The sequence below is a fragment of the Vigna radiata genome, chromosome 1 (genome assembly GCF_000741045.1).
Source record: "Vigna radiata var. radiata cultivar VC1973A chromosome 1, Vradiata_ver6, whole genome shotgun sequence".
In the NCBI taxonomy this organism is placed as follows: Eukaryota; Viridiplantae; Streptophyta; class Magnoliopsida; order Fabales; family Fabaceae; genus Vigna; species Vigna radiata.
In genome coordinates this window covers 16,365,846-16,429,751 of record NC_028351.1, presented here as the reverse complement: position 1 = coordinate 16,429,751, position 63,906 = coordinate 16,365,846, and the positions used below count along the sequence as shown (strand labels likewise).

The window sequence follows — 63,906 nt, the reverse complement described above, 5'->3', positions numbered from 1 at the left end:
TATATATATATATATATATATATATATATATATATATTATTAGAAAATAAACTTTCGAAGGATAAAATTTACTTGTAAAATTATTTCACCTCCCAACTCTTTCATTCTCATTTCTCGTTGGAGCAACGGTAAAGAATGTTTTCCTAAGCTCACACCATTATAAGATGATCATTACAAAAGAGAAAATATATACAAAGACAAATAACACACAAGCAAAGACAAGCTAGATTCAAAACAATTAATGATATATATATATATATATATATATATATATATATATATATATATATATATATATATATATATATATATATATACACACACACCCATTTAAACATTATACATAAGGCAAACATACCACAACACAATCACCAAACACTTTATGCAATACACTATTATGAATGGACTACCCGAACTTAGAATGAATGTTGAACAATGACGGGTTATGCACTTGTGGTGACTTCTACTGCTTTGCAAAGTCATTGCCAATGGATTTCACCCAACCACACTCATAAGGTCAGTTTGTTCCACGCGTTGGATTGTACTAGAAGCACCTAAGACTAAGATCTCCTGTTACTTTCACCACATGTGTCAAACATATCTATGTAAGAATGTATGACCATTAAAGTAGCAGGAAAACCCCTAAGATTGAGCTACATTCATTCATTCTAACACACTTAAAACCACACCAAGAATTTTCACCTTGGAACTAACCTTCATAACTTTGAAACCATTGATATCACTTCACATTCACATAGTAAACCAATACATCAGACTAGTGATCATACATTAAACAAATAGAAACAACTATACAAGTCATCAAAAATCACACAATAACACAATTTATTCATGACATTTTGATACTCATATTTAGGTAAGGAAAACAATTGTACAACCCTCACCAATAGCTCCGAAAGGGTCCAAAACGACTTGAAGAATGTTCAAAACGGATATCCGGAACCTCGAATTTGATATTTCCAAAACCTAAAAAAAAAAAACCAAAATTAGACCAGTAGCGCTTAGCGCCCCAGCCTCTATTTTCCTGGCACTTAGCGCTAGAAATTGGCGCTCAATGCCCACGAAATAGAAAGGTAGCGCCCAAGCATTGGAGAATTGGCACTCAACGCCATGACAGTAGCCAAACCTGAGACTTGGGACACTTCACCCTCGACTTCTAAAGACTCCTAGGACCCTCTAGACATTAAGAAAACTTAGTAAAACTTACTGTAACTCAACTTGACTCTTTAAAACCCAAATTCACTTCTACAAACTACCCAATTTCAATTCTACACTTTCAAACCAGTTTACAACCTACATAAACAAGTCTAAATACACTTGCTAGCACTCTCTATAACCTCAGATTTGTCACAGTTATCCTACTTTCCATTTCCAACCCTTAAAACGTCTAAAGTTGACTAAAACTCAACTTATGAAGACATTAACACTTCGATAATAGATTTTACTGGTTTTAGCACCTAAACAAGTCCTAATAGGTATAGCAATAGACCTCAAACCTTTCAAAAAAGTTTATATTTACATTCCAAAATTTCACTACTCAAAACCCCTTTTTACACAACAAAACACTTGAAAACTTCAACTAGAAACTCTCCTTTTGCTACAAAATAGTTTTCAACCATCTAGCCTTCTTAACAAGTCCCAATTCACCTCATGACAACATCTAGACAACAATTTCCTCACATCAACCTCAAATTCTCAAGCTCATACCTTAAAACCCCCATTTTAGGCTTAAAACTCAATAATTTAACCAAACCTCACTCTAACCAATTGAATTCAGTTTTCAAACATCAAAACAACATTATTATATTCAATCATGACAACATAGAACATCAATTTCATACCATTCTAATTATAAACACATCATACTATCAAATATCAATATTTAAACATATGAAATTTTACACTACTATCACAAACCCATTCAATTCATCATATTATTTTCATGTTTACTAACTTAGCACAACAAACATAATCTAAACAAGTTCTAACTTCCCTTATCTTGCAATAAACTGTCCAACTCAAAGAAACAACTGTCGATTGCTTGAAACGCAAAGAACCTCTAGATGATCCTACGAGACACCAAATTGGAAACAGACATAATCCTTAGAACTCTAGATAAACCAAGAATGACTGGGAGAAGCATGATTACACATGCAACCATACAAGATTGTTCTAAAAACAAATAATGAAAGAGAGAGAAAAAAGGAATCGAAACTTACTTGCTCTATTTTTGAAATAGATCGGCTAGATTTATAGACTTTAACACTATGATCCTCTATATACCTTCTGATCGTCAAACAGATGTCTTAGGAATAAGAACACTTAAAGAGGAGGTAGAAAACTCTAGAAAAGTGGTTTACAGAAAGATGATAAGTTTTAAAATAATAAAAATCGTTTATAACAAAACTATTTATTACTAAACCATTTAATATTAAAATAATAAATTTCACTATTCTAAAATACCATTTTTTAGGATTTTAAAAAAACACAACAACAATTTAATACTTATATATAAAAAATTAAATAACAAAATAAAATATTAAAAAAAAATATAACCTGAAGTTAAAAATAACACATAAAATAAACCAATAGTACTGCATATAATATTATAAAGTAAAAACTATGATATAAAAATTTTACAAAATGTATTTCTACAGTCTTAAAAATTTATTGAAAATTATGAATAATAATAAAATAATAAACTATTGTTTGAAATGCAAGATAGAAACATATATTTATTTTCCATTTGGTCCAAATAGAAAATGGAAATGTTTTTTCGTTGCATAGTGCATATATAATATATTAGTAAAAGAAAAACCGTGTTTTCGTTCTCCATAACATAACAGTCAGAAAATATATATTTCCCTTTTATTCATCAACAATAAAAAAAATAGGACAAAAGTTAAAATTATGTTAGGAAACGAAATTTGGTTGGTTTTAAAAAGTTGATGGTGTGAATAGGAACAAAGTGGTGCAAATAATAAAATACAAAATATTTTATACGTAGAGTTTTGGGCCACACGGGATTAGAGGATTGCGCTCGACAAGATCCTCGTTTCTCTTCGTCTTGGCCATAGCATAAGCCTCTTCGTAGCCATAGCATAAGCGAAAGTAAAATATTCAGTGCAGATTTCGCGATTCTGCAAACCATGGATGCCCAGTTGCCGAACATAAAAAAGTGGATAGTGATGTATCCTGTTTACATCAATTCCAAAAAAACAATGGCAGAAGGACGACGAATCGCGGTCGCCAAAGCTTGCGAAAACCCTACTTGTGCCGAAATCGGTGATTGCTGTAGCTATCTCAAGCTTCCTTTTGCGATTGAGGTTTGTTAATTTTGAATATTTTACCCATCTCTATTTTAAGCTCTGCAAAGTTTATTAATATATGGAAAATTGCAGATAGACAAGGCGTACCCTCGCGATTTCATGCAAAGAGGGCGCGTGAGGGTGTTGCTGAAGACGGAAGATGGGACACTCATTAACCCCTCCATCTCGTCCCGTAAGATTTAATTTTTCAACCCATATGAATTTCTGTCAGTATGTTGCTTTGAATCAGATCTGGCTATGGTGTATCCGCAAGGTTTTTCTATTGGAGTGTTGAGTTTGACTTGTTTTATCTAGTGTAGTAATTTGAATTTATGAAATTGATTTTATAATGAGGTACCTGTGGCTTGTATAATACGTTAATTAATTTTATATAGGTCTGCAATGAGAAAATAGATTGTTTATTGTAAATGACCATGAATAATGTGTTGTTTGTGATGACTAATTCAGAATTGAACAAGAAGGATGTTAGGAAAAAAATGACTATAACATTGATGATCTTGCTTTTTGTTCATGAATGGACTGTGGAGGAGAATGGAACAAATTCATATTTGGATGCTTCAAATGTAGACATCTTAGCTAAAGTTGGAGAAGATGTTAGTGGTGCTGCACCTATGGGTGATTTGGAGGCTCCTCCAATTACTTAACGGTGTAGGCGGCAGAGATGTCATTAATGAATATGAAGATCATGAGGACGAGGATGGATATTTTGATTTTAATATGAATGATTTCCTTGGATAGTTTGTTTGCCTAAAATAACTATGAATTTGTTAGTTATTATGAGTAATTTTATCACATGTGATTCAACTTATAGTTCTGCTATGTATGGGATCTTAATATTTATAATTTATTTTCATATGCTCAACTCTTACTGGTGGAGTTACAATCTTTTATCCACCATCGAATACTCCTACTACTTTGAGTTTGACAATATTGAGTGGGTGAGCTGGAACATGTGGAAAGCAATCACAAAATAAATATGTGGGGAGGTAATGAGTGATAGAAATGCAGGAAAAGAGTTTGCTACGTAGTTGGGCAAAGAATTCTTCTCTAAGTTGAGGAGTCCTACGCTTTGGTTTACGTCTATTTCATATTCTCAGTTTCCTTTCCTAATCTCTGTTAACTGCTATTACTGCTTCATTTCTGGTTTTACTGTTTTTGGATGATGTTAATGAATAACGATGATATTTTTTTGTAATGCATGTTTGGAAACGGTTACTTTTTTGAGCCTTAATTTCTCTGACATTACAAATGCCATTTCGTTGTTTATTTTTTTGGTTGTAAACACCACGTGTCAAATTGATGAGAAAATGATCCTCTTGTAATTGGATAGAAACTGACTGTAAAAAGTCTAATGTTTTCATTTTGGGCGTGCTTGATTTACAGGAAAGCAACTAATGTTACGGGTTGCAGAGATGGTGCCTAGGCATCATGGGAGAACCAAGAAGCAAGAGACTGCATCAACATCAACTACTGGACCTTCCCAAAAATCTGGAAAGGGTGGGAAAAAGAGGAGATAATATATGTTTCAAACGTTGTTGTACATGTTTGAGTATTTTGTCAGATGTACTTTCTATGATATGACCAACTACCCCAACCAAGTAAAAAAAATTAGGCATTCTTACACTCGGGCCTCTATTTTGCTTATTGGACAATTTTTTCATAGTCCTTCATTTGGGAGGGGTGGCACACATTTATGAAGTTGTTAAGGGGTTACTTTTGCAATTAAAATTTTGATGTGATTTATCTGAACACTTATAAACGTGTGCCTTTTAATTATTTTTCTTCTCAATTTATCTTATTATGCAAATAATAAATATAAATAAAAGAGTAAGGTTGAGAGAAATTTGCACTGATGATTTTTATACTAGTTCGGATTTTATCAATCTTACGTCCAGTCGTTTATAAGATAAAAAGTTCACTAAGCACAAAACAATTACAAATTATGTTCACAAAGAAACAATCTGTAAGAGTTTAGAAACCATCTCTCATGATACCACAAGAGATGAATCTGTACTTTCTTTGAATCTTCACAAAGGATGAGATACTTTCTTCGAATACTTTACGAAGGATGAAAAACCTTCTTCGAATACTTCACGAAGGATGATTCTTTTTCACACACCTCCTCAGACGCACCAAGGATGAACCAGCTATTCCTTGTCATCGTAGTAGCAATATACCAACACCACATACAAGAGTTTCCCTCTGTCACTGTAGTAGCAATGTACCAACACCATTTACAAGAGTTTCCTTAGCTGAGAAAGAGCACACAATTCTCAAAGAGTTTTGAGTATTTTAGCGCAAGGGAAGAGTTACACTTGATGGATAAACAGAGCTTATTTATAGACTCAAGCAAAAACTCTTCCATTCTTTGAAAGGGGCCATTTAATGTTTTTAATCGATTAATACAAGTGTTAATCGATTAATACAAGTGTTAATCCTTTTTCAATTTCTTAAGAGCTTTATCTAATTTTTCAGATTCTACAAGTAAAGCAGCATAAGTTTAATGCAATTCATTTTCACTATATTGACTATAATTATCAGAATCGCTAGATATACTTACTTGGTTTCCAGCGTCGTCATCTGGCACTAAACAGATGTTTGCCTCTTCATCAGATTCGCTCAAATCAGAAATTGTTTCATTGTCATCGTCCCATGCGATGTAGGCTTTCTATTTCATGAAGAATTTCTTTTCCTTTATTTCTTCATTCTTATTTTGATTTGAGCAGTCATCTTTAAGTGCCCTCTTTCTCTGCAACCATAACATTTATAGTGTGAGGAAGATCCTTGATTTTCTTGATTTTCTAATTTTAATCTTCCTTTCTCTTTTGATTTCATGAACTTGTTGAGCCTTTTTATCATGAGTCTCAAATTTTCTTCATCTTCTGAGTTTTCATCTTCCATTTTGTTCTTNCTCCTTTCTACCTCAGATTTTAAGGCTAGACTCTTTTTCTTGGTTTTGGCTTTTGCTTCTTCTTTATCAAGTCTTCCAAGATCAAGCTCATGCTCCCTCAACTTCCAAATAGTGCCGCCATAGTCATTGTGTTGAGGTTTTGTGACTCAAAAATTGCAGTCACTTTTGGTTGCCACGACCTGTCTAAAGATTTCAAAATTTTTATATTAAGTTCATCATTTTCGAAAGAGTTACCCAGTCCATTGAGATGATTAACGATGTTTGTGAAGCGTTTCTGAACGTATGATATTGTTTCTCCTTGCTTCATCCTGAACATTTCATATTCTTGGATGAAGGTATTCTTTCTTGCTCTCTTCACATCATTTGTACCTTCGTGGGTTACTCTTAGCACTTCCCACATTTCTTGAGCAGTCTTACAAATAGATATCCTGTAAAACTCATTACCGGTTAAGGCAGATGAAATAATATTATGAGCTTTTACATCGCTTTGAAACCTTTTCTTTTCTTCAGCTGTCCAATGAACACAGGGCTTTGGTTCCTGCAAATTGTTAGTAGGAACAGATGAACCAGATGCAATAACATCCCAAATCTCAATATCAATAGACTCAATAAAAATTTGCATTCTAACCTTCTAGAATGCATAGTTTTGACCTATGAATAGAGGTGGTCTATTGATCGAGGCACCCTCTGCAAAGGTTTGATATGATCCTGCCATTTGAATAACTATCAAATCAAGCTCTGATGCCAATTGTCAGAGCGGCTGCAACGAAATGGTTAGCATGGAATAACAAACCAAGAGGGGTTTTAATATAAACGCGTGCCTTTTAATTATTTTTCTACTCAATTTATCTTACTACGCAAATAATAAATATAAATAAAAGAGTAAGGTTGAGAGAAATTTGCACAAATGATTTTTATACTGGTTCGGATCTTACCAATCCTACGTCCAGTCGCTTATCTTAAATCAAGATAAATAGTTCACTAATCACAAAACAATTACAAACTACATTCAGAAAGAAACAATTTGTAAGACACCTCCTTTGAATCTTCACAAAGGATGAGACACCTCCTCCGAATACTTCACGAAGGATGAAACACCTCCTCCAAATACTTCACGAAGGATGATCCTCTTCCACACACCTCCTCAAACGCACCAAGGATGAACCAGCTATTCCTCCGTCACCGTAGTAGCAATGTACCATCACCACAGACAAGAGTTTCGTTAGCTGAGCAAGAGCACACAATTCTTAAAGAGTTATGAGTATTTTAGCGCAAGGGAAGGGTTACTATTGATGGATAAAGAGAGCCTATTTATAGACCCAAGCAAAAACTCTTCCATTCTTCGAAACTGGCCATTTAACACTTTTAATGGATTAATACAAGTGTTAATCGATTAAAATGAGTACAATGACTAGTTTTCAAAAGTAGAAAACTCCAACGGTCACTTTTAATCGATTAAAATGAATTTTAATCTATTAAAACAACAAAAGTTGAGTTTTAAGCTTTTACTCGTTTTAATTGATTAATACTAGTTTTAATGGATTTAAACAGTGTGATTTTGACTCTTAATACTAATTACAATGTATGAAAGTATATGGAATCAAAACCAATGAAAATCTAAGTCCTAAACAATAAGCTACAATTATTACAAAAGCTTTTTATAACAAAAATAAGTCTTCAAAGGATCTTCGTGAATCTTTATTTCTCTTGACTCGATTTGGACATCATCAAAACTTCATCTTCACCATTTTGCTAACAAAGGGGTTACTTCTGCAATTAAAATTTTGATGTGATTTATTTGAACACTTATTCTATTTGATATTAAACAGGACAAGATTGGGATGGTTAATTGTTAAGCCATTCTTTGAGGGAAGGCAACTTCCAAATAAGTGTGAAGAAAAAACAGAAATATTCTTCTCTTGTTTTATTGAATGGAATATTTGCATTCAAATAGCAAGGATTTTACCTAGCAGTTCAAAACACACGTCACCATTATTCTGATAATTAAATTTAGTATATATACTAACAATCTAAAGGAAAATATTATATTACCTTATATTCAAAATTACATTATCATGCACCCTTTCTTGAGTAATTGACTATGTAGTTTTTTGCAATGTTTTCAAACACTTGTGACTCCCTTGAACTCATGAAAGTATAAAAATAAATAATCTAAAGTTTCACATCTTAAAATATAAACTCAAGAATAGAAAATAAGTCGCAAGAAGTGAAGTGAAGCTTTGTATGAAGAAGGTAAGAATAAAATGAAAAGAGTAAAGAAATTTGGTTAAGACAGAAAAAAAAAGGAATAAACAACAAAAATTAAATCTTATAGTTTTCTCTATTTCTTTCCTACAAAAATGGTCTTGATAATTATCTATGATAAAAGATAATTTGGAGAAAATATATTTTTAGATATTTTATTTGATATTTTTAAATAATTACCTTATTTAACTATATCCGTAAATATAAAAGATAATATTTGCCAAATCTTTTTTAATATAGCAAAGATCTTAAATATTTTTAGATTTTTCACAAAAATCAAATATATCTTGAAGATATTGGATTATTTAAAAAATAGTTGGAGGAGATTATATTATAAAAAAGAAGAGGGTGTTGCTCCCTCCACCACCCCCAAGTGCTCCTGCACCTCCTCTCTATTTTCATTTATTCCAAAAATATTCTACACCCCCCACTATTTCCTTTTATTTCAAAAATACCATACACCTCCCCCAATATCCTCAATAATCTTTCTGTTTTTTCTCTGTATTAATGGAACATTTACATGGCTCAAATTTGAACTTGTGATATATTTCCTTAAATAAGTTTGATTCAATCTTATTTTCACTGTTCAATATATATATTTTTTCACATTACTTAATAAATGGTAAAATTTTGTTTTAAATTTCTAGAAAAATGTTTATATATGTGTTTTTTTTTTTTACATTTAATATCTATAATTTTTAACATTATATTATGTTTTAACTTACCGACATGTTCGACTCAAATAACTTGAATAAAGTATTTAATTTATTAGATAAATAATATAAAAATATTATTAAATACTTAAAATATAAAAGAAAAGTTATTTTTTAAAGATTTGAAATTTATTTAGTTTTTTCGTCATTATAAAGTTAGTATATAATAATAATAATAATATATTATTATTTACTATTAATTTTATTATGTTTATTATTTTGTATTTGCATCTAACTTTTAAGTTTATAAAATGGTAGTGGTAGAAGCACTAGTATTGAAGTTTTCTCTGAATTTTATATTTTGCAATATATCACAAATTTAAATCTAAGCCATTAATGTTCATTAATGCAGAAAGAGAAAGAGAAAGATTTTTAAGGATAATGGGGAGGTGTAGGGTATTTTTGGAATAAAAGAAAATAGTGGAGAGGTGTATAATATTTTTGGAATAAAAGAAAATAGTGGGGAGCTACAGGAACACTTGGGGTGGTGGAGGGAGCAACACCCAAAAGAAGATTACAACAACTGAAAAGTCCAAAAGAAAGAAGATTACAACAACAGAAAAATCCAAAAGAAATCCCAGTCTAATTTCTATATAAAGAAACTTAGGGAAACACATTAGGGGAGATGAGAAACCCTGAGGGGCCTAATTTCGTTCTCTCTTGCTTCTCTCATGTTCTTCATCCTCTCTTCTTCTATTTTAATGTTATTTTCATGTTCCATGAAGTGTTAATCATTTGAGGTTGATTATGCTGTAATTTCTTAACTAAATTTTGAGGATAGAAAAATAAATTTGTTTGTTCTTTTAATTTTTCTTATGATTTATATTTTTCTATGTCCTTTGTCTCTTAATTAAGTAAAAGTAATGATTTTTACATTTAACAAGTTAGCATGACACTAAATCTACATAACATATTAATCATATAAGTTCAATGATTTTTAATTTTAATTGAAAATTTACTTTGATTGAAGTAAGAAATTTTCATATGATTGAATAAGTTTTTATCAGTAATTGAAAATGTACTTTGATTAAAGGTGAAAACTTTAACAAGAATTAATCAATAATTATCATATGTGTGTGTTAATGTATTGAATGAAATTTTTTACCACTTAATCGTTACTGGATTGTAGAGTTGATTATTAATGTAAAGAGAATTGGTTGTTTTTTAAAAATATTAAGTGATTAAGCTATGCGTAGAAACCAGTAACTCTGCCGTGTAAACACACTGAACTGGTATAGTTGATGTGGATTTAATTTTATTTCACTAATAAAACTCTCGGTCTTAGTCTGATATGAGTGATGCAATGTACGTTTAAATGAATGAACTTAATGCTTAGTATATGTTTATAAATTTGATAAACTTTTGGTTGGAAATGGTTACTTGAAAGACTTGATTAAACTGGGTGTAACTTTTTAAATAAGAGTGGAAATGGATGTCCAAACCTACGAGTGAGGAAATATCATGTTTGTTATGTAATACTCTGTTTTGGGTTGCATTCTAAAATTGATTAAGGTTTTACTAGATGAAAATTGGTTGTTTTGTAGTTAGAGATGATTAAGTATGTGTTTAAGAGGCATTAAAACCCATTTGAATGAGTAAAGAGGTTTAGTTTTACTAATATGCATATTGTTAGGAATTGCTATATTAAATATGATTTTTATATTTCTCATGTGAGTAATGGTAGTTGGATTAACGGTAAAATTAACATGCTTAAAGGTTTAATATTAATTATGGATACTGGAACTATGGTGCATACAACATGATGTCAATGTATGTTTGAAAAATGAGTATTTGTGAAAATTATCTATGTGCAAATTAAGACATGTGGATGCAGTGAATTTTGTTCCTGGTCTGTTCAAGTATGTTTGGCTTTGAGTTGGGTTATTAAAGGCTATTTGAATGTTAAATGCTAATATATGAATAAACTTGACTTGGGTAATGGACTTAAACTTGAATTAAACACTAATTTACAATGCAAAAAGCTATCAAAACTCTATTTGAGGTGTTGTAAAGTGATTGAGTGTATTATGTTAACTTTTCGCAATTATACTGCACTTATATTTGATTCTAGGTGTTGGTTGGATGGAAATTTACTTGAAATTATATCAGCATGTGTCCTGATGATCATGAATATGTTGGATGTGTTCTTGATATTATATGGCAATTTTAGACGATATCCTATCTGTTTTGGTTAAGTTGTTGGCCTGAGTAACATCATGGTACTCGGTTAGAGTAATTCGAAATGAATAGGAAATAGATAGTTATGTGAAAGCAAATTGTGAGCGGTGAGATACTCGAATTCTTATTCTTAATGTGTTGAAGAATAAGAAGTGGTCCATGATAATTGGTTGTGATACCTTTCAGGATAGGGTCTCTTTTCTACTTGTGTGATGGGAATGAGTACTCTTTCTCTATATGACTCTCTTTTCTATTTGACATATCTTTTTTGTGTGACACTTTCTTGTCTAAGTGACACGTTGAATAAGGGTATTGGTTTTGTGTGACCTTAGTTTGTGTGATATTAGACCACTAAGAGGGAACTGTTATGAGAGGGTTATTGGTTGTAGTACAATAGTTGTCTTATTTTGTGATTTTATATTGCTTATGTTTGATTTCTTAACTCACCCATATGTTTTTGTGATTGTGGCGATGGTCATATAATGTTTGTGTTTTCCGGGAGCAGATGTGAATGCAAATACTTTTGGAGTTGAGTAGATGACAAGAGAGGGATATGTTGTCCGTTGACGCTATCAAATTAATACTAATTTACAAGGCAACTTCAATATTGTCAAGTCAGTAGTTAACAAACTAGATAGGGTTAAAGTAACCCTGAATCGTTTCCCAATGAATACATAATTGATTTTCAAATACTTGACTATGTTCAAGACTCTGGAAGGTTAGTAAAATGAATTGCAATGCTTAAAAATAAAAGTGAAAGTCTATTCTAATGAAATTAATATTAAAGATTGTTGTGAGATTAATTGAACAACAAATAAGAGACTTTAAAACAATTATAATAAAATAGGCTAATTCCACTATTTTTCGAAGATACATTCATCATCAGTTATTCATAAATTATTGTTCAATTGATTATTGTTTGAGTTTAAAATTAATTAAAGTACATTCTTAAATAATTTGAAGGCAACCTTACCATTAACCAAAGTAGATTATCAATTAAAAGCAAGACCTTTCTAGACTATTTACAATAAATTCAACAAAAGTGCATTCTCAATTAAATCACTAGTGGAAAAATCGTAATATAGGCATTAACTCTTGCCTATATTATGTTATATCCATTGTACCCAACTCTATCTTCCACTTCTAATCTTCTTGTTTCATGCCCTTCTTCCACACAAAGCACCAACTTCATCCTCCTTCATTGTTTTTCATCAAAACATATACCCCAACTCACCAAAACCTCACTTTCACTCCACTCATTCTTTCTCTTCCAACAATGGAAGAGAACTCTCAATTCCCTCCTACCCACACTCTTGGCCAAAGAGCATAAATAAGTGACCCACAATATATATAAATCATGCAAGGTAACCATAAACAAGATACACACAATAATATCATTATTTTAAGTATATTCATGACAATTTTTCATACACATGCAACATTCCAAGTGCCCAAACATATATACCCATTACAACAATACATTTCATAAAGTATGAAAATGTATAACTCAAGGTATACCCAATACAACATCAAAAACGACAATACCAATATATACACCCAAAGTTTACCTCTTCACAACCCAATTCTGAAAAGATATGTAGATAATCATTCTCCATACAACAACACATGAAACTAAACACAAAAAGAGGGTGCATGCATCAATATGTTAACATTAATCTCAACACAAAAAGAGAAAACATGCAATAAAATTTTAATGCTAGCCTTCTATCCATCATACACCATGTTAAATCCCAAGTTAAACCTCTTACCTCCAATTCCTAGCAATCTTTCAAGGTTCTTTACTCTTCCTTCCTTCACTAAATTCCAAGCCTTCACTTCTCTGGGATACCTTCAAGTCACGTCCAAAACTAAGGCTAGGTTGACTCCTTCTTTTCTATCACCAACTTGGTTACTTCTTCAATGTGCCCCTCCCAAAACAACTCACGTTCTCTTTGTGTCGTTTCCACTTTCAAAAAGCTTAGAATCCAACACTATTAACTTAGACTTACACATTTTAAGAAGAACTAATCCTACACTTTACTAACCCTTAACCACCTACTCAAAGTTATTCCAAGGACATCCTATAGAATCTATTTCAAATTCTTCAATTCCTAACATCACATTAACTCCAATAAACACCACTTTAATGTGTGTAAATGGTAGGTTTAAAGTGTATTTAAGTGTCTCTATAATATCCATTTATTAGCCTACATATTTTAATATAATGGTTAACCTACCAATTAACTCTAAAATCACTTACAAGTCTAGAAAACATGTTTCCAACCCATACAAAATGGAAAAATGCACCCACAAACCAATGCAAAGGTAAAGTAAGAAGAGAGCAACATGCACCTCCTGGACGTTCACGTACAAGCACAAGGGAGACCAAGTTTTTCATTACTTTTTTTTTCTCTTCTACCATGCAAAACAACTTAAAATAAATTAAAAACAAGCCAACAAAAGTGGCACATAATGCAGCGAAAGTGCTCAACGTAAAAGGGTGCTCAAATTCACTTTCTCTTTCCAATATACATGCACATAGCTAATATAATAATACCATAACACTTACAATTTCTCTTTCTCTTTCTCTTTAAAAAATTTTAATATAATGAAGTTTGATAAATATGATTAGCTCAGTAATATTTAATTAGATTTTATAAATACTAATGTAAAATTAAACTATGCATCCCGGAGAACATTATTAGTTCGGTAGTATGCTTAAACATATATATAGATATACATTTAAATAAATAAATAGTATATAGAAAGTTTTCTATCATTTCAAATTTAATGGCACACTTATTCAATCTTTACTTTTAATAATTAATTTATAAAAAAAAATTATTCTTAAATTTGAGGTTTAATTATTTATTTGGTCTTGTCTAAAAATATCAAATTGATTTTTTAATATTTAGTCTCATTTTAATTTATTTTTTGAAAATTGATACAATTTAATCATATAATTTGTAAAAAGTTAATATAATTTGATTCTTTTCGTTAAGTTTTTTAAGTAGATTAATGATTTTTTCAATTAAATTATAATAATTTTTCAAAAATCAAAATTAAATTACATCAATTTTCACAAATCAGATCCAATTAAAAAAAATAAAAATAAAATTAAACTGAAAGACCAACTTCACATTTGTAAACAAAAACATAAACTAAATTATTAATTGACTAATTAAACCTAAATTGAACTCCATAAGGGTTAAGGTTAATGTGCAGTAGTCTATTCAATATAGCTTAATTTTATATAAATATATATGTTTTAAAAGTTTTTTTAAAAAAATATTTATGAACTATTGTTCAATAAAGTTAAGGATTACATTAATATCTAAGTAATAATTATATTTGAATGATTAGCTTTTATTGAAAAATGATTAAAACCACCAAATGAAATAAATATTACAAGGTTTATGTTTTAATAAAAAAAAAAGTCATCACACCATTTTCCATTTCATACATCACTCATTATTTCTTCTCTTTTTCATTTCTCTCTTAATTCTATAATTTTTTTTTACAGTGTATTATATAAATTACAATTCAACACAATTTTCATCAGGTGCATTTCTAGAAAAAAAATGGTTCAATATGAATTCTCCAAACCAAATTTATTTTTTAAATATCTTATAATTTAATTAAATTGGAACATTGTAAAGATATATATATTATTGATGCCATGAATATAATGTTTGTCCAAATGTGAAAATACAGAAATGAGTACAAGAAATTAATGGAACTTAAAGTACATTAGTCCTATTCTATATAATAAGTAAAACATTATATAGTAATATGAAACAGCATGCAAATGAATTTCTCCTCCATCCGTCAAAAGGGGACAACAATAGTAATATAACATCTGTGTTATGCAGAAAAGGAAAACAGGGTCAACGGTCAACGTCGCACATTCGCCAACATTATTCTGTCCATTAGTTTTCCTCTCTCTCTCCTTCACACACAAACTAGCGCGACCTTTTCAAAGCCAACCAATAACAGGTCAATAACTATCAAAATCCAAAATGAAGTAATTAAGCAAAAGAAAAATCCAAAAAACAAAAAACACAAAGCGGATAATTCTCCAATGTTGTCTTTGCATCTTTTATCGTTCTGAAACAATTTTCGTTCTTTGTTTTCGCGGACTGAAAGCAATTACCACTCATCGTCACAATCACAATGGAAAACAACGTCAATGTCAATTCTAGCAGTGTTCCTCATAACGAGGACAACATCAACACTGGCGAAACCATTCAGTTGCCGGTACCGGAATCTGAAGACAAGCCCGACACTAAATCCGATGCCGAATCTGATGCGAAACCCGCCACCGAACCCGATCCCAAACCCAACGCCGAACACGATGCCGAACCCGGCGCCGAACCCGATGCCAAACCCGACGGCGAATCCGATACCAAACCGGACGGCGAAACTGAAAAGGCCACAGATTCGGAACAAGTTACTGAAAAGGAAGAATCCAAAGAAGTGGAGGAAAAAGAAAAGAAAGAAGAAGAAAAGCAAGAAACTGTGGAGGCTGAACCGGAATCTCCGGTTCCGAGTCTCGACAAGGTTTTAGATGAGATTGACCAATTTCTCGTGACATTACAACAAAATGTCGAAGCCGGAGAATCAACCCCATTGGAAATCCCTAATTTCATCCCCGTTTTCTTGCATCTGGTGGAACAGAAGATAGTGAAGTACGACACGGGTGCAATGAAATGGGGAGAAACAATTGAAGACGATTCCTCGCTTTTGGGATGCGCGAATCGCATTTCGAGGCTGATGAACCATTTCATTGAGTACTCGCGATCTCACGCAGAGAAAGAACAAGGGGGCGAGGAGAAGGAGAAAGTCCGAATAGACTTCATGATCAACGGCGTCAGCGTGATTCAGCAGCGTGTGATGTCGTTTTTGGAGGACGAGTTCCGTACACTGATGGAAGAATCTAGAAACCCAAATAAAGGAGACTCAAAGGGAAAACAACAGGTGGCAGACTCCTTAGAGTCTGAGCCACTCGAAGAAAGTATTCCCGAATTCCCAGGTTTCACGGAGGAAGCCATTGCGAATCTGAACAAAATCGCCAAGGAAATGGTAGCCAGCGGTTACGAAAACGAGTGTTGCCAAGTCTACGCACTTTCACGGAGGCATGCGTTTGAGGACGGCATGAACAAAATTCTTGGGTACGAGAAGCTCAGCATAGACGAGATTCAGAGAATGCAGTGGGAAACACTGGAGCGCGAAATCCCCACATGGATCAACACCTGGAAGGAGTGCACCTCTGTATGGTTCCCCGGAGAGCGAAAGCTAGTAGAAATGGTGTTCGGCAACGAAGCAGACACCGTGGTGAGCCTCATGGGCAACATTTCCCGCTCAATTGTCATTCAGCTGCTTAATTTCGGGGAGAGCATTGCGATGACAAAACGCGCCGGCGAAAAACTCTTCAAACTCTTGGACATGTACGAGACTCTACGAGACGCCATTCCTATAATGGAGACCTTGTTCCCGGATGACATAATGGGGGAAATCAAGACCGAAACGACATCCGCAAAATGTCGTCTCGGCGAGGCAGCGGTGTTAATATTCTGCGACCTGGAGAATTCGATTAAATCGGAGACTGGAAGAACTCCGGTGGCGGGAGGCGCGGTTCATCCTCTGACACGTTATATCATGAACTACCTAAGGTTAGCGTGTGAGTATAAAGATACTTTGGAGGAAGTGTTCAAAGAGCATTCGAAAATCGAGCGTGCGGATTCAACTAGCAGGCCTCGCTACGAAACCGAGGAGAGCAAATCGAAGAACGAGAACAAACACAAAGAGGATGAGTCGCCGTTTGCAGCACAATTAATGCGGGTGATGGAACTTCTGGACTCGAATCTGGAGGGGAAGGCGAAGCTGTACAAGGAGGTTGCGTTGAGCTGCATTTTCATGATGAACAATGGAAGGTACATAGTGCAGAAGATAAAAGGATCTGCGGAGATCTACGAAGTGATGGGAGAAACGTGGTGTCGTAAGAGATCGACGGAGCTGAGGACTTACCACAAGAACTACCAGGTGGAGACGTGGAGCAAGATTCTGAGCTACCTGAGCCCTAAAGGATTAAGCGATCACGGGAAGGTGCAGAAGCCGGTGCTGAAGGAGCGGTTCAAGGCGTTCAACGCAGCATTTGAGGAGATTCACAAGACGCAGAGCATGTGGGTGGTGAGCGATGAACAGCTTCAATCGGAACTTAGGGTTTCCATCTCTGCACTTGTTATTCCTGCCTACAGATCCTTCTTGGGGAGGTTTTCACAGTATTTGGATCCGGGCAGACAAACCGAGAAGTATATAAAGTACCAAGCTGAGGATATAGAGACTTACATTGACGATTTGTTCGACGGGAACGCACACGGGCGTCGCTAGATAGGAACAAACGCACACAACACAGTGGATCAACGAAGAAAGAGAAAACTTCAGGGAAGATGGACACGTGGCAGCACCTGCGTCTGTGTTCAGGCTTTTTCCTTGATTTGGTGCTTCTGTTTCCGCAAGGGTCGTTTGAATGTAATCTCATGATAGTATTATTATTATGACCTTTGTTTTGTATACATGCAGGATTAATTTGGTTAGTCTTTAGGGTGAGTCACTGAGTTCCTATCTCGTGTTCAATTCATCACCTTTTTCTTTTCCTTTTCTTACCTAATTTGAATTCTCGACTGAGTTTCTATAATTAACTTTTCTTCCTCTTTAGATGTTTCATATTTCTAGTTAAAACTCCTATATAATATATTCTTGTACCTCGCATTTCAATTATATATGGAAATAAACACTTGTAATGTAATAATATATAATATAATAATCTAATCAAATCAATTGTAACTTATAATTTGAGTATTATATATATAATATTCCGTAATAATTGTTAAATGATAAAAAATCAACAAGAGATTTATGTCTTTTATTTATTTAGAATATCTCTTATATAATTTCACATAGGTTTAAAAATATCTAAAATACAAAGTAATTTTGAAGGGAGTACTCATTCAATTTTCATATTCATTTTTGTATTCACATTTTTCTTATATTCTTACCAATTACAGTGTTCATAAATATTCTGCAAATGGATTTTTGTCTTATCAACAACTTAGCCATCAACACTTAAAAGTGGAGCATGACTCCCTTAAAAGACTTACTTTCTTTACTTTAAGAAATCTATGTTTTTTTTCCAATAAAAACATTTGACATCAATTGTGGACTAAGTAAACTATTCATAGATCATAAGTTTTATAGTGCTTATCAGAATCAAGATTGCATCGTCATCTACGATTGCTTAGATGTATCCATCGAACAATGAGCTCTCACAACACACATTGAGGGTCTTCCTTAAAGAAATGAAGAAAATATTCAAAATGAAATAATGAAATGTAGAACAAATTTGATAAGGATTTGGAGTTTTTAATGGTGCACCATAGATTCGAGTTGATTCAATATCAGAATGAGTTAAGTCAACATTGAAATGAGTTGTAGGCTTTCCACGAACAATTGGAAATATTCAATTATGACCGAACTACTCATTGATATCAACAAGTCAACCAAGGTTGAATCCTACATAATGAACAAATTTTTGAATCCCTAAACTAGGGGAATGAGGTACAAACAATTCATGATATTTGGTCTTTGAATGTAGTAAGACGCTCATACCCCCATGTTTTCAGGCAAACAATCATTCTCAGGCCAACCATTTGGCGTGCCCCTTTTCCTAGTCCAAGGACATTCATTACAGTAAGAGTCATGAACCTTTTGATCAACAAAAGCCTTTTAAGGAATGCCCCCATTGAATAAGGTGATGAAGGAAAATTGCATTAGTTATCTTTCTTCTATGTTTTTATTTGTTTTGATTATTTAATTGAGTTATCTTTCTTCTCTTAATCATGTCAAAAGTAATAGTTTTTACATCATAAGGTGTTTGAATCTACATGCATATTGATCATATGAGTTCAAGGGTTTCTAGGTTTGATTAAGAATATACTTTGATTGAACTTAGGATCTTTCATATGAATGAATGAATTTTTGCTACCAATTGAGAATGTACTTTGATTAGTGATAAGAACTTTAACAATAATTAATTAAGATTTTACTTTGATTAATTAACTTTTGATTTAGTTAGGAGATTAAAGAATAAACATGAGTAAACGTAATGGGATTTAATTGAGAATGTACTTTCGTTGAATTTATTGTGAATAATCTAGAAAGGTCTTGCTTTTGATTGAGAATCTACTTTGGTTAATGGTAAGGTCGCCCTCAAATTATTTAAGAATGTACTTTAATTAATTTGAAACTCAACCAATAATCAATTCAACAATAATCTGTGAATAACCGATGATGAATGTATCTTCAAAAAATAGTGTAATTAGCCTATTTTATTATAATTGTTTTAAAGTCTCTTATTTGATCTTTAATTAAACTCACAACCATCTTTAATATTAATTTCATTAGAATAGACTTTCACTTTTATTTTTAAGCATTGCATTGCATTTTACTAATCTTCCAGAGTCTTCATAAGAGTCAAGTATTTGAAAATCAATTTCATATTCATTGAGAAACGATTCAGGGTTACTTTAATCCTATCTAGCTTGTTAACTACTGACTTGGCAATACTGAAGTTGCTGATAACAGTTGAATATACCATTATCTATGATGCAATTTGGATATTAAATCAACTCTTTTTGACTTAGAAGCTTGCTTTAACTCTTGTTTTTAGTTTAGTTTTGTGAATAAGAGAATTGAAGTTATACTTTATGATTTTATCACTAAATTCCTTAATTTTGTAGGTTATGGGTATGTTTTGGAAGAAGAGCAAAAGTATCAAGGAGTCGGAGCTGAAGAGGGACAACAAAAGCACCAGAAAAGAAGGTTGAAGAAGGCGCATTGCGCCTGGTTGCCCTCTTCAGGGGCCCTCAAGGTGATGTTCATGCATCAACGCCTACTTGCCCCCTAAGGGTCGTTGAGCGCCAGCTAGACATGTCACAGAGTGCCTGCTTGCCCTCTAAGGGGCGTTGAGCGCCAGTTCTCATGCAATTTCGCCTACTTCCCCTTAGTTTAGGCTTTGAGTGCCAACAACTTGGGCTTATGGGCCAACTTTTGATCTATTGAAGGACTTGCACGCCCTAGGTGATAACGGTTTAAAACACTGTTATTTGTGATCTGATTTTGATACTAAAAACACCCTTTTTCACTTAGAAACTTTCTTGGACTCATGCTTTTTGAATAAATTGTGTGAATAAGAGAGTTGAGGTTGATTTCAATGATTTTATGACTAATTTCCCTTGTTTTGACAGAGATTGAGGTAATACTGGAAGAAGAGACAAAAGACCAAGAAAATGAAGCTTCGAAGGGGTCAAAAAGGCACCAAAAGGAAGGAAAAAGCGCAGCCCAGGCGTCCAGAAGCGTAGCTTAGGCGAGCAAAAACGACGCCCGGGCGGCGGGGCTTCGTAGCTTGGGTGACCATTTTCAACGCCCAAGCCTTACATGACCTTCAATTCACGCCCGGGCGGCCCTCCTTCGATGTTTGAGCTGCGGTTTCGGTGGATAGGGCCCTGTTTTAGCTTTGTTTTGATTCTTTTAGATCGGGCCTTGCTTTGGCGCGCCTCTAACACCATTTAGAGGCACGTGAGAACCGATGTTGTCTCATCAAAACCGTGTACAGGCGTCTTTCTTATCAAACCTTTGAATCTGTCCCATGCCTGACCTAGAGTTTCCTCCATGCCCTATCTGAATGAAGAAATCTCCAATTTTCCGTTGTTGATTTTGGCCTATGGAAAATATTTACTCAGGAATTTAGTTACCACAGCCTCCCAGGTTGTAAAGCTTCCTTCTGGGAAGGAATTCAGCCACAACTTAGCATTGTTTCCCAGTGAAAAAGGAAACAAGCTAAGTTTTATCCTATCATCGGACACTCCACTGATCTTTACTGTATTTTTCAAATCTCGTTGAATGTCGTTAGATGATCGTATGGACTCTCATGCGATAATCCATTAAATTAGTTGTTCTGAACCAGGTGTATCAACGCAGGATTCGTCACCATGTTCAATGTGTTGTCCCTCGGCATGGCAATACTATTAAAATGTCGAGGGCCAACCACATTAGATGCGTCTGCTAAGGTGGGTCTAGGAGCTCCTTCTGCCATCTCTTCTATATTCTGAGAATATGCCTCCGGTGAGGGTTGCAAAAAGTCTTCAAGAGGGGGGAATAATTCTCTAGATTGTCTTCTGACTTTCTTCCCCCTCCTTTCACTCAATCTTTCGAGAAGACGTTGATTTTTCTTGCTTCCAGTGTGAATTGCTTCCTGCATACACAAGAAATAAAAACCCTAAAAAGCACTTTTATAGAAATATAAAATATATACAAAAAAAAAAAACAAAAACAAAAATCAAGTCAAAATCAATCAATATCACACTACTAGAAAAGTTAAACCAATGAGTTTCCGACAACGGCGCCAAAAACTTGTTAACACTCTGGCAAGTGTACCAGATCGTATCAAGTAATACAGAGACGGTAAGTCTAAATATCGTTTCCCAAGGGACTCTTAGGCCTAGACGTTCATGTGAATTGATTTCTTAAGACTTAAGAAAAATTGAATTTAAGGTTTGTGATGCAAAAACTAAAATAAACATGCAAATGAAAAAGCTTGATCAATTGACATATAAAATATGGATGAATGATGTTGTTGGGGTTTATGGTTTCATCCTAATCCACTCCCTTATATCTACAATTCTTTATTAAATTCAACTTTGTTATCAATGTCATGCAACTTTCTAATTTACTCTAAACCCGATGTCTCGACGAAGAGAGCCTAATCTCAATTACTAGTTTACTATGTCTAGTTTCCCTAGTAATCAGTCATGCATTAGTGTACAGAAGCTTAAAGCAATTGACCGTCCTATTCCTAAGTCTAGGTAATATTTCATAATCAACAAAATTCCCCTCATGTCTAGATTCCCCCGTATGTGTCCATATCGACAAAATCAAAGATCATGACATTGAATGAGTTAAAAAATGCAAGCTTGAAGTATAGAGAAGAAAACCCAAACTATTGATAACACAAGTATATGAATAAAATAAGAACTTTGATATAAGAGAGTTTCAAAAGGATTACATCGTTCCCCAACAACAAAGGGTTTAGTTCACCATTGTCATGATGAAACTATATGAATTGAATGAAAAGTATGAAAGAGATAACCCTAGAATTGAAATATTGGAGCTTCCGCATCCAAAATCCGCCTCCAAGGAGACCAAGAAGATGAAGCTCAAAAGAGGTCAAAAAGGCACCAGAAGGAAGGAAAACGCACAGCTCGGGCATCCAGAAGCGCAGCTTAGGCGAGCAAAAACGACGTCCGTCGCCCGGGCGGTGGCCCTCGACGCCCGGGCGACGAAGCTTCGTAGCTTGGGCGACCATTTTCAATGCCCAAGCATTACATGACCTTCAATTCACGCCCGGGCGGCCCCCCTTCAACGCTTGAGCGGCAGTTTCGGTGGATCGGGCCTTGTTTCAGCTCTATTTTGATTCTTTTGGATCAGGCCTCGCTCTGGCACGCCTCTAACACCATTTAAAGGACCCTGGGGCTCTAGGTTTTGCATCCCTGACAGAGAAGAGCATAACAATACATTATTTTTCCAATTCTTAAGCTTTCATTCTCCTTCTTTCTTCCATTGTTCATAGAGTTCCCCCATGGCTATGGGGAACTAATTTCTATTTGTTGTTGGGGAATGATGTAACCTTGTAAACTCTCATGTATTTGAATTGATTCTTAATTCCATACGTTTTTTCATTAATTGTTAGAGTAATTCATCTATTTTTATTCTTACTTATACAATAGCATTATCTATGAATTGCATGAGTGCCGGGAGGTTCCTTTCAATTCAGGTTCTTGTTGAATTACTCCTAAGGGTTATATTGCTCAGGGATGAGGGTATGAGTCTTAGTCGTCTTAACCTCTTGATCTTCACATCTTTTTATCAGGAATGCTAGGAATTGTATGAACTGGTAATTAGAGACAGACTTATATATCGAGGGATCGGGTTTAAGTGATTTAGCGAGGGACGTTGGCATTAATGCATAAAGAAGAATTCTTATATACATGAGAGGTAACTTGGTGAAATCTAACCCCAACAACATACCCATCTCATATAAATTAACCTCCGTTCATCTTTATGCTCCTTTACCATTGATCAATTGCATTTTATTTTATTTTGTCCAAACCCAATGATCTCTTTTTATTTTTAAGTCTTAATTAATCATGTTTTCACACAATTGTTTAGTGCCGAGAGTCCTCTGGGATACGATACTTGGTCTTACCATTTTATATTACTTGTGCGACTCGGTACACTTGCAGATTCAGCCCAACACTAGGGTTGGTATCTTTTGATGGCTGAAGCTTAGAAACACACTTTTCGCCCTTTTAGAGGCAGATTGGGGGATGCGGGAGCTATCCTCTTCTCTTTCTTGGATTTTTATCTCATTCTTCCATTGTACACCAAGGTTCTCCATGACAATGGAGAACTAAATTCATTTATTGTTGGGGAAGATGTAACCTCTAAACTTTCATGTATTTAAGTATGATTTGAATTATTTTATGCTTATTTCATTAAATGTTAATTATTTTCTCCTTTAATCAATGCTTGTTATGTTTTGATCACTCATAGCATGATGTTTGGCTTTCTTTGTTATTGGAAAATACCTAGAAACCATGATATGGAGAATTTCACCAAAAGAAATATTGCCTAGGGATAGGGATAGGATGTTTGGTTGTCTTAAGTTTCTAATCTGAATGCGGAATTGATTGTTAGGGTTTTCAAGGGATTGTTGTCTAACAATCAAATCTAGGCTTTTTACGCCGAGGGATCGAGTTCTAAGTAATTTAGAAAATGACATTAAAATTCTAATGAAGAAGACGAATTCTTATATGCATGAAAGTACAATAGGGGAAATCAAACCCTAACAACATCCTTATCTCAAACCATCTACATCATTCATTCATTCTTGTTTTAGCCTCAATTGATCAACTTACTTTCATATTTATTTTTAGCATTCTCATTTACTTTTATTGCATTTGCATTTAATGAAATTATTCTTAAGTCTTAGTTAGTTAAGGTGTTACACAATTGTTTAGTGTTGTGAGTCTCTTGGGAAACGATACTTGGTCTTAAAATTTATTATTACTTGATACGATTTGGTACACTTGCCGAGGTCTTAACAGTTGTCTTGTAAAGTAGTATTAATTTGATGGTGTCAACGGACAACATATCCCTCTCTTGTCATCTACTCAACTCCAAAAGTATCTGCATTCACATCTGCTTCCGTATAACACAAACATTATATTATCATCACCATAATCACAAAATAATATGTGTGAGTTAAGAATTTAAACATAAGCAATATAAAATCACAAAATAAGACAATTATTGTACTGCAACCAATAACCCTCTCATAACAGTTCCCTCTTAGTGGTCTAATATCACACAAACTAAGGTCACACAGAACCAATACCCTTATTCAACGTGTCACTTAGACAAGAAAGTGTCACATGGACAAGATATGTCACATAGAAAAGAGAGAGTCATATAAAGAAAGAGTACTCATTCCCATCACACAAGTAGAAAAAAGACCCTACTCTTAAAGGTATTGCAACCAACTAACATGGACCACTTCTTATTCTTTAACACATTAATTAAGAATAACAATTTGAGTATCCCACCACTCACAATTTGCTCTCAAACGACTATCTATTTCCTATTCATTTCAAATTACTCTAACCGAGTACCATGATGTTACTCAGGCCAACCACTCAACCAAAACATATAGGATAACATCTAAAATTGCCATATAACAACAAGAACACATCCAACATATTCATGATCATCAGGACACATGCTGATATAATTTCAAGTAAATTTCCATCCAACCAACACCCAAAATCAAAGATAAAGTGCAGTATAATTGCCAAAAGTTAACACAATACACTCAATCACTTTACAACACCACAAATAAAGTTTTGATAGCCTTTTTGCATTGTAAATTAGTGTTTAATTCAAGTTTAAGTCCATTACCCAAGTCAAGTTTATTCATATATTAGCATTTAACATTCAAATATCCTTTAATAACCCAACTCAAAGCTAAACATATACATGAACAGACCAGGAATAGAATTCACTGCATCCACATGTCTCAACCAGCCATTTGCACATAGATAATTTTCACAAATACTCATTTTCAAACATACATTGACATCATGTTGTATGCACCATAGTTCCAGTATCCATAATTAATAATAAACCTTTAAGCATGTTAATTTTACCATTAATCCAACTACCATTACTCACATCAGAAAATATAAAAATCATATTTAATGTAGCAATTCCTAACAATATGCATATCAGTAAAGCTAAACCTCTTTACTCATTCAAATGGGTTTTAATTCCCCTTAAACACATACTTAATCATCTATAACTACAAAACAACCAATTTTCATCTAGTAAAACCTTAATCAATTTTAGAATGCAACCCAAAACAGAGTATTACATAACATGATATTTCCTCACTTGTAGGTTTGGACATCCAATTCCACTCTTATTTAAAAAGTTACACCCAATTGAATCAAGTCTTTCAAGTAACCATTTCCAACCAAAAGTTTATCAGATTTATAGACACATACTAAGCATTAAGTTCATTCATTTAATTGTACATTGCATCACCCATATCAGACTAAGACCGAGTGTTCTATTAGTGAAATAAAATTAAAGTCACATTAATTATACTAGTTCAGTGTGTTTACACATTAGAGTTATTGGTTTCTACGCAAGCTTAATCACTTAATATTTTTAAAAAGACAACCAATTCTATACACATTGATAATCAACTCTACAATCCAGTAACGATTAAGTGGTAACAAATTTCATACAATACATTAACACACACATACACACACATACAATAATTATTGATTGATTCTTGTTAAAGTTTTCACCTTTAATCAAAGTATATTTTCAATTATTGACAAAAACCTATTCAATCATATGAAAATTTTGTTGGGGTACAAACAAAGTCTCACATCGGATAAAAGAAGAGTTTGACATGGGTTTATATACACATAGATACCTCCATTGATAAGAGGCTTTTTGGAATGGTACTAAAAGCAAATCCGTGAGGGCTTGACCCAAAGCAGACAATATCTTATCAGTATGGAAATATGTGTGTGTCGAACCTCTCTAACAGCTAACTTGTTAAAAATTAAAAGAACAAACAAATTTATTTTTCTATCCTCAAAATTTAGTTAAGAAATTACAGCATGATCAACCTCAAATGATTAACACACCATGGAACATGGAAATAACATTAAAATAGAAGAAGAGAGGATGAAGAACATGAGAGAAACGAGAGAGAACGAAATTAGGTCCCTCCAAGGGTTTCTCATCTCCCCTAATGTGTTTCCCTAAGTTGGGCTTTCTTTTGGACTTTTCTATTATTGTAATCTTCTTTCTTTTGGACTTTTCTGTTGTTGTAATCTTCTTTCTGATAATATAATCTCCTCCAACTATTTTTTAAATAATTCAATATCTTCAAGATATATTTGATTGTTGTGTAAAATCTAAAAATATTTAAGATCTTTGCTAGATTAAAAAAGATTTAACAAATATTTACTAATATAGTTTAATAAGGTAATTATATAAAAATATCAAATAAAATATCTAAAGATATATTTTATCCAAATTATCTTTTATCATAAATATTTATCAATTATCAAGACCATTTTTGTAGAAAAAAAAATAGAGAAAACTGCGGTATCTAGTTTTTATTGTCTATTCCTTTTTTCTGGCTTAACCAAATTTTTTCACTTTTTTCATTTTCTTCTTTTCTTCTTCATACAAAGCCTGACTTGACTTCTCGTGACTTTGATTATTTTCTATTCTTAAGTTTACATTTTAAGATGTTGTAAAACTTTAACTTAAGAAAACATTGCAAAAAACATAATCAATTACTCAAGAAAGGGTGCATGATAAAATACAAGGTAATATAATATTTTCCTTTGGATTGTGAGTATATATGCTAAATTTAATTATCTGAATAATGGTGACATGTTTTTTGAACCGCTAGGTAAAATCCTTGCCATTTGAATGCAAATATTCCATTCAATAAAACAAGAGAAGAATATTTCTGTTTTTTCTTCCAACTTATTTGGAGGTCGCCTTCCCTCAAAGAATGACTTTACAATTAACCATCCCAATCTTGTCCCGGTTAATATCAAATAGAATAAGTGTTCAAATAAATCACATCAAAATTTTGATTGTAGAAGTAACCCCTTAACAACTTCATAAATGTGTCCCACCTAGGGATGACAACGAGTCGGGTCGGCCACGGATAGTGCCTACCCGTTATCCAACCCGCAAGTACAAAATCATACCCGTACCTGCCCCGCTACCCGTCGGGTACCCGTATAAAAAAAACCAGCGAATTTTTTCAAATCCGCAGATACCCGTTTTCCAACTTCCTTTGGTCCAAATTCAGGCCCAATACTCTATTATCCTTTCTTGTTTAGAATCAGGACCCACAAGCCCTGGGCGTTCACTTCAGATAGAGCAGTCATCATGTTAGGGAATTAATTGTATATAGAAGGAAAAGAAACGTTACAGGACCTAACTGCCAGGGCTGTTAGGTATTGAGGGGGTTTGTTCTGTTAGTTTCTGTTAGCAGAGTGTATAAAAGGGGGAGTAGAGAGTTTACTAGGTAGTTTTGGAGTATTATTGTTTTCCGAGAACTCTTGTAGTTCTTTGGAGAGAGGTTAAGCTCTCAGATTGCTTTGTAAACACCATTCTTTTTGTTTCTTGGCAATAAAAGGCTACTGCGTAATTCAGAAGAATTGTCCATTGAGTGTTTTTCGAGTGTTGTTCATAGGTTCTTGACTACAAGAACCTATCATTTGGTCCGACCTACCGAGTCCAAAGAAGAGAGGAATCAGCGATGGAAAGTCAAACGGAGGGAAGGTTGAACAACTTAGAGATGACGGTGGAGGGAATCAAGGATGAGACAGCGGCAATAAGACGTGATCTACAACAATTGATGAGAGGGATGAACGGAGGGAACAATAATGGAGGTAACCATAATCCAGGAGGTGGCTCTAAGGGAAGCAGCAATTTGGTGAACGATAGTCAAGAAAGGCACGATACTGGGGGAATACCACACAATTGGAGGAAGAGGGTGGAATTGCCATCGTTTGAAGGAGAAGACCCATATGTTTGGATTAATCGAGCCGAAAGATTCTTCTATATCCAGAAGGTGGCGGAGGAGGATAAGGTTGAACTCGCGTACATGAGTATGGAGGGAAGCGCGAGTTATTAGTTCAAGTATTGGCGGGAGAAGACCAAGAACCGTTCTTGGTTGGGTTTGAAGGCTGGGTTGGTCAATCGTTTTGGAGGGGGGTACAGGGGAACAATTTACGAACAAATGGCTACCCTGAGACAAGATGGAACGTTGGAAGAGTTCGTGAGGAATTTCGAGAAGCTGCTGGGACAGTGATGGGTGTCGCCGCCCAATCAAATTTGATTGCATATAAGAAATGCAGTATAGACTAGGAAGTGACTCCTAGGTCGTCTCTCAAGGACCAACTGCGGTTCAGAATCAAGTCAAACACGAAGGAGGGGGGTTTGTGAAAGGTTTGCGTGGTGAATGCGGAAAAATTAAAATGAAATTAAAACCAAAAATTAAATACAACCAAACATAATTGAAATTATTAAAATGAATGGAAACACTACAATAAAACATTTAATGACGATGTGCAGAAACTAATTACAATGCCATAAATAAATAAGTAACCACAAGGATGAATTCAAGCAATGAATCATAAAAGAAACTTCAAAACAGAATTGGAATTGCATGAGCACAAGAAACTGTAAACAACTAAACGGGAGTTATGAAATGGAAAATCAAATTCATTGAAGCAAAGCGCATGAACATAAATAATAGTAGCATCAACGAAATTAAAATTCAAGAAGTCTCCTTCTATACTAGATGTCACATTGCTGAAAAATAAACAATTGAAATATGCTGCACCGTTTCCCTAAAACCCAAAAACCTTTTCTCCAAATATCAAAATGTAACAGCGCTTCATTCTTTCTTTAAACCAAAATAAAATCCTCTTCTAAATGAAATAGCGCGCAGCTCCAAAAAAAATAAATCACACTGTTTCTCTTGCTTAATTCAAAATGAAAAATGCTTAACGTAAGAAAAGAAAAATGTGCTTCCTAAAGGAATGATATGAATCCTGTGTGCTTCTAGTGAAAACAACGTGCAAAGTAATGGTGGTTGGCTACACCTTCCAGCTCTTCACCCGTAGCCTTCCATACGTGACCAGCAGTGTGCTTCCCCAAAAGAAAATTTTCTCCCTCTGGACCAAGTGGCGGCTGTTCTAGGTGGTAATCCCGAGACTCCGTGTGCCCTACATGCTGATGTTGTCTTTTTTTCGTCAAGTCTGGACGCGTGTTGGCAGCAACTGCTGAAGGTTGGACTTACTTGGGCCAATCTGCACCTCCAACATGTAAGCAGGCCGTGAGTGCAAATCCTAGACGTCACCCCATGCTGGCTGCTAACTTCTTTGTCATGTGTTGGACGTGTGAAGGTGTGGCCCGAAGCTGCTGGATCACTTTCGTGCGTTGCTGCTCAAGGCCTGCACATGAAGAGCTGGACGGTGGAGGCACTGTTGTGGGCTGATGGATGCATGAAGAATCATTTGGGCCGTGAAGATAGATGGAAATTGCAGGACGTGCTGGAGTGTTGCGGGAGCTGCTGGAGTCTTCTTATGTGGCTGCAGCTGCTTGTTAAAGTTGCTGGACCGGTGCTTCCTATCTAACTCCGCTGTGTGCGTGGAATGAGGGCTGCTGCATGCGTTTCCGTGAAGAGGCTGGACCATGGCAGCACCTCTTCAACGCTGCTGTTAAAAGCTTTGCTTGTTGCACCCCTCCTCCACTTCTCTTGTGCACCAGGGCCGTGACACTCTTCAAATATGGACATGCAAGAGAGTATTCACCGTTCCTCATTTTTTTCTTTTATATTTCACCTTTTCAATGCATGTGGGCCGTGGAGTGTTCCAGCTTCCAAGTAGGTTGCGTTTTAATTGAAGCAGGCTGGACTCCTTCAAATGCCGTGGGTGTGTGCTGCAACGCTGCTTGGGCCGTGAATTGCACTCTTTTCTTCAAACACGCTGTTGGACTTTGGCTTCAGAGTTGCTAGACGTTGCACCGATTGCTGCTGAATCATGTGGGCTGCAACTGTGTGCTTGGGCTGGGACGTGTTTGCACATGGCCCGTGAAGATTTAGATGCAGCCATGGGTGCTGCTTCTCATGCGGACAACATCTGCAGCCATGAAGCTTCTGGACGTGAGCACCTCTAGACGTAGCAGCCCAAGATAATTCAACTTGCTGCAGGACCGTGGAGTTGGTTGTTGTGTGCTTCTTTAAGCAGCTGGAAGCCTAATGAACGCTGGATTGTTGCTTCAATGAACGGCCCAAGTTGCGCTGCATGCGTTGATGTGCTGATGGATGAGCATGCTGAACCGTGGTGAAGGCTGGGCTTCTTCCTTGCTGGACCGAGACACCACTCAAGGCTCCAAGCAAGACCGCAACATGCTGCAGGTATTTGAATGTGTGGGCCGTGGAGGCTGCACTTTAAGAATTTAATTCCAAGTTTTCTATATTTAACCCATTTTCTCTGTGCACCCCCAAAATTGATATTTGCAACTCCTCTCTCTTCTTAGCTTAAAATAAAATTGATGTGGCATTTCTCTTTGAGTCCCAAAATATTATCCAAGAATTTCCCTACAATTAATAATGCAAATAATTAGCTCAGAAAATTCAAATTAATTAAAATTAGAATTTCCAGTCAAATTAAGCATAATGGAGCAGGGAGCACGCGGTGATGTGTCTGATGATTTGACGGAAGGGCAGCAGGAGGAGATCAGAGCAGTCCTGCATGCCCACTACAAGGTGTTCCAGGAGAGAGAGGGTTTGCCTCCTGCACGTGATGCCCAACACCGAATACTTCTAAAAGATGGTACCAATCCTATAAATGTAAGACCTTACAGGTACCCTTATTTGATGAAAGAAGAAATTGAGAAACAAGTTGCTGATATGCTACGAGCAGGGGTCATAAGGTCGAGCCAAAGTCTGTTTTCCAGCCCCGTGATTTTAGTAAAAAAGAGAGATGGAAGTTGGAGATTCTATGTGGATTACAGGGCCTTGAACAAGGCAACCGTTCCGGACAAATTTCCCATCCCGGTGATTGAGGAATTATTGGATGAGCTTAAGGGGGCAAGGTTTTTTTCTAGACTGGACCTGAAGGCAGGATATCATCAAATACGCATGGGTGAAGAAGACATTCAAAAGACTGCCTTCCGGACACATCAGGGCCTGTTTGAGTTTTTGGTGATGCCCTTCGGGTTAACGAATGCTCCCGCAACATTCCAGAGTGTTGTGAACCGGTTAATGGCGCCTTATTTAAGGAAGTGGGTGCTTGTTTTATTTGACGATATATTGGTGTACAGCCCATCCTGGACCGAGCACCTCCATCATCTAAAACTGGTATTGCAGCTATTAGAACAGAATAGCTGGGTGGCTAATGAAAAAAAATGTGAGTTTGGGAAGAAGAGAGTTCAATACCTGGGGCATCAGATATCTGAAAAGGGAGTGGAGATGGACCAAGATAAGATTAAGGTCGTGCTGGAGTGGACTGAACCCAGGAATTTGAAGGCGTTGAGGGGATTTTTGGGCTTGACAGGGTACTATAGGAGATTCGTGCAGAAGTATGGAGAGTTGGCAAAACCCCTCACGGAACTGTTAAAAAAGGGGCAATTTGAATGGTCAAAAAGAGCTAGCGCAGCCATGGCTGCTTTGAAGTCTGCAATGACAACTGCACCGTCTTGGCCTTGTCCGACTTCACGCAAGAGTTTCACGTTGAGTGTGATGCTTCCGGGAGTGGAGTAGGGGCGGTATTGATGCAAAATAAAAGGCCTATTGCTTTCTTTAGCAAGGCGCTGTCGGAGGGGTCTCGGAGTAAATCCATTTATGAGAAAGAGTTGATGGCATTAGTCATGACCATCCAACACTGGCGACCCTATCTATTGGGGAGGAGATTTGTGGTTCACACTGATCAACGCAGTCTCAAATACTTGTTAGAATAGAGGATAACAACACACAGCCAACAGAATTGGATAGCCAAGTTGATGGGGTATGACTTTGAAATTGTTTATAAGGTGGGTAGTTCTAACAAAGTTGCAGATGCCTTATCTAGGAAAGGAGACGTTGAGACGGAGGAGGGAGAGATACGAGCCATCTCTAGGCCTTACTGGCATGATTTCCAGGAAGTCTTAAAAGAGGTGGAGGAGGATGACACACTTCGGAAGATAATGGAGGACCTCAAGGGGGGCCCGAACAACCATGAAGCTTACACGTTGGAGAATGACCGCCTTCACTACAAAGGTAGGCTGGTTTTGTCAGCAAAGTCGAGCTGGATTCCCAAGCTCCTAGCCGAGTTTCATGTGACCAGCACTGTGGGCATCTCGGGAGTGTTTCGCACATACCGTAAAGTGGCACAATTTGTATACTGGCAGGGGATGAAGAAAACGATAACCGAGTTTGTGGCGAGCTGTGTAATTTGCCAGCAGCATAAGTACTTAGCTGCATCACCTCAGGGTCTGCTACAACCGCTTCCGATTCCGCAGGCCATCTGGGAGGAGATAAGTCTTGATTTTATTGTGAAGCTACCCAAATCACAAGGATTTGATGCAATCCTGGTAGTCGTTGACAGGTTGAGCAAGTACAACCACTTCATAGCACTTAAACACCCCTATTCTGCCCGAACAGTGGCTGAAGTTTTCGTTCAAGAAATAGTTAGACTGCACGGAATTCCTACGTCTATAGTAAGTGATCGAGATCCTCTCTTTTTAAGCGTGTTCTGGAAGGAGCTTTTCAAGAAGCAGGGGACCCAACTTAACATGAGCACGACATACCATCCTTAAACGGATGGTCAAACCGAGGTGGTAAACAGGATTTTGGAGGGATATTTGAGGTGTTTCTGCTCGGAACAACCTAAGAGTTGGAAAATGATGCTTCCATGGGCCGAATACTGGTATAATACCAGTTATCAAGGTGCAGCCAGGTGTTCTCCCTTCAAAATAGTTTACGGGAAATTCCACCAACCTTGAGTCGCTTTATTCCAGGGGAAACAGCAGTGGAGTCTGTGGCACAAGATTTGTTAACAAGGGATGAGGCTTTAAAACAGCTGAAGGTCCATTTAAAGCAAGCTCAGGAGGCCATGGTTACTCAGGCGAATAAAAAAAGGGAAAGAGGTAGATATTCAAGTGGGAGATTGGGTCTATTTAAAGATTAGACCCCATAGACAAACATCCATGCCCACACGGTTGCATCCTAAGCTCTCTGTTAGGTATTATGGACCTTTTGAGGTTTTACAACAGGTGGGGAAAGTAGCATTTCGTTTACAATTACCTGAGGCGGCAAGAATACACTCAATATTCCACGTTTCCCAGCTCGAGAAGGCAGTAGGTGAGAAGAAGGTTGAAAAGGAACTTCCAACTGAGTTACAAGCGGACAGGCCATTGTTTTGGCCAGTCAAGATATTAGGGAGAAGAACAAGGCAACTGGAATTGGAAGAAATACCTCAGGTGTTGATAGAGTGGCAAGAAGGAGGACAAGAGGGTGCTACATGGGAAGATGTGGCTACTATACAGGAGCAGTATCCGGAATTTAACCTTGAGGACAAGGTTGTTGGAGGAGAGGGGAGTAATGTTAGGGAATTAATTGTATATAGAAGGAAAAGAAACGTTACAGGACCTAACTGCCAGGGCNGTTAGGTATTGAGGGGGTTTGTTCTGTTAGTTTCTGTTAGCAGAGTGTATAAAAGGGGGAGTAGGGAGTTTACTAGGTAGTTTTGGAGTATTATTGTTTTGCGAGAACTCTTGTAGTTCTTTGGAGAGAGGTTAAGCTCTCAGATTGCTTTGTAAACACCATTCTTTTTGTTTCTTGGCAATAAAAGGCTACTGCACAATTTAGAAGAATTGTCCATTGAATGTTTTTCGAGTGTTGTTCATAGGTTCTTGACTACAAGAACCTATCACATCACTTCCTCCATTCGCAATACCTGCCCTCTATCGCATCCTCCTTACTCTAAACCCTTCTTCACTCTCATCAAACAAACTTTCATTTAGTTGCATTAATCAACACGACCAGCACCAAAACACCAGACCTCAATGTCGTTTTGATCCTATTCAATACGGTTTCCAATGGGTCACGTGAACCTCCCTGCCTCAAAACGCGCGAATGGCCCTAGCCAGTGCTAGACCTGGACATCGTCATTACGACGTTCATCGACCTTGTCTTCCTCTTCTTCGTCCCCGTCTTCACTTCCCTAAGGGACTCACTCATTACCTCAGGCTGCCAGACGCTGAACCTCTCTGCTTCTGATCCTGATGCCTCCACGTTTCAACGATCATTGAGGCTAGACAACTGCACATGATCAAGCAAGGATTTACAGCGTGTGATAGCACTGCAACTAACTAGAAGAAATGGGACACCTCTTTTTTCCTTATTCTGAGGAAGAAAACCCTAACTAAATGGGGGCAACTCTTTTTTCCTTATTCTGAGGAAGAAAACCCTACAAAAATTTAGGCTTTGACCCATTTTCACATTAGATGGAAACCTAATTCAACCGTTAGAATAGTTAAAGTTATAATTTTATGTTTTAAACAGAAAACCTATTAATAAAAATTATAATTTTATTTTTTAAACGGATAACGGGTATCTACCAATATAAATAATGTGATACCCGAACCCGACCCGTTAACAAGCGGATATTAGAATATCCGCTACCTGCGGGTACCTCTTACCCGCAAATACTAAATACCCGAAGTAGGTACAAGGTTTTTTTTGCCATCCCTAGTCCCACCCCTCCCAAATGAAGGGCTGTGAAAAAAATTGTCCAATAAGCAAAATAGAGGCCCGATTGTAAGAATGCCTACATTTTTTAACTTGGTTGGGGTAGTTGATCATATCATAGAAAGTACATCTGACAAAACACTCAAAAATGTACAACAACGTTTGAAACATAAACTATCTCCTCTTTTTCCCACCCTTTCCAGATTTTTGGGAAGGTCCAGTAGTTGATGTTGATGCAGTCTCTTGCTTCTTGGTTCTTCCATGATGCCTAGGCACCATCTCTGCAACCCGTAACATTAGTTGCTTTCCTGTAAAACAAGCACGCCCAAAATGAAAACATTAGACTTTTTATAGTCAGTTTCTATCCAATTACAAGAGGATAATTTTCTCATCAATTTGACACGTGGTGTTTACAACCAAAAAAATAAACAACGAAATGGCATTTGTAATGTCAGAGAAATTAAGGCTCAAAAAAGTAACCGTTTCCAAACATGCATTACAAAAAATATCATCGTTATTCATTAACATCATCCAAAAACAGTAAAACCAGAAATGAAGCAGTAATAGCAGTTAACAGAGATTAGCAAAGAAACTGAGAATATGAAATAGACGTAAACCAAAGCGTAGGACTCCTCAACTTAGAGAAGAATTCTTTGCCCAATTACGTAGCAAACTCTTTTCCTGCATTTCTATCACTCATTACCTCCCCACATATTTATTCTGTGATTGCTTTCCACATGTTCCAGCTCACCCACTCAATATTGTCAAACTCAAGGATAGTAGTAGGAGTATCCGATGGTGGACAAAAGATTGTAACTCCACCAGTAAGAGTTGAGCATATGAAAACAAATTATAAATATTAAGATCCCATACATAGCAGAACTATAAGTAGAATGACATGTGATAAAATTACTCATAATAACTAACAAATTCATAGTTATTTTAGGCAAACAAACTATCCAAGGAAATCATTCATATTAAAATCAAAATAGTCATCCTCGTCCTCATCATCTTCATATTCGTTAATGTCATCTCTGCCGCCTACACCATTAAGTAATTGGAGGAACCTCCAAATCACCCATAGGTGCAGCACCACTAACATCTTCTCCAACTTTAGCTAAGATGTCCACATTTGAAGCATCCAAATCTAAATTTGTTCCATTCTCCTCCACAGTCCATTCATGAACAAAAGCAAGATCATCAATGTTATAGACAATTTTTCCTAACATCCTTCTTGTTCAATTCTGAATTAGTCATCACAAACAACACATTATTCATGGTCATTTACAATAAACAATCTATTTTCTCATTACAGACCTATATAAAATTAATTAACATATTATACAAGCCATAGGTACCTGATTATAAAATCAATTTCATAAATTCAAATTACTACACTAGATAAAAAAAGTCAAACTCAATACTCCAATAGAAAAACCTTGGTATTTCTCGATGATCATCAACATATGAATCCCACCATTGAGCTGAAGTTATGGTTTGAAGTGCCCATTGAGTTATTAAACTACCAAAAAATATAGATTTTCTCTTGAAACATGAGGTTATTGGACAATTAACACACATACATACATTTGGAACATGAGGTTATTGGATAATTAATAGACGATTTTCCCGTATCAAATATGATTTTGTGAAGCTAACAGTAATAACCTTTACATCCTAAATGTGATTTTTCTATTCTCAACATATTTAATTGAAACATATTTTACTCTTGGCAGGAAATAGATGCAAATTACCAACATGACTTGGAAGTTTGTCATAAACAATTCTTCAATGCCAACGACTGACCAAAGTATGAGTTTTAGAAATATTAATTCCAAGTATAACTACAGTACATGGATACCACCATAGCCAGATCTGATTCAAAGCAACATACTGACAGAAATTCATATGGGTTGAAAAATTAAATCTTACGGGACGAGATGGAGGGGTTAATGAGTGTCCCATCTTCCGTCTTCAGCAACACCCTCACGCGCCCTCTTTGCATGAAATCGCGAGGGTACGCCTTGTCTATCTGCAATTTTCTATATATTAATAAACTTTGCAGAGATTAAAATAGAGATGAGTAAAATATTCAAAATTAACAAACCTCAATTGCAAAAGGAAGCTTGAGATAGCTACAGCAATCACCGATTTCGGCACAAGTAGGGTTTTCGCAAGCTTTGGCGACCGCGATTCGTCGTCCTTCTGCCATTGTTTTTTTGGAATTGATGTAAACAGGATAAATCACAATCCATTTTTTCATGTTCGGCAACTGGGCATCCATGGTTTGCAGAATCGCCAAATCTAACACTGAACACTGAATATTTTACTTTTGCTTATGATGTATCCTGTTTGAGAAGAAGAAAGACAGAAGGTGACGAAGAGAAACCAGGATATTGTCGGGCCCAATCCTCTAATACCGCGTGGCCCAAAAACCTACGTGTAAAATATTTTGTATTATATTATTTGCACCACATTGTTCCTATTCACACCATCAACTTTTTAAAACCAACCAAGTTTCGTTTCCTAACATTATTTTAACTTTTGTCCTTTTTTTTTTTTATCGTTGATGAATAAAAGGGAAATATATATTTTGTGACTGTTAAGTTATAGAGAACGAAAACACAGTTTTTCTTTTACTAATATATTATATATGCACTATGCAATGAAAAAACATTTCCATTTTCTATTTTGACCAAATGGAAAATAAATATAAGTTTCTATCTTGCATTTCAAAAAATAGTTATTATTTTATTATTACTCATAATTTTGAATAAATTTGTAAGACTGTAGAAATATATTTTGTAAAATTTTTGTATCATAGTTTTTACTTTATAATATTATATGCAGTACTATTGTTTTATGTGTTATTTTTAACTTCATGTTATATTTTTATTTTTTTAATATTTTATTTTGTTATTTAATTTGTTATATATAAGTATTAAATTGTTGTTCTTGTGTTTTTTTAAAATTCTAGAAAATGGTATTTTAGAAGTGATGATAGTTTAAAAATAGTGAGATTTGTTATTGAAATATTAAATGGTTTGGTTATAAATAGTTTTGTTATAAACGTGTTTCATTATTTTAAAATGTACCGTTTTTATAGAAACCATTTTTCTAGAGTTTTTTACTTTCTCTCCAAGTGTTTTTGTTCCTAAGTCATTTGTTTGACGATCAAGAGGTATCTAGATGATCACGATGTCAAAGTGTACAAATCTAGCCAATCAATTTTAAGAATAGAACAAGTAAGTTTCGATTCATTTTTCCTCTCTCGTTCCTAATCTGTTTTTAGAAGAATCTTGTATTGCTACATGTATAATCGTGCTTCTCTTGGTCATTTAGTTCATCTAGAGTTCTAAGGATTCTGTTTGTTTCTAATTTGGTGTCTCGTAGGTTTATCTAGAGATTCCTTGCGTTTCAAACAATCGACAGAACGTTTATTTGAGTTGGACAATTATTGCAAGGTAAGGGAAGTTAAAACTTGTTTAGATTATGTTTGTTGTGCTAAATTAGTATTCATGAAAATAATATGATGACTTGAATGGGTTTGTGATAGTAGTGTAAATTTTCATATGCTTAAATATTGATATTTGATTGTATGATGTGTGTATCACTGGAATGGTATGAAATTGATGTTCTATGCTATCATGATTGTGTATGATAATGTTGTTTTGATGTTTGAAAACTGAATTCAATTGGTTAGAGTGAGGTTTGGTTAAATTATCGAGTTTTAAGCCTAAAATTAGGGGTTTAAAGGTGTGAGCTTGAGAATTTGGGGTTCATGTGAGGAAATTGTTGTTTAGGTACTGTCATGAGGTGAATTGGGACATGTTAGGAAGATTAGATGGTTGAAAACTATTTTGTAGTATAAGGAGAGTTTCTAGTTGAAGTTTTCAAGTGTTTTTGTGTAAAAAGGGGTTTATAGTAGTAAGATTTTGGAGTAGTAAGTATAAACTATTTTGGAAGGTTTGAGGTTTATTGTTATACCTATTAGGACTTGTTTAGCTGCTAAAACCAGTAAAATTTGTTATGGAAGTGTTAATGTCTTCATAAGTTGAGTTTTACTCAATTTTGGAGGTTTCAAGGGTTATAAATGGAAAGTAGGATAATTGCGACAAATATGAGGTTTTAGAGAGTGCTAGCAAGTGTATTTAGACTTGTTTATGCAGGTTGTAAACTGGTTTGAAAGTTTGAAATGTAGAATTGAAATTGGGTGGCTTGTAGAAATGAATTTAGGTTTTAAAGGGTCAAGTTGTGAGTTACAGTAAGTTTTACTAAGGTCTAGAAGGTCCTAGGGGTCTTTAGAAGTTGGGAGTGAAGTGTCCCAAGTCTGATTTTTCAAGTTTGAGCTACTGTCATGGCATTGAGCGCTAGTCCTCCAACGCTTGGGCGCTACCTTTCTATTTCGTGGGTGTTGAGCACCAGTTTCTAGCGTTGAGTGCTAGGCAAATAAAGGCTAGGGCTTGAGTGCCGGCATTTGCGCACTGAGCGCTACTGCTCTAATTTTGTTTTTTTTTTTTCAGGTTTTGGAAATATCAAATTTGGGGTTCTAAATAACCGTTTTGAACATTCTTTAGGTTGTTTTGGGGTTTTTGGACCCTTTCGGAGTTGTTGGTGAGGGTTTGACACATGTAGTGAGAGTAACAAGAAATCTTAGTCTTAAATGGTTCTAATATGATCCAAGGCGTGAAACAAGCTGACCTTGTGAGTGTGGTAGGGTGAAATCTCTTGGCAATGACTTTGCAAAGCAATAGAAGCCACCACAAGTGTATAATTTGCCATAGCTTGACATTATTCTAAGTCCAGACGATTCATTCATAATAGTGTATTGCATAAAGTGTTTGGTGATTTTGTTGTAATATGTTTATCTTATGTATAATGTTTAAATATATATATATATATATATATATATATATATATATATATTTTACGTTACTTTTTTAACTAATATTATATTTTATTTTTGGCGTTATTGAAACTTTAATAATATGTTTTGCAATGTTATTAGTTTTTACTTCCTTTTAAATAAATGAATTTNGGGTATGATTTTATAGTTTTATATTTCATAAAATATATTTTAAAGTTACATTATATAGTAAACCACATGTAAGTATATTATTTTTATAATAATAAAATTATTATTATTAATTATAAAAGTATGTTTAAATAATTTTAATTTTATTAGAATTTTTTTAATATAAATAGTTATGTAAATTTAAAATAATAGTTAAATTAAAAAAAAACAGTTATTTAAAGATTAAATAGGTAAAATAATTATTTTAATTTAAAAAATAACTAAAGGGTAAAATTGAAAAATTCTTCTTTATATAATAATATATATAAAATTATATTTAAATTGAGTAATTAAAATTATAATTCTAAATTGATAGAGATATTAGTCATTCTTTTACATTATAGAGACCAGAGAAGAAAGAATGGGCCACTTTCAACGTGGTGTACTTTAGAAGCTAATTGTATACTAAAGTGGGAGAGTGGTTATGCATCTATTCCCATGGACTATAATATTAAATGAGGAATATAGTTTTGTATACCTAAAACTCTTTTTTATTATTAAATATATTATTTCTAAGTACAATTTATCCAACAAAATAGTTTTTACTTAAATTCAGAGTACAAACTTTTGGATATGAGATTTGAGTGATAATTTGCAAAATATTCTTCAAGACGTTTAATTTGTTTTTTTTAAGATTTATAAATACAGTAATAAGTATGTTAATCTGATTTTATTTTTTTGAAAAAATAATATATGTATTTATAAGACTTTTAGATGTTATAAAATTTATTATAAAATAACATTTAATAAAAATTTATTATTATATTAAATCAACATAATAATAACAATAATTTATTATTTAATCAGATTAATTATTTATTCATCATATATTATATTAATACACGGTAACTGAAGCATAAATACATTTGTTAATATTATTTATATAAAAATTAATAATAATGAATGTAATGAATTAGATATCTACACAATCCAATTTATACTTATATATATATATTATTTAAAATTAATAATTTATACTTATATACTTATTTTATGAGTTAGTCACAATAAATTAATTGATACAAACATGAATATTCTTATTTTTTTTATCATACAACATTCGAATCAATTCTCATAATTTTTTTCATTACATATTATTATATGTAAATAATTTTAAAAAATAGAATATGCATTACTTCTAATGGCTAAAAAGGAAAATCAGATATTGTACATACTATATTTTAAAACTAATAATATACAATGAAATAAAGTTATGAAAATTAATTCTAATGTTGTGTAATAAAAACAAATAAAACTATTCATATTTTTAATTTTTTTCCCAATATTATTAGCCATACCTATAATAATGTAATAAAACAATCAATTTGGTTTAATTACATAAATTAATAAGAATATCCATTTTACATTAATGGAACAAGACATTGTTTTAAAAAAAAAATGAATGATAGGTCATCCATATTATCTTTTATCTTTAGAAAATTAAAATATCTTATTTTATACGATGAAACTCAACAAAATTAAAAAGAAAATAAGAGGGGAAGACAAATACATCAGAGATTTGAAAATCTTTGACCAAAACCCACTTTTAAAGATCAAAGCCCACTTTTAAAGAATAAAAACATCTTCTTCAACCAAAAAGCCAAAGAAATGTTCTAACAACCTATACATGAGGAACATTTTCTTCCACCAGTCACTGAAAATATCATAAAATAAATATTTTGAGAATAATTTAATATCAGTATCATTATTAATTAGTTTAAAATTATTCTATAATTAATAATAATCCTAATTTAATCTTTCAAACAAAATTAACTTGTAAAGTGAGAATTGCGAAAGTGGATATAAGTCTAACTCAGGGTTATAAGATGAGGTTTGCATCTTACTTATATATATTATAAATTGATCTTATTTCTAGTCGATGGGAGACTTTCAACAAATAAATAACATAATATATTAAAATTTGATTAAAATGTTTTGGTGAAAAAAAAATCTTTTCATATTATCATCTTCCTAAAATCACACAAAACTTTGTCTAAGTTTACCTGAAGGATTAAGCATATACCTGATAACAGTAAAGAACAAGGCCCGATTCATGCTCCAAAACGCACCACTTTTCCCTTTCACACAAGCCACGTCAGGCTCTACACTCTGTAAAGCACAGACATTTATACTGTCACACCAATAGTCAAATGTAAAGGGAATCCCCTTCTTGCTTCCTCAACCCATCAAAACATCACAACACAAAAGAAATAGAAACCCTCACTTTTACTTTACTTCCCTTGCATTCATTGCATTCCACATTGCTCAGCTCGCCCCTGCTGCTTCTTCCCTTTTCTCCGCCATGTTTTCCATCTCCCATACTTAGATTCACTTCTACCTCTCTCACCGTTTTCTTCTTCTCTTTTTTAATAAAGTGTGATTTTTTTTTTCTTGCTTTGGTTTGTTTGTTGTGGGTAAGATATGTACGTGGTGCCTCCGCCCCAACGTTCGGATCCGGGTGCGGGATCCGGAGATTTGCTGGTCTACCAAGCCTGGAAGGGGAGCAATGTGAGTTCTCTGTTGGGTGTTTTATTATTTATTTAAAGTTTATTGTTTTGGAATTGTTATGAAGTTTGTCACCGCAGCGTTCTGTTGTGTTTCCTATTTTGTAGTTAATCACCGTTCTTTCTTAAAATTGTGATTTTTTTTTTTTACTGTGATTGTTTGGTGTTTTCTTTTGGTGGAAACCGGTTTTCTGTTGAGGGGGAAGTATTGGCTTGGAAGATGAATTTGAACCGTGGAGGGTGCTGAAAACCCTGTGCTTTGGTGCTTGAATCATAGACCTTGTTTGGATGAACTTTTTTATAGATGCGGTAAACTTTTTCATAAGGGAAAATAAACTTGTGAGCCTGTTTACATCAGTTTCTTCATAAACGCGTTTCAGAAAAGAACATAAAAGATGAAATGGATTTTGACTTAAGTTAATTTGTAGAAACTCGTTCATGTTGGATTCTCTAAAAGATGTAGTCTGACTTATGCATTTGATTATGAAGAATTTTATTTCAGTTTTCTCTTTCATTGTCTTTTTCCATGAATGTTTGTGTGGATAAATTTGTCCAAATAGACCCTATATACCATAACTTTTGCTTTGGAGAAGTTTGTAAAGAGTTTTTATATGATTTAAGTGTACAAGTTGACTTAGCTTTCTAGAAAGCTCAATTCATTTTTTACCTTTTTACTTTCCTCTTATAAGTATTTATAATTAAATTTATCCAAACAGAACCTAAAATGTTTTGAGAAAGCATAATAAGCGAGGTTATGACAAGGATAAGTAGAAAGTAGTTGCTGGTTATTTTTTAAGATGATATATTGAACCTATGTTGAACCCTTGTCACCGAGTTTTGGCAGTACTTGCTGTCATATACATTATTTGTATGACTAATTCTTTATTGTGATAGATGTGCTAGTAGTTTATATCTTGCATTTGCTTTTCGTAGATTGTCTTTTCCACAGAACCCAAAATGAATAGTACTATGTTAGTGGCCAATGCTGTAATCTTATTTTAAATGTGCTGTTGCTCTCTTTGTTTTGGTTCTGTGAAAATGCATATTCATCGTTTTCATCCATTTCCTGCAGAAATTTGTACTTCAGGGCAGGTTCATATTTGGACCAGATGCAAGATCGTTGGCCCTGACAATTTTTCTTATTGCTGCTCCTGTTGCAGTTTTCTGTGTCTATGTTGCCAGAAAACTAATAAATGATTTTTCTGATCACTTGGGGATGACCATAATGGCCATTGCTATTATATTCACAATTTATGTGAGATTCTCTTTCTTTGCTTCTTATATGCATACAAACGTACACCAAGCATACAATTTTTTTCTTTGACCCTATATTGTTCAGCTGTATTGATTTGGCACTTTATTTATAATCTTGAGAAACATTTCTCTATGTTGCCACTCACACATGCTTGTTTGAAGTAAGCTAAAAGTCGGGATTAGTTAATGATAGGTTCGGTATAATTTACAAAAGAAGGAAAAGACAAGGTAGTTAGTACAGTTGTAATTAAATAGCTGTAAAAAACTATTATAAATAGTCTTATTAGTGAGGAGAGTGGACAGTTTTTTGGGTTTAGTGAGAAGGATTGTGGAGAGTGGGGTTTTCTCAAATACCCTCAGTTGTATTGTTGTACAAAACTCATCTTGTTCCTTGTTTCTATTCCCTACTATGTTGGTACGGGATTAGAGTACAGATAGCAATAAAAGAATATCTTTCTGTTCTGTTCTGATATCAGTTCTATCAGTTAACTTCTAATTTCTGAATGGAATACAACTTGGTTGATGTCCCTTTACTCATTTGTTTATTTGAATAATAAATAAAAGAAAACTAGCCAGGACCATAATGAATCTAATGATCAACTAGTACTACTAGCAGACTGTTTCTCCTGGCCAAGAAATGGAATCCATGACCAAGCCAAGTATTCTGCATTATGTCATTTTTTGTTTATATTAGAGAAAATATTTTATTTGAAGGGGAAACAGATATGATGAAGAGAAGTTTGAGCAAATATTCTCCTCCTTTATCTGATAGCATAATGATGGTAAGCACATTACGGCATAGCTGTAAGAGAGCCTTTCTGAAAACTGGCCATGGCGAATACAATTGTTTCCATATCAATTATGGTGATTTCCCATTAAGTATCCAAGTTTTGGTCTAAGTTCTAACTACAGATGCGAAATATCAGCATATATAGGATTCTGCTATAGAACAGTATCGTCCATGTTTTTGTGAAAACCTTTTAATCTAATTGAAGATAAATTGCTCTTGAGAGTTCTCTCTAAGTAAGGTGTATGTAACAGCGAAGGAGATGGGAAGTACATTGTCATTACATTTGGTGTAGAGGGAAAGAATGGGAACAATAGTTCCTATTGAATGTTGAGCTGGGACTGAATATTGGGTATTCATCAGGTTCCATGACTCACCAAATACCATATAGTTCTCCATATGCTCTTCTCTCTGCACTGTAAATAGGCTGTTGTTTCTGAATTAGAAGTTAGAACAACACAACACAGTCATTATGAGTTATAAAAAACAACATCCATGCATGTATCACAAGCTATTAATCGAAATAGTTTATATTTGTAAACAATGGTCATCCAAGAAAGTGTCTAACTTCCATTTTTCAAACCCTCATTCATTAGTTATCTTAGCAATGGAGCTTACGTAAGAGAAGAATTTAAGGATGACTAACAAACCACCAAATATCGTCAGCACAAGGTTTCTTAGTTGTTATACTTTAGCTCACCGAGACTGCATGGAGTTTAGTTTCATTACATTGAACCCAAGCAATGAGGAGTTTGGCTAGTGATATGCATATTTTAATAGGAAAAGTATAGGCTTATGAACATGAATTAAAATAGAGTTGAATTTCTTCCCATAGTGATCTCATGAAATGACTTCATGCTCATCTTAGAGTCAATGATTCCAATCACAAGATTATATCAACATAATAACTTTATATGAACACAAGTATGAAATGGACGGATGAAGAAAGAATAAAAGATAAACTGTCAGAAGCCTTAGGAAGGAATAGAGAAAGGTGTGCCACTTGTTGAAGTAGAGATTACTCCATGCTTCCCTAAGAAAACCTCCTAATGTTGAATCACTGGTTGACTCCTAAGAAATAAGATAAAACTCTATAATCTACTTCTGTTAGGCTTCTTTAGTCAAGAAGTCTAACTATCACTCAAAAACAACACACACTCACTCACCAGATTACTGGAAATAGAACAACTGTATTATTATTGTAACCAAAGAATACAAGAATAGGAGAGCACTCCCTCCTCCAAAGGTTTCCCCTTCACAAAGAACCAAAGCTCAACCTACAAGATTATCAAAAGTTTCCTGAAACTAGAGCTCCCTGCCTTCTTATAAAGGCCCCCTAACCAACTAACCAAACTCCAACTAATTCCTAAACTGTTTCCTTTTATTCTGCACACATTGCCCATTATATACTATTACCTTATATCCTAACAAACTAATTCCTAAACTGTTTCCTTTTATTTTGCACACATTATCCATTATATCCTATTATCTTATATCTTAACATTACATCCTGCCGCAAAACAACCTTGTCCTCAAGGTTGGTACAATAATGCTTGTTCCCATGGCTCATCTTCATCATAAGAAGGGACCCCACTAGCTACTGCCCTACAGTTTAGGTCTGGAGGCTTTGGTGGTGGCAAATCCTCCTCCAATGACTTCCACTCTTCCTGGATTCTTTTATCCCAATTTTGTGAAATCCTTAAATTCACATCTCTGACTTCATCAGTTCTTGTAGCAACAACCCTTTCGGCAGTTGCTGCACCCTTATTTCCAACAAAACTATATTTAACATTATAACTAGAGAATGGTTGAAAGCGAAAAACTTTCTTCAACCACATATCATTACTAAATCTAGTTCCAGGAAAATTAAATGAAGATCCAACCAGATTTGAATGATTCACAGGGTTACCTCCATCTATTTTCAAATTCTCGCGTAAAATTGCCACACTCCCAATTTGTGTTACTGCTGCCCAACTCTCACATAGCATGCTTCTCCTGTTCCCTTCAACTATCCTTAGTAGAGTTGTTGCCAGATTTTTCCAAGCAAGGTTCTTGAGTTTTTGTTGCCAGGTCTTGAACTCTTGGACTACATTTTCTTCCATATTATTGCCTGTTGGGTGAACCTTTGTTGATCCTTTGATGTTCTGAATTTCAAAAACATCTGCTGCTCTTGTTGTTTGACCCTGGGTGCCATTCCCTTCAATTATGGACAACTCCACTCCTTCAACCCACGGGAAAAGTTGTTCTTCATCTAGTTTACTGCCCTGTGGACATCTTTCTTCCTTCTTCTCTTCATCATTAGCCAAGTACTCGCCTTCAGAAAATTTCTTGCCTTTCTTGATGTCTTGTAGAAGTTCCTCTCTTGCTTTGTAAACAACCTCAACTGGGTTGCTCCTTGACACCATAGTTTTAACCCTAGGCCTCAACAATTCTTCCCCCTTCTTCACTGGTTTGACATACACACCACGGCCTACCACACTATCTCCATTAAAAACAGCAGCTGTTGCAACATTCTCAGCTGTAGCCACACCAATGTCTCCATCACAGTTTTCATCATTGCCTTCCTCTTTACATATATTTTCTTCTCCATTCTTCTAGCTCCCTTTTATGTTCACTGGCCCACCTCTCCAAAGTATTGATTCTTCCTTCCACAATATTCATTCTTTCCTCCATCACGCTTCTCTCCCAATGATCTGGCAGCTTCTTGATCCTTCACCCCCACTTCGATCCGACAGGTCAGACCAATTTGTTAGGCTTCTTTAGTCAAGAAGTCTAACTATCACTCAAAAACAGCACACTCACTCACCAGATTACTGGAAACAGAACAACTATATTATTGTTGTAACCAAAGAATACAAGAATAGGAGAGCACTCCCTCCTCCAAGGGTTTCCCCTTCACAAAGAGCCAAAGCTCAATCTACAAGATTATCAAAAGTCTCCTGAAACTAGAGCTCCCTGCCTTCTTATAAAGGCCCCCTAACCAACTATCCAAACTCCAACTAATTCCTAAACTGTTTCCTTTTATTCTACACATATTACCCATTATATCCTATTACCTTATATCCTAACAACTTCACACACACAAAGTTGCCAAAACTTGCTCTGAAATTTCAATATATCAAAAGTGATTTTACCATGGATGAGGATGGCTATTTATAACTTGTGACATCCAAAATTCAAATATAAAATTCTGAGGAAATGTTTGCTACTCCTAGACATTGGAATTACCAATTTTTTAAGAAATGAAGAAATTTGAAGTGAAAGCCAAGGATAGACTCTCTCAGCCACTATATCAGAATGTTCAAATCCTATCACTTGGGCCGTTATTCCTTTTTTCACATCCTCACTGCCATATTAATTTCACCCAAGCGTGAGCATCCCTCGTGCTGAGTGTGGTAAGGTGAGAGAATCAGCTGTAGCACGTTGGAGATTCCATGCTGAGTGAGGACATTATGACATATCATGGTAAGATGAGCCCTTTTGCTCCATCTTTGTGTGCTTCACAAAAGTTAACTTGTTCCTCCGACATTTCTTCTCAAATTTTAGAAAGTCTTCTTTACCTACGGACAAACATCTAATGCAATAAGATTATTAAGTCCTAAGATTAAGACCACTAAATCTAAATCAAGTGACTTTTGAGATTAGCATAAAAGTGGTCAAAACAAAGTCTAAGTTATGAAATGCAAGATAAATGCTAAGATATGCATGAAAATGTTAGCATACAAGAGACCTATCAAACACTCTAAATTTGAAGTTTTGTCTGCCCTCAAGCAAAAACTTAGCTAAACAGACAAGCTAAAGCAACCTATTTAGTACATCAACTTAAACCAATACTAAGCGTAGAAAACTGAACATGATTTGAAATCAAGCACCCATAGTTGCTTCCATTCATACCTCCAAAACTCAAGTCTTTGAAACACAATTCTGATAATATGAATCATACACTGTGGTACCCACACGTGATCACAGCCAAGATGCAATTGCAGATAATTCCTCAAGAGGATAACAAAAATGACAATGACAATTATTGGGAAACCAAAGAACACTTGTTTTCTCATAGGTTTGGTGTATCTTTCTAACACGCAAGTGTATCTGGGTAAGTGTATCTCTCAATTCTTTATGCTGAAATCATGCAATTTATTGGGAGGGGGTCATTATGCATTTGCTGTATTATGAGCTCTGAAGTATATTCTTTCATACTGTATGCTTATGTTATAATCATTTTTAGGTGTTAGTTCTTCTCTTGTTAACATCTGGACGAGACCCTGGCATAATTCCACGCAATGCACATCCTCCAGAGCCAGAAGGTTTTGATGGTAGTCTAGATGTTGGTGCTGGTCAAACTCCTCAATTGCGGTTGCCTCGCATTAAGGAGGTTGAGGTCAATGGAATGACTGTTAAGGTCAAGTACTGTGATACTTGCATGCTCTACAGACCTCCTCGATGTTCTCACTGCTCGATTTGTAATAACTGCGTGGAACGGTTTGATCACCATTGTCCATGGGTTGGGCAGTGCATTGGGCTTGTAAGTAGACCTTTTGTTTGACTAAATTGATCTTTTAATGTTTAATCTGTTCCATAGAATTTTCTATGTCAGGCAGAAACTGTGGCTTGGTATCTGAGATGAATAGAATCTAATAGTTGTGGATTTAAAGAGATGGATGATCTCTATTGTCAGATTGGAATTTGTTGAGATAGTTTGTATTTCGTACATGAGATGTGCTGGAAAATATAGCATGTTTTAGTAAATTATTGTCAGCACTTTATATTTTCAAAATTTAGTTCAGCCCTTGACGATCAAAATTTGAACCTCACGGTTGGTTTATATGGTTATACAAATATATGGTATCTTTGGCAATACATAATAATGATGTGAATTTGTAGAACAGTGTCCAGCTTTAATTGAGACCTAGTGGATGATTTGTATTTATTGTCCATAAGGGGAATTGCCTTAAGGTTTGAGTGCTTTCGTATTTAATATGATCATTCTTTATAATTTACTTAGGAGCGTTTTCTGAATTTCATATAAGAAATCTAGGGTCAATTCTTGCTGGGTGGGTGTCATTTATTGATTATGATAAAGAGATATGCTATTCAATTATGCTTAGCTTCTAGTGAACACACCCCTTCCCCAAAAAGTGCTAAGTGCTATTTGCTACTGCTGGAACTCTTTACTTTCATGGAAAAAACCGCAAATTTTGGGTTTCATTGAATTTAGAGTTAATATAAAAGATGTATCTTAATATTCTGTTGTACTCTAATTTCCTTTTCTTCATTTGAGGATTCTTTATTACCCTTTTCTTTATCTTCCTTTCAATTGTATATATAGTTCTGGTTCAGTGGCTTTTTCAGTTATCATTTGGCATGTTATTCTTGAATATTTTATGTATCTGAATGTTTGCACAATTGTTATGCAGCGTAATTATCGCTTCTTCTTCATGTTTGTCTTCTCAACTACACTACTTTGTATATATGTTTTCGCATTTTGTTGGGTCTATATTAGAAGAATTATGGAGTCAGAGGAGACAACAATTTGGAAGGCAATGATCAAAACTCCAGCCTCCATAGTGTTGATAATTTACACTTTCATATCAATGTGGTTTGTTGGTGGCCTGACTGCCTTTCATTTATATCTTATAAGTACAAATCAGGTAATCACTCCTTTTTAAAATCATTACACATACTTTAAAAATCTATCCTAATGAACTTACAACTTTATATGTCCATTGCTGTTACAGACCACATATGAGAACTTCAGATACCGATATGATCGACGGGCCAACCCTTATAACAGGGGAGTAATCAATAATTTCTTAGAGATATTTTTCACCAGCATTCCCCAATCAAAGAACAATTTTAGGGAAAAGGTGCTGTTAATATATGTGAAAATATCTTATAGAATATCTTAGATTATCCTCTAATTTTAGTTTCCTTATATTATAGGATTGATTACTATATTTCCTTGTATCGATTTGTTGGCATTATGATTACTATGAATAAGAGTTTAGCATTTTTAAGTTTTATAATACATCAATACATTGTAAGAGCACTGCAGTGATTAATCTTTTATCTCTTCCTCACTATATCTAAAACTATTATAGTGATACCATGTTCTGGGACATGTTCATGTTCTTATTATGATTTGGTTACATAAATTAGTTAGGATTACGATTAGTACTATTTTATGATTAATTCAGTGTTACATTCTGTTTCCTGTATACCCATAATATGAACAGGTGCCACTGGAACCAGTATTACCTGTTCGATCAGTTGGTGGAGGGTTTATGAGCCCGAGTATGGGAAAAGCCGTGGATGACATAGAGATGGGAAGAAAAACTGTGTGGGCGGACATGGGTACTGCTCTTGATCCTTCTGAAGGTCAATTAAACGAGCGTTTGGCTATTAAGGATGGTGAATTCGGTGAGTTGTCTCCAGAAATTAGAACCACAGTGGATGAAACGAGTGATCGTGGTGGAATACATCCCAGGAGATCAAGCTGGGGAAGAAAAAGTGGAAGCTGGGAAATGTCCCCAGAAGTTCTTGCCTTGGCATCAAGGGTTGGGGAATCAAATCGTATGGGTGGAGGTAGCAGCAGTTTGACCACTGAAAACAGGCATACATAGCCACTGAAATTAATACTCTGGCAAGGGATTTTATTTGTTGTAATTAAAATATATTACATTTCTGATGTGGTAAATCAACAGCAAAATTAATTGTATTTTGCAATGTGGTGTTGGTTGAAGGCTTTGGAGGGTGTTTTTAATGTTGTTTTAGCCATTGTGGCTCTAGGAAGGAACTGTTGTGTTGCTGTGAGTGAGCTTTTCCTTTGCCTTGTGTTGTATCATACTTACCAATTAACTAGTAGCCTTTGTCTTACCATTTACCAATTAACTCTAGTAGTCCAGATTTTTTATTGGATTTTTTTTTTTTACTGTTTTCTGCTGATCATTAGAAATACACGTTGGTATTTTAATTTGTTTTTCATATATTTTAAAACATTAAAATCAAACTATATTAGTGTATTTTGAAGTATTTTAAACACACAGCAAAACATTATACAAAAATTTAATAGTGAATTCAAATTCTGAGATGTCATGCAGGCCTTTGTTGGTTTGCTTGTAGGATTTTTCAATTCCAAGCATTAACTTCTTGACAAGAATAATTAATAAAATGTCATTTTAGCCTATTTAACATCTATTTTGAAAGTAAATTGATGTCTTGCTCCTCCTTCTTCATTCTTCCCAAATCTGGTTTTCCGTTGTCAATATCTAATTTTGTCCGTGTAAATAAAATTTATCACAAAAATAAATTAAAAAAATAAGAATAAAAAAAAATACTTTGTACTCCCAAATTAACTTTTTAACCGTTAGCCAATGGCCCAAAATAATCCCACACTTTTCTACTTTCTCACCACATATTTTTCTTCTTACACCCCACTCTCCACATCATCATCCACATCACCCTTCACATCACCTTCCACGTCATTTACTTTTTTCATTTACTTTTTCTATCTCATTTTCATATTAATTTTTCTACGTTAACTTTTACTATTTACTATTTTTTATTTCACCTACTTTCTCCATCAACTTTTTACATTATTTCTTTAATTCAATTTTCATTTCAACTTTTACTATATTTTATTTCATCTATTTTCTCCACCAACTTTTATATTATTTCTTTCACTTATTTTTCAGATTAACTTTTACTATTCACTATATTTAATTTACCTAATTTCTCCACTAACTTTTTTATATTATTTCTTTCACTTATTTTTCACATTAACTTTTACTATTTACTTTCTTTATTACATTTTATTTCATCTAAATTTTCCACCAACTTATTATGTTATTTTTATTCATCAACTTTCTCCATCCTTAACTCTATAAATACCCATATTCTCTTCACTTCATTTTTACGCACACACACACAATTACAATATTCATCTCTTTTCTCTCACACAAACCTCTTCATTCCATCCCAAAAATCTACTTCATTTTTCTCTCATACTTTATCATTAAATCCCGTGACACCCAGGCACTGACGAGGGCCGGGAGGGATCGCCGGTGCAAGAGGCACAGACAAGGAGCGGCTCCTGGCAGGCTTCCAATGGAAGGGGCACATGGAAGAATCGAACATACATTGAAATGAGAGGGATCTAGAGACTGTATAGGTATGAGACTATAGGTTGAAGGATAACTTAAAGGAATTAATTTGGCTACTCATATCAACAAATGCATTTGCTTTTCGGTAGCCTAACCCATAAGAACTTCATGGTTAAGCGTGCTTAGCCTGGAGTAATTTAGGGATGAGTGACCTTCTGAGAAGCTTTTCCAGAAAGTGTGCAAGTGAGCACAAAACACATTGGAAACCCTCGTGTTGATGTGTGAGGGCAGTCAATATTCCCTATAAGTTGCCAGGACGTTATACATATGATAAGCTGTAGTTGAAGCTATCAAATTAATACTACTTTTCAAGGCAACTTCAGTATTGCCTAGTAGTATTCAAGAAAGTAGATAGGGCTAAAGTAACCCTAAGTCGTCTCCCAACGAACACGGAATTGCTTTCGAATATCTGAAACTTATGAATGCTATGCAATGCTTAAGAACAAAAGTAAGGATGTTTAAAGGTTGATGTAAAACAAATAGAAAACTTAAAAACAATTATGAAGAAACAGGCTAATTCCACTGCTTTTCCAAAATAGATTCATCATCGATTATCCACAGATTATTGTTCAATTGATTATTGTTTAAGTTTCAAATTAATTAAAGTACATTCTTAATTAATTTGAGGGCGATCATGCAGTTAATCAAAGTACATTCTCAATCAAATGCAAGACCTTTCTAGATTATTCACAATAAATTCAACCAAAGTACATTCTCAATCAAGTTTATTGTGTTTAATCATGTCTATTCTTAAATCTCTTAACCAAATTAAAAGTTAATCAATCAAAGTAAATTCTCAATTGATTTTAGTTGAAATTATTACTACCAACCAAAGTACATTCTCAATTGATAGTAAAAACCATTTAATCATATGAAAGTTCCTAAATTAAATCAAAGTAGATTCTCAATTAAACCTAGAAACCCTAGAACTCATATAATTAATATGCATGTAGATTCAAACACATAATGATGCAAAAATCTTTGCTTTTAATATGATAGAGAGATGAAAGACATAGAGAGAGATAAACTTAAATCAATAATCAAAATAAACAATTGCATTAATTCACTTAACCTCAGAATCCATAATGAAATTACAGCAGAATAGCCCTAGGAGCTTAGCTCTCCGTGAATGGAGTGAAACACATAAAGAAAAGTGAAAGGAGTGGTGGATCAATGAACGAATGAAGCTCCCCCTTTTCAGCCTCCCCTGGATCTCTTTATATAGGGCTTGATTGGGCTTGGACTTTGAATCTTCTGTTGATAAAATCTTTTATCTTATATCTAATATCTTTCAAATATTCAACAGATTTAATCAGTTTTTTGAGAATATTTGATAATATCTTTCCTAAATCAAAAAGATTTGGCAAATATTATCTTTTGATATAGTTAAATAAGATAATTATTTAACACTATCAAGTAAAATATCTTAAGATATATTTTCTTCAAAATATCTTCTGAAATATCTAACGGATTTAAACTTGCCATTTCAACCCTTTTTATTTTATTTACACATAAGTCCAAAATTTTCCTCTAATTGTAGTTTAGCCATCTCTTTCTTTTCAAAATTGCATAAGAGTCCTGAGTTGACCGGATTGGACCATCTTTGACCATTCAATTTCATGTTTTAAATGAATAAAATTTTAACTTCAGCTGCACAAATAAACATTAGAACATCCAAAATAATTTATGCAACTAAAAATCACATTTTAAGCATCTTTAATTCCCAAACCCAATAAATCCAATTGTCACAAATTCACTTTAAATCAATCATTTAAGCACAAATATCTCATCAAAAATTTCAATTTTAAGACATAAATGTGGGCATAAATGTGCACTCATCAACATACGAGATATTTCTACTCCAAAGTCATCTTCACCTTCCATCTACCTCTTCAACAAGCTACACATATTTTTCTTCTTCTATTTACATATGCATTTTGATAATTTTTTTTAGTTTATAAATTTATCTTGTTTTTTTACCATATTTATTTATTTTTATTTTTTTTTACATTTATGCTTCATAGATCCTTCAACTCACCTCTCTTCCTTAAAAAAAAAAACAAATAAAAAAAATACATAACACTTAAAAGAAATGATAATATAAATAAAGGTATGAATACTAGTGCAATCGTATGCATCAGCCTAATACTCATTACCCAAAATATAAAGTAAACAAAAAAGTCGTATGAGTGCTCGTGCTATCATACGCATCAGCCTAGTGCTCACTACGCAAAACAATAAAATAAACAAAAAGTCGTATGTCTACTCTTGCAATCGTATGCATCAGCATAGTGCTTATTACGCAAAACAATAAAAATAAACAAAAAGGCGAATGAATACTTATGTGATCGTACACATCGACCTAGTGTTCATTACGTAAAATCTAAATATTATATCAAAAATACCAAAAAATATAAAATCTCTAAAAGACTAAAATATATCAAATTCTCATACAAGTAACCTGTGCCAGAACTACGTGATCCTTGATTCTCCACCAATGGTGGAGATACGTAGGAGCAAGGTTAGCTCTTGTCAGGTTCACTCTCCCAAAAATCCAAAATTATACATCATCATTTTCAAACATATTTTCCAAACAAATTTCTAAATCATTTCCAAACATAATCAATATTTCAAACATATTTTCAAAAAGAACTACATACCCCTTATTTCTCACATGAGAATACATAGGAGTAATGTTAATCCTTGTCGGGCTTTCCTAAAAAATAAAAAAATATTATTTCATTTGTATTGTCTTGTATTGTTATTTTCTGGGAAAATAACCATTTTGAAAACCACATCAACTTTACACAGTTAATTAAAGGTACTACCTTTGGGTAGACGTTGTAGGGTGCTAATACCTTCCTACACGTAACCGACTCTCGAATTCAAAATTCTGATTTCGCAGACCAGACCTTATTTTATGGTTTTTCCGTAGTTTTTCAGAATAAACTATGGTGGCGACTCCAAACTCTGATTTTCAAACTTCTTTTTTTTTTAATTTTTTTTTAAACGGTTCTGTCTCCCCGTCATGATCCCGGTTGCGACACCCGTGGAAGATCTAGCCAAGCTTTGTGTCATCCCCATTTCAGTTAGAGTAGTCATCGTGTGATGCAACATAGAGGTTTCATCTTCCCTTTCTTTTGTTATTTTTTATTTTGTATTTTTGATTAATTGTTATTTAGTTTTTTCGTTTTGGCTTTAGGATGAAGAAGGTAGTAAAAATATTTTTGGTATGATGATAGATCTGTAAGAAGATGAAGAAGTTTGTCTTAGACCAAGTTGAAGATTTGAGGGCAAATCCTTTTTAAGAGGGAGGTGATGACATTATACCCCCTAGCCATGGTTAATCATCTACAAGAAGAGTTGAAGTCATCTAAGAGGATGGTTTAAACTCTACCTTTTGGACTACCTTTGAGCCATCATGAAGCATAGCTTGAAGTAGCATAAGTTTAATTTAGGCAGGCCATGTATTTTGGCCAAGTAGTGTTGGTTTGTTTAAGGCTTGTATTAAGGCCTAATTAGTGTAGAGTTTTTGCTTAGTTAGACATCCAAACCATGTGAAAAGTATGTGTCATGTGTCATACTTCCATTAGAGAGGATTTGGTCTTAGTAGTGGCTACTTGACACTCTAGGAATAGGGAGGATTGTGTTTTGTGAGTGGCTGCATGTCTTCCCCTCATTGGAGAGGATTTGTGGACACTTGTCCACTCCTTTGAAGGCTTCATTTTTGGCCAATGAGTGCAAAAGTGGGAGATCATGCTTTTAGGGTTTTTAGGAGATACCCTTAGCCTATAAGTAGAGATGTCTCCTATCATGTATTCATCTTTGATGTTGAGTAACATTATGCTGCCCATTTTTTACCATACAACTCATCTTAAGATTAAGACTATAGCAATCCATGAGGCCCATAGTCACCTTCCTCTTAAAGTTAGCGTAACCTCTCTTTGAGCCTTCAAACACCACACCAACACCATATGGTTGAGTTTCTAGCCTCACAAACATCATAGCTTCCGCATTTTCAGCCTCTATCCTTGATGATCCACCACATTTCCATGCCATATATCTTTAAGGGACCATCTCCGTTGCATCATTCTAGCTTTGGCCTAACCTAGCTAGGAGATTGCTATCACTAGGACATGTACACCAAACCATTACCCCACCACAACAAGCTCTGCCTAATAAAACACATGGTACTTGTATAAAATATTATTTATTTTATTAACCGACAATATTCCAGTCAAACACTCAAGGACATCTAACTACAGGGTTTTACAAAGTGACCCGTCTGAATTTCGCCGAGCTTCAATACCAAGAAATTGTGTAATTCCCAAAGGTCTTTAATATCCGTATGAGAACATAATTCATCATAACCAAAATCATTTGGAACAAGTTTTTATGACCTGAAGCTTGTTGAGCAACTTCTTGATTTTAATATTGAATCACCAATAAAATGATACTCACTACCTGCTTCAAGGACTTCAAGGACTTGCTTCAAGGACTTCAAGGACTTGCTTCAAGATATTATTAAAGATGAAACTTTATCATGAGGTAACCATCAGTTATTCTTTTAGAATTGTCAATAAGAGGGTTAAAGAACTAAAAAATAAAACCAGTAGCCAAAATTGACTGATAAGTTGTTAATACTTTATCATCTTGAGATACAAAATTGGTTGTAATTAAGTTGACAAAATTTGAGTTAAGAATAAACATGATCCATTTCCTAATTTGACTTGTTTAGAACAATTATTGTTTGCTTTAGAGGTATCATTTGCAAAATCATTCATAACATGGTGAGAAGCCTCATTGTTAGGGTATCATAATGAATTAGGCACAAATGAAACGGTGGAAAATTGATAAAAATGTCAGAGTGGCTGTAGTAGAATGGTTAGCATGGAATAACAAACTAAGAGGGTTTTTAATATAAACGTGTGCCTTTTAATTTCTTCTCAATTTATCTTACTACGCAAATAATAAATATAAATAAAAGAGTAAGGTTGAGCGAAATTTGCACAAATAATTTTTGTACTGGTTCAGATCTTACCAATCATACGTCCAGTCGCTTATCTCAAACCAAGATAAACAGTTCACTAAGCACAAAAAAATTACAAATTACAATCACAAATAAACAATTTGTAAGAGTTTAGAAACCACCTCTCTTGATACCACAAGAGATGAACCTGCACATCCTTTGAATCTTCACAAAGGATGAAACAACTCCTCCGAATACTTCACGAAGGATGAAACACCTCCTCCGAATACTTNACGAAGGATGATCCTCTTCCAAACACCTCCTTAGACGCACCAAGGATGAACCAACTATTCCTCCGTCACCGTAGTCGCAATGTACCAGCACCACAGACAAGAGTTTCCTTAGCTGAGCAAGAGCACACTATTCTCAACGAGTTCTGAGTATTTGAGCACAAGGGAAGAATTGTTGATGATGGATAAAAAGAGCCTATTTATAGACTCAAGCAAATACTCTTCCATTCTACGAAACTGGCCATTTAACGCTTTTAATCGATTAATATTACTGTTAATCGATTAAATGAGTACAACGGCTAGTTTTTCAAAAACTAGGAAACTCCAACGACTAGTTTTAATCGATTATTCTAAAAATTAATCGATTAACTAATCGATTAAAATAGGTATTAATCGAATATTTCCATACCAGTTGAGTTTTCAGCACCGGTAATATTTTAATCGATTAATACTTCATTTAATCGATTAAAACCGTGCAGTATTGATTATGAACAACAAATATAAAATATGAAGGTACAAAAATCAAAACCTACTACAAATCTAAGTCTTAAACATTTAAACTACAATTATTACAAAAGCTTTTAATAACAAAAATAAGTCTTCAAAGGATCTTCATAAATCTTGATATATTTTGACTTGATTTGGGCATCATCAAAACTTCATCTTCATCATTTTGCTAACATTCTCCCCCTTTTTTATGATGATAAAAACTCCTTTAAATTAAAGCTTTTAGTAATAATCTCAGTAAAAACACAACTTATGGAAGAAAAGAGCATTAGAGAATAATAATAAGCTTTAAACATTTTATCCCCCTTTTTTATTATAATTAAAAAGTTGTGTTTCATGTTCTCCCCCGAAGATAATACTCCCCCTTAATAAAAACATGTATGCATATGAGCTAAATATATTTCAAAATTAAGGATTTATTTAAACATACACAATAGGAGATTTAAAAAAAATAATTTTAGGATAAAGAACTTTAAAAAATCATACTTTGAACCATACAAGATAGAAATTTTAAAGCATAAAAAAAATGGCTAAATTTAAAAAAAAAAATGCATAAAATGGATCAAATAAATAAAAATGCAATCCTAAGAGATTTCTAAAATTCCTAGATCTCTTCTAATGTTACCCCTTTAGATATGTCTCCAAATTCGTAAAGATAAATTGTTGAGATCTTTGTCTTAAGGATTGTCATCATTTTTCTCTTCTTTTGTTGTCTTCTGCAAGCCTTCATTATTACCTGCATCTGATTCAACTGACTCAAGAGGTTTTATCTCAAGGTCCACAAATTTTTCAAAGACAACATGCTTGGAATAAAATTTTCTCAAATTTTGTTTTTTTTTTTTAAATTTAAATGTTAAAAAAAAAAAATTTTTTAAAAAAAAATTAAAAGTTGAACATGGTCTTTTGGGTTATATAAAAAAATAATGAAATCATTTTACAACCCAAACATATCTACCACTTGGAATACCATAATGCTTAATTTTACATTTATTTAAAGTATCATCCTTTTTCATACAATAAAAGCATGATATAAAGTTTGTGTTCCTATAAGCTGTTCCTTTTTCTACCCATGTTCTACGGGTTCTATTATTATGCTTATTTTTAATTTTAGGAACATACTTATTTTTAACAACCTTATTTTCATTATTTTTATTGCATTCTCCTAAGGTTGTGTTGTTTAGTAGTTTCTTAAAATTTTCGCAAGATGCACATTCATCACTACTAGTAAATTTACCATTTTTAAAAAATAAAACTTTATTTTTCAAATCTTTATTTTCTTCAAAAATATTTTCAAAATTTAATTTTAAATTTTTATTTTCTTCAAAAATATTTTGAAGTTCTGATTTTAAATTTTTATTTTCTTCAGAAATATTTTCAAAATTTAATTTTAAATTTTTAAAATCCTTTTTCAATTTCTTATGAGCTTTATCTAATTTTTCAGATTATACAATTAAAGCAGCATAAGTTTCATGCAATTCACTTTCACTATATTGACTATAATTATCAGAATCGCTAAATGTACTTACTTGGCTTCTAGCGTGGTCTTCTGCTACTAAACAGATGTTTGCCTCTTCATCAGATTCGCTCGAATCAGAAATTGTTTCATTGTCATCGTCCCATGCGATGTAGGCTTTCTTTTTCTTGAAGAATTTCTTTTCTTTTATTTCTTCATTCTTATTTTGATTTGGGCAGTCAACTTTTAAGTGCCCCCTTTCTCCGCAACCATAGCATCTATGTTTTGAGGAGGATTCTTGATTTTCTTTCTTTTCGACTTTGAATCTTCCTTTGTCTTTTGATTTCATGAACCTGTTGAACCTTTTTATCACGAGTCTCAAATTTTCTTCATCTTCTGAGTCTTCATCTTTTATTTTGTTCTTGCTTCTTTCTACCTCAGATTTTAAGGCTAGACTCTTTTTCTTTGTTTTTGTCATTGCTTCTTCTTCATCTAGTCTTCCAAGGTCAAGTTCATGCTCTTTCAAATTTCCAAATAATGCCACCATAGTCATTATATTGAGATTTTGTGACTCAGAAATTGCAGTCACTTTTGGTTGCCACGACCTGTCTAAAGATTTCAAAATTTTTATATTAAGTTCATCATTTTCGAAAGACTTACCTAGTCCAATGAGATGATTAACGATGTTTATGAAGCGTTTTTAAACGTCTGATATTGTTTCTCCTTGCTTCATCCTAAACATTTCATATTCTTGGATCAAGGTATTCTTTCTCGCTCTTTTTACATCATTTGTACCTTCGTGGGTTACTCTTAGTACTTCCCACATTTCTTGAGCAGTCTTACAAATAGAGATCCTATAAAACTCATCAACGGTTAAGGCAGATGAAATAATATTACGAGCTTTTACATCGTTTTGAAACCTTTTCTTTTCTTCTGCAGTCCACTGAACACAGGGCTTTGGTTCTTGCAAATTGTTAGTAGGAACAGACGAACCAGATGCAATAACATCCCAAATCTCACAATCAATAAACTCAATAAAAATTTGCATTCTAACCTTCCAGAATGCATAGTTTTCTCCTGTGAATAAAGGTGGTCTATTGATAGAGGCACCCTCTACAAAAGTTTGATATGATTCTGCCATTTGAATAACTATCAAATCAAGCTCTGATACCAATTGTCAGAGCGGCTGCAACAGGATGGTTAGCGTGGAATAACAAACCAAGAGGGTTTTTAATATAAACGTGTGCCTTTTAATTTCTTCTCAATTTATCTTACTACGTAAATAATAAATATAAATAAAAGAGTAAGGTTGAGAGAAATTTGCACAAATAATTTTTATACTGGTTTGGATCTTACCAATCCTACATCTAGTCGCTTATCTCAAACCAAGATAAACAGTTCTCTAAGCACCAAACAATTACAAATTACAATCACAAATAAACAATTTGTAAGAGTTTAGAAGCCACCTCTCTAGATACCACAAGAGATGAACTTGCACCTCCTTTGAATCTTCACAAAGGATGAAACAACTCCTCCGAATACTTCACGAAGGATGAAACACCTCCTCCGAATACTTCACGAAGGATGATCCTCTTCCAAACACCTCCTTAGACGTACTAAGGATGAACCAGCTATTCCTCCGTCACCGTAGTCGCAATGTACCATCACCACAGACAAGAGTTTCCTTAGTTGAGCAAGAACACACAATTCTCAACGAGTTCTGAGTATTTGAGCACAAGGGAAGAATTGTTGATGATGGATAAAGATAGCCTATTTATAGACTCAAGCAAATACTCTTCCATTCTACGAAACTGGCCATTTAACGCTTTTAATCGATTAATATTACTGTTAATCGATTAAATGAGTACAACGGCTAGTTTTTCAAAAATTAGAAAACTCTAACGGCTAGTTTTAATCGATTATTCTAAAAATTAATCGATTAAAATAGTATTAATCGATTATTTCCATACCAGTTGAGTTTTCAACACCTGTAATATTTTAATCGATTAATACTTCATTTAATCGATTAAAACCGTGCAATATTGATTATGAACAACAAATATAAAATATGAAGGTACAAAAGTTAAAACCTACTACAAATCTAGGTCCTAAACATTTAAACTACAATTATTACAAAAGCTTTTAATAACAAAAATAAGTGTTCAAAGGATCTTCATAAATCTTGATATATTTTGACTTGATTTGGGCATCATCAAAACTTCATCTTCATCATTTTGCTAACAAAAAAAATATAGGTATTGAAATATTGGGCGTTGTTGGCTTACATGGAGGAATGTATTTCTTGATTGAAAGTTTGCCAGTAGTAAGAGTAAGATGTTCCACCTGGAAACATATTGACGATTGTTGGAGAATTGTTGATATATAATTTCCTAATCCACCAAAAGGATCAATATTATCATGTACTTCACTATTAGAATTTGACAAACTATCATTTTTATGCTTCTAGAACTACTAAATTTATTGATTTCTCCCAATGGGTTTGTAAAGTATTTTGAGGATGAATCCATTACAGTTGAAGTTGGTTCAAACACTTTGAAAGTGTCAAAGTGGTGCAGCGGAATGGTTAGCATGAACAACAAACCAAGAGGGGCAGTGAATTGGTTTCTTATCGCAATTTGTGGATTTAATAATTTTATCGTATTATTTAAATTCCTTAATAACAATTTAAAACAAATAAGAGAGTAAAGAAGAGAGAAATTGCACAGGTGATCTTTATACTGGTTCAAATCACAAAGATCTTACGTCTAATTGTTAATCTCAAAAGAAAATTAACGCTTCACTATTACAAACCAACAAATTGTTACAATCACAAAGAAAATAACAAAGTTTAAAGTTAGAACACCTCTCTTGTTACCACAAGAGATGAAAATCATTTCCCTTGAAACCCACAAGGGATGAACACCTCCTCCGAATGCTTCACGAAGGATGAACACCTCCTTTGAATCTTCACAAAGGATGACAAGATTTAACTCAACAATAACAGCAACACTCAATCACCACTCCCATAAAAGTTCTCGCTTTATGCCAACACCACGTTCTTAAAGCCAAACCACAAAGGTTACGTGAACCCTAGAACACACTTATCACAACACACAATAAAACATATAAGCTTTGGGAAATTCAAGTATTTCATATGTTAGAATGAGAGTCCCAATTCAATTTATAGAGATTTAATTCAAGGATACCTCAAAAAATCCGTTGTCAGCTATTTAACGCGTAATAATCGATTATCCACTTTTGGTAATCGATTATGGATGTAATGAATGCACAACAGTCAAAAGTTTGATTGAAAATTCTCATTAATGCTCGTGATAATCGATTACTGCAAGTCATCATCGATTAGTGACAATTAATTAACATTAGTTGGTAATCGATTATCTTGAGTGAAAAATGGTGATTTTAATTACCAATAAATGATTTTCATTATTCCTATTAATTTTCAATCAATGACTGTTATTCTTATTAATTACTCATTAATAACGGTTATTATTCAGATTAATTATCAATTA

The 63,906-nt window shown here is 34.2% G+C and overlaps 4 protein-coding genes across 4 annotated transcripts; 3 read left to right on the top strand and 1 right to left on the bottom strand.

Moving 5' to 3' along the window:
• Positions 1-3,046: 3,046 nt before the first annotated feature.
• LOC106766442 (signal recognition particle 19 kDa protein) lies at positions 3,047-5,098 on the top strand. Its single transcript, XM_014651173.2, has 3 exons — positions 3,047-3,344; positions 3,420-3,519; positions 4,731-5,098. Exons 1-3 carry the CDS (start codon positions 3,168-3,170, stop codon positions 4,862-4,864), a joined length of 411 nt encoding a protein of 136 aa, XP_014506659.1. The 5' UTR covers positions 3,047-3,167; the 3' UTR covers positions 4,865-5,098.
• Positions 5,099-15,553: 10,455 nt separating this feature from the next.
• On the top strand, positions 15,554-17,985 carry LOC106758241 (exocyst complex component EXO70B1). The gene has a single exon (XM_014641185.2). The coding sequence runs from the start codon at positions 15,588-15,590 to the stop codon at positions 17,802-17,804; it is 2,217 nt and encodes a 738-aa protein (XP_014496671.1). The 5' UTR covers positions 15,554-15,587; the 3' UTR covers positions 17,805-17,985.
• A 17,458-nt stretch (positions 17,986-35,443) lies between these two features.
• LOC106765416 (signal recognition particle 19 kDa protein-like) lies at positions 35,444-37,737 on the bottom strand. The gene is made up of 3 exons (XM_014650034.2): positions 37,484-37,737; positions 37,309-37,408; positions 35,444-35,684 (listed from the first exon to the last, which is right to left on the bottom strand). Exons 1-3 carry the CDS (start codon positions 37,658-37,660, stop codon positions 35,551-35,553), a joined length of 411 nt encoding a protein of 136 aa, XP_014505520.1. The 5' UTR covers positions 37,661-37,737; the 3' UTR covers positions 35,444-35,550.
• A 4,821-nt stretch (positions 37,738-42,558) lies between these two features.
• Positions 42,559-51,886, top strand: LOC106772429 (probable protein S-acyltransferase 7). The gene is made up of 6 exons (XM_014658827.2): positions 42,559-42,958; positions 44,027-44,209; positions 49,224-49,520; positions 50,413-50,646; positions 50,734-50,862; positions 51,232-51,886. The coding sequence occupies exons 1-6, from the start codon at positions 42,872-42,874 to the stop codon at positions 51,616-51,618; spliced, it is 1,317 nt and encodes a 438-aa protein (XP_014514313.1). The 5' UTR covers positions 42,559-42,871; the 3' UTR covers positions 51,619-51,886.
• The last annotated feature ends 12,020 nt before the right edge of the window (positions 51,887-63,906 follow it).

Excerpts from the sequence above, each read along its gene's own strand:
- LOC106766442 (XM_014651173.2), top strand. The coding sequence starts at position 3,168 with ATGGATGCCCAGTTGCCGAACATAAAAAAGTGGATAGTGATGTATCCT. Across the intron at positions 3,345-3,419 it reads AGCTTCCTTTTGCGATTGAG|ATAGACAAGGCGTACCCTCG; the intron begins GTTTGTTAATTT and ends GGAAAATTGCAG. Across the intron at positions 3,520-4,730 it reads TAACCCCTCCATCTCGTCCC|GAAAGCAACTAATGTTACGG; the intron begins GTAAGATTTAAT and ends CTTGATTTACAG.
- LOC106758241 (XM_014641185.2), top strand. The coding sequence starts at position 15,588 with ATGGAAAACAACGTCAATGTCAATTCTAGCAGTGTTCCTCATAACGAG.
- LOC106765416 (XM_014650034.2), bottom strand. The coding sequence starts at position 37,660 with ATGGATGCCCAGTTGCCGAACATGAAAAAATGGATTGTGATTTATCCT. Across the intron at positions 37,409-37,483 it reads AGCTTCCTTTTGCAATTGAG|ATAGACAAGGCGTACCCTCG; the intron begins GTTTGTTAATTT and ends AGAAAATTGCAG. Across the intron at positions 35,685-37,308 it reads TAACCCCTCCATCTCGTCCC|GAAAGCAACTAATGTTACGG; the intron begins GTAAGATTTAAT and ends CTTGTTTTACAG.
- LOC106772429 (XM_014658827.2), top strand. The coding sequence starts at position 42,872 with ATGTACGTGGTGCCTCCGCCCCAACGTTCGGATCCGGGTGCGGGATCC. Across the intron at positions 49,521-50,412 it reads TTGGGCAGTGCATTGGGCTT|CGTAATTATCGCTTCTTCTT; the intron begins GTAAGTAGACCT and ends ATTGTTATGCAG. Across the intron at positions 50,863-51,231 it reads AGAACAATTTTAGGGAAAAG|GTGCCACTGGAACCAGTATT; the intron begins GTGCTGTTAATA and ends TAATATGAACAG.